At 44.1% G+C, this 61,113-nt stretch overlaps 6 protein-coding genes across 6 annotated transcripts in view; 3 read left to right on the top strand and 3 right to left on the bottom strand.

The window, feature by feature from the left end:
- pde1a (phosphodiesterase 1A, calmodulin-dependent) overlaps window positions 1-3,187 on the bottom strand; it is a 15,176-nt gene extending 11,989 nt beyond the window's left edge. Inside the window, exon 1 of the mRNA XM_029530697.1 lies at window positions 2,685-3,187. Coding sequence (XP_029386557.1) covers window positions 2,685-3,187 — 503 coding nt within the window. The remainder of the gene's footprint in view (window positions 1-2,684) is intronic.
- A 6,379-nt stretch (window positions 3,188-9,566) lies between these two features.
- Window positions 9,567-12,803, bottom strand: dusp19a (dual specificity phosphatase 19a). Its single transcript, XM_029529941.1, has 4 exons — window positions 12,581-12,803; window positions 12,328-12,374; window positions 11,759-11,911; window positions 9,567-9,775 (listed from the first exon to the last, which is right to left on the bottom strand). The coding sequence occupies exons 1-4, from the start codon at window positions 12,801-12,803 to the stop codon at window positions 9,569-9,571; spliced, it is 630 nt and encodes a 209-aa protein (XP_029385801.1). The 3' UTR covers window positions 9,567-9,568.
- A 3,768-nt stretch (window positions 12,804-16,571) lies between these two features.
- Window positions 16,572-26,215, top strand: frzb (frizzled related protein). Its single transcript, XM_029529939.1, has 8 exons — window positions 16,572-16,902; window positions 21,153-21,401; window positions 22,728-22,763; window positions 22,854-22,913; window positions 23,289-23,354; window positions 24,447-24,651; window positions 24,795-24,858; window positions 24,964-26,215. The coding sequence occupies exons 1-8, from the start codon at window positions 16,698-16,700 to the stop codon at window positions 25,021-25,023; spliced, it is 945 nt and encodes a 314-aa protein (XP_029385799.1). The 5' UTR covers window positions 16,572-16,697; the 3' UTR covers window positions 25,024-26,215.
- Window positions 26,216-28,626: 2,411 nt separating this feature from the next.
- dnajc10 (DnaJ (Hsp40) homolog, subfamily C, member 10) lies at window positions 28,627-38,233 on the bottom strand. Its single transcript, XM_029529937.1, is given in 24 exon segments — window positions 28,627-29,890; window positions 29,961-30,068; window positions 30,430-30,552; window positions 30,669-30,724; window positions 30,727-30,815; window positions 30,940-30,993; window positions 31,229-31,362; window positions 31,449-31,543; window positions 31,682-31,742; window positions 31,845-31,946; window positions 32,023-32,139; window positions 32,856-32,983; window positions 33,219-33,333; window positions 33,414-33,524; window positions 33,614-33,703; window positions 35,024-35,067; window positions 35,296-35,373; window positions 35,456-35,549; window positions 35,958-36,089; window positions 36,276-36,358; window positions 36,604-36,654; window positions 36,775-36,937; window positions 37,015-37,250; window positions 38,088-38,233. Coding segments are annotated over 23 exon segments (2,250 nt in total). The 5' UTR covers window positions 37,225-37,250; window positions 38,088-38,233; the 3' UTR covers window positions 28,627-29,878.
- A 708-nt stretch (window positions 38,234-38,941) lies between these two features.
- Window positions 38,942-42,141, top strand: nup35 (nucleoporin 35). Its single transcript, XM_029529940.1, is given in 11 exon segments — window positions 38,942-39,248; window positions 39,653-39,820; window positions 39,902-39,966; window positions 39,968-40,059; window positions 40,238-40,296; window positions 40,587-40,609; window positions 40,611-40,696; window positions 40,803-40,877; window positions 41,463-41,592; window positions 41,672-41,806; window positions 41,879-42,141. Coding segments are annotated over 11 exon segments (924 nt in total). The 5' UTR covers window positions 38,942-39,235; the 3' UTR covers window positions 41,957-42,141.
- A 2,212-nt stretch (window positions 42,142-44,353) lies between these two features.
- Window positions 44,354-58,479, top strand: ddx3xa (DEAD-box helicase 3 X-linked a). Its single transcript, XM_029529938.1, is given in 30 exon segments — window positions 44,354-44,662; window positions 45,809-45,857; window positions 46,076-46,123; window positions 50,209-50,344; window positions 50,638-50,739; window positions 50,827-50,926; window positions 51,011-51,150; window positions 51,288-51,315; window positions 51,317-51,371; window positions 51,465-51,511; window positions 51,513-51,570; window positions 51,676-51,710; window positions 51,713-51,760; window positions 51,763-51,807; window positions 51,809-51,839; window positions 51,960-52,087; window positions 52,225-52,240; window positions 52,243-52,352; window positions 53,736-53,787; window positions 53,790-53,822; window positions 53,825-53,935; window positions 54,447-54,454; window positions 54,711-54,756; window positions 54,759-54,812; window positions 54,894-54,944; window positions 54,947-54,993; window positions 54,995-55,047; window positions 55,103-55,106; window positions 55,150-55,273; window positions 55,413-58,479. Coding segments are annotated over 30 exon segments (1,890 nt in total). The 5' UTR covers window positions 44,354-44,617; the 3' UTR covers window positions 55,499-58,479.
- The last annotated feature ends 2,634 nt before the right edge of the window (window positions 58,480-61,113 follow it).

The raw sequence follows: 61,113 nt of genomic DNA on the forward strand, positions 1-61,113 counted from the left end.
TGACCTGTGGGCTCATTTCTCACAGGCCAGTCTCGTCTGCACGAAGCATGACATGAAAACAGGAGTGTAGAAGAAGAACGGTGTCTGATCCAGATCATTTTAGTCATTTTCTGGACATCAAACGAATCCCACGGCTTTCGATGTTTTATTACTCCAACAACTGAACTGTACCTGTAACTGATTTCTGTTCTAACTAACCCTAACCCTCCATAAAGAAGCTTCATGAACTTTTCAAAAGCACTTTCTATTTTCTTCTCGTTCTATAAAAAATTGGTTTGATAAAAAAAAAAAAAGAATTAGATACAAGTCGTCATTTTTTGCTGCATTTTATTACTCTGCTGTTACCATGGAAACAAGGTAGGACGACCCCCCCCCCCCCAAAAAAAAAAAAAAATCAAACTTCAATACACTTATTTGTTTTCCCTCCAAACCGAACAGACATTCATCGCTGAGCTGAACATGCTCTTTATGTCTGTACGGAGCAATTCATACGCTCGGTCCTGAGAATCTGAGACACTTATGGGCACTGTGAGCAGTCATCAACAAACACACAACAAATACTTTTTAACGTGGAACCAAATGAACACAGTTAAATCAGAAAAGTTCGGTTCACAGCTGTCCCTTTAATTGAGCATCAGAAACTGTCAGGTACAACCTTCAGATTAATTAAAGGTCCTGTAATTTTAGATCATAAAACGAGGTGATATAGTCTGACAATCACACATTAACCACGTCCCCTAATGCATCACCTGCTTTCTGGTCCATTTTCTCTTTAAAAAAAAAAATCATCATGTTGTATTGAGGACTGTAAACTTGAGACCATAAACTCATCAGAAAAACGGACATTTGGCACAAACATTTCAACACCTCAATTATTACGGTGTGCTGTAACAGGTAGATGTGGAGGTGACATTATGTAGAAAACAAGGCCTGCTGCTCTGGTGGCTGAGTGGTTAAAGAGTGCACCTAATGGGCCTCAGGCAGGAGCACACGTGAAGGACCACTTACCCCAACCCCATTACCTGTCTCTCTCAGAAGCCCAACTTCTGAGTTTTACTAAAAATAAATCTATAAATAAAAAAAAAAATAATAATAATAAAACAAAGCTCCGGTTGTTTTCTGTTGCCAAGGCAGAGCCTCTGAGGTTGTAAATTTAGCTCCTGATTTGAATTTGTTTTTTTTCCCCCACCTTTATCATTTCTGTCTCATCTAATCACTACTGACAGTTAACACATCCGCATGAATATGAATGTTTATTGCAGGATTTGGCAAATATTATGGCTTCAACTTCAATTTCTGTTGGGGATTTTTATTTATTTATTTTTTGGTCCTACAATCTTTTACTCTGTCTTGCTATTAATACAAGATGTGCTATCTGGTTGCTCCAAATACTCTTTTGACTTCATCACAATAAGCCCTCCGGCTTCGTATGGTCATAGAAAAAGATAATCCTGAGAGAGCTGAAATCAGCTTCACTTTAAAAAAAGGCTATTTCTTATCTATACCTTGAAGACATTTAGTATTCTATTTAAGTTTCTTAATATTTGGGGCCCTTTATTGAACATATTAGCGGGGGGAGTATCGACCAGGGAATTATTCAAACGGGACTCTGCTGGACAGTGCTTCAGTCCAGGATTTCAGTTTTCTAATCTTCCAGAGCTAGGCTCTGTCAGAAGGTAAGAAAATCCAGCAACCCGCAGAAAAGAAACAAGCACACAGCTACTACAAACAGACACAAAATGACCTAAAAGAGACATAAAATAATCTCAAAGAGACACAAAATTTACACAAAGGTACTAAAACCTACGGTTAATGGGCACAAAGTGGATGCAGTCAACTTGGATTAAGTGTCTCCGTCTACGTAGAAGGGTACTGGGGCCCATCTATGGCTATATCACGCTTTGCAAAAACCAAAGTGGAGAAGAGAATGCATGCAGTTTGATGGGCAGATTTATCTTTAGGTTATTTATGCTGCATATCTATGCTGAATGTAACGTATTTGTTAGTGATGTGAGGAGGAGCAAAGAGGCTGCGTCCAGGCCAATCCACCTCCTCATCTACCTCCGACTCACAGAATGTGCGAGCTCTTTAGTTCATTCCATGATAAGCTGTTTGCTGCTCATTAGACTCCAGTACAGACGTTTCAGTGCACAGCGTGTGGCGGCCATGTGCTAAGGCTCGTTCGCTCTCCCCCTCACTATCTCTGCTGCATCGCAACACTCAGCCGTTACCATGGCAACTATGGAGCACAAAAAGAAATGCTGGGTTTTTTTGTGCGTGTGTTTTTGATTTGTTTTTTTTTTACCTCATTTGCTCAGAGGCTCAGCTTCAGACAGGTGTGGTTATATCGTTCCTGCTGCAGAGTTCTCTTGTTAGTTACTGAGAAACTATCTGACAGACAAGACGTGTCATCTCATCAGACACACACCTCTCCCTCATGTTGAGTGATGTTGCTGCACACCCACTGTTCTCAACTCATTTTCTCTCGTTCATCCTCCTCAGTCTGTGCCCACATCATTGCAGCAACCAGACTGCCACACTGATGCCATTTGTAAGGTTGTCAATCTGATTCCAAAACTAACCATGACAGACCGATCACTGTTGGTTCTCACAGCAGCATCGTCAGTTATCAATCACATTATTACATTTTCATCATCAGCTGATTATGTGATCTATTTACTCACATTCCTCTCAGTCGGATCAGGACCTGGTTGTTATGGTTCTGTTCCAGACCATCTGCAAAGTCCTGAACCTGCTCAGTCTGCTGCTCCTCCTCCTCAAATTCCTGCTCCCGCTCACTCTGCTGCTGGACTTCTGTCTGCTGCTCCACAGCCCATGACATCCCCTCAGTCTGCGCCTCCTCCTCCTGCTGCTGCTCTACCACCTCATTCTGCTTGTGCTGCATCTCCTCTTCCTGGTGATGCTCCTCAATCTGCACCTGCTCCAGCTGCTGCCCCACCTCAGTCTGCTGCACCTCCTCTTCCTGTTGCATTTCTACTTCCTGCTCCTCCTCTGGCTTCTTCTCCTGCTGCTGCACTTCCTCAGGTTCTCTGTCCTCACGTTTCTGCATCTCCTCCATGTCAAGCTCTCCCGCCTGTTGCATGTGCTGCTGTTGCACCTCCTCCTCCTGTTGCTGCACGTCCTCTTCCTGCTCAGGCAGCTGCAACTCTTCCACCTCCTCGTTCATCTCAGCGTGGGTGAGGAGGTGAAGGAGGTGTCGTAGTTTTGTTTGTAGAATTGTGCTCACTGAGCAGAGTTTAGTCTCTGACCGTCCGGGTGTCTCTCAGACCAACGGAGTTGTGAAAACATCGACGCTAATCGCTGCCAGTTGGCTTCAATAAAACTTCATCCAACTTCCTGTGATGTCACCTGTCCCCCCATCCAATCCAAAACCATGAGCTACAACGTGATCTGTTAAAGATCACGGGACAAAGTATAGTGATTGTTTTTGAAAAAGTTGACAAGATCAATGAGATTGAACCACTGCCAAAGATTAAACAAGGTGATCAGCTGATGACTTCCTTCAGTTCAGCTCTGCGCTCCAGCACTGCGGCGGAAAAAGGAACCAGCTGAGTGTCCCAGAGCATTGCTGTAGCAACGCGCAGAGGAAGACGACCAGCAATAAAGACAGGATGGAATCAGAGGGAGGGAGAGGGAGAGGAAAGCAATGGAGGAGGACAAAGGAGAACCAAAGAACATTGCACAGCGTTTCCGTGGTAACTCACTAACGGTTGCTAAGAGTGATGGAATCCTGCAGCTGACGGACCATCCTCCTCTTCCTCCCTCCCAAATTCAAACGCAGATAACTTTACATTCAGACAAAACCAGCAAACAGGGAGCTTTCAGTCTGTCCTTCACTTACTCAGCAGCTGCAGGTGAGTGTACGTGCGTGCGTGTGTGTGTGTGTGTGTTGAGCCATTTCTTTGCAGAGTAAGAGAGTTGAGTATGTGTGTCGTGTTTAGACAATGATGATGTAATGTTCCTGAAAACGAGAGTCACAGAAACCTCTCTGGTCAAGTGACAGAGCCAGACAAACAGTGGTAGGTCCTGTTGGCGCCCCCCAGAGGCTCCGTGGGTCAGTACAGCCACCAAATAAAAGTTTGGGCTGGAAGGACGTCAGCAGCAGATAAATAAACAGTTGGCTTGAAAAATAATCTCTCCAAGCAAACCTATTTCAAACAATCTGAGGGGAGCAGGAGACTCTCACCTGTCTGCTAGCCTCATCATCCCACACGAATCTTTTTCTGCCTTCTGAGAAAACTACAAATAGCTAAATGCAATTATCCTGTGAATCGTTATGATTTCCTTTGACGCAAAGAAATTAGTCAGAATTGTACATCAGGAATCTGCTGTCCCGAAGACCTATTGATGAACCTGTGTAACAACAATGTTTGTCAACATCTTTCCACTGGAGACCTCCCTCAAAAATTAGCTGAACTGAGAGTATCACCTGGTAGAACACACATTTAGGCATGATGACCGTCCCAGGGGGCTACTTCCTGTCACTGTGCCTCAAACTCAGCAAAATGAGTCTGATGTAATTACTACAACCCACATACATTAATGGTATAATGGAAAAAAACTAAACCACGATGACCCTTTAAAATCCAAAGATTTGGACTCAATTCAAGTAGCAGAAGCCAATATAGCCCTGATTTGGACTTCCCAGACAAAGTACAGCTCCAGGAATACTGACACCACACTTCCCATTTATCTCTGAATTATAAAAGCTATTAGCTTCATGGTGAGATGTACTAGTAATTCAACCCAGTCTCTGCTCTAGCAGAGGCAGTTTTCCAAAGAAATGCCTCACCAGTTTGTATTCATCCCCCTCTGTGACATAGGAACAGATGCTGCTGGAGCTTACCAACACTGAATGTGGCTATGGAAGCGTTTCTCTTCTATTCAAGTATCAAACTGAAATGTATCCTGATACACAAATACAATGGATGAGGCAGAAGTAGTTGGATATTATATTCAAAGTAAGGCTTCAAAGCTTTAAATTACAGTACATGACAGGCAATTTCATCAAACACTCTTTAAAGCCTCCTGAAGAGAGGTGCAGCCTTAACAGAAGAAATGTCAGGAAGAGCATCAGAGGAGAAACCACCTCTCCTGGTCAGAGAGAAGAGAAAACCCCAATCGACAGGCCACAAGCCCTTCTCTCTTTCCCACTTCGTGTCTCTCTACACTGCCTCACATCATTTTAAAAAACAAAAGACTTGGGGTTCCCATGTGGCCAAGTGGTTAGGTCACACATCCTAAGGGTCTACTGAGTAATTTCAGTAAATCAAGGTTCTGGAGAGAGGGAGCAATGATGGTCCAGACCCAAACCCAAGGCCACATGGTGGGATCTCCAACTGTGCTGCCTGAATCTTTAATGCCTTACCAGGTCTTGGAGCTTTTTACAGCACAGTGGTTGGTCAGTCCACGGACATGCCTTCCGATACTGCACCTGATTGGATGCTGCAGATGACTTGCTTTGATTGGATGCAAAGAGTCACCTAATGGAGGGAGAGGAAGAAAAGCCTTTTACCAAGTGAAGTCAAGTGTGGCTGTCTCCCAAATTTAAGTAGCCAATCAAGCGTAAATCTACTGTGACATCGCCCATTGGTTTGGCTGACGGCCATTCTGTTTTTATTTTAAAAACTGCTGTACTGAAGAGTTGAAACTACAGACTGAGACCATAAATTCGTCATGAAAATGTTTACTGAACTAATAAATCACGGAGAAGGAGGGACATTTTCCCATAGACTTCAAAACAATCTTTTTACAATCAGTGGAGTCGCTGCCCGACACTAGCAAGATAGTACCTAGCTAACCAAGGTAAAATCAAGATGGCTGTGATCCATGAAGGTTCAGAGCTTTGTCCTTTGAACCAAGTCTTCCGAAGGATGTAACCTTGAATTGGGACGTTTCCAAGTTATCTTGGAAAACTTAAGTCCATTATGGAAAACTTTCTTTGGCCTTTTAATAATGTGATTTTACTTTGAGGGTGGACTAAACATAACACAAAAACAAATGAGACCCTACATAACTGACCAAAGAGTAAAACAATGAATTAAAGGTCACATTGAGCACTGCAGAGGCTGACAATTCCTCTCTCTCTCTGAACACAGCTGACCCTCCCAAAACCGAAGAGACGCCAGCCCTAAAAATAGACAAGGCTAAGAGGAAACTAGAGGTGAAATTAAGAGAAGCAGCAACTGGAACTGACTGAAAACACCATAGAAACTGAAAACTGCATTATTTAACTTTAATACTTTAATTTGACTTGATCTACTTGTTACACCTGAGGAAATTATGATGCTCTCTGTGTAAAATTGCAGTTAATGTGATCGAATGAATTCTATCATACATCATTTTTGGGAAAATACCTCTTCCCCTTGTGTGGATTTGTTCAGTGTAGTTGTGCCTCCCTCTGCTGGTCAGGGATTACTGGTCCTGAAATGGTTCACTGAGCCTGATGGATCTGTGTTCAGAGGGTTCAGGTTGTCTGGTTTTCACTGCACCCTCATCTGGAGTAGTCTGAATGATCCTGAATAAATCACCAGGCACTAACAAAGACATGAAGTGGGTAGAGGAGACCCAAAAGACCAGCACACTGGAAGAGGCCAGACAACAGACTTCCAGAAACATTGAACAGACTATATAAGACTAGATCAAAGATTAACAGAGATCAGAAGCTTCTGCTATTTTTCCTCCACAAGTTACAGCCAACCAAGTTGCCATCCCATCCTGACTGTCAGGCAAGTCGCCATGTGTGGTACAGTCTGTCCATCACTCAGTAACCACGGCCCCTAATGCACGCCTTGCTTTCTCTCTCCACTTTACAGAGCCAAAGTCCAGGTTCAGGTTTATATAGGATCTGTGGTCCCTAATAATGAGAGACACTTTCAGATTGAGGCAGACAGTGGAACCACAGTGAATCCACGTCCACAAACAGCAGCTCTAGTGGTCGTAAACAAGCCCTCATAGCAAAAGATGAGTCGTTTGATTGGTCACCTGGCTAATTTACTGTTAATTGGTTCTTCATAATCAGCAATAAACACTGAAGAGACAATTAGATGACCACGAGTGTGTGTGTTTCATTTTTATTCAGGTCTTTCTATGTCAAAAGGTTTTTTAGGCAACATCGTGAACAGACATTCTGTCTGAAGCTTTAATATTTAGAGATGTCACTGAAAACTATTAAATATATATATATATATATCTATATATATACACACACACACAAATACTTATTTCATTTCAGCGGATGACACAGGATTTCTAATTGTAACTGAACGTTCCTGTTCCCATTTCACAGTCTAAGATTAATACTCCTCCTCGAGTTGATAAATATGACAATAGAAAATGTATTATTTACTATGAAATAGGAAAAAGTTCTATTCATATTCCAAAGTTTTTGGAAAAGTTCAACTAGTTTGCAATCAAACTTATTTCAGAGCACAAGGTGTCCAAACTTTGACAGAGTATTTCATTTTGTTTTACTTAGGCCAAGAGGATGACCAGCATTTAAACAGAATTATAATTTTGTCTTTGCATTTGTGCACACATAACTCACTGTTAGCTACACATTACATGGAAGAATATGACAACAAGCATAGGGGGAATTTAAAATAAATGACTAAATCCACGTTTTCAGAAAAGGTACAAGCTATCACGACAGAGAGAGTGGCAGAAAATGACCGTCTGACCTGTCACTGTCTGAACCGGAGAGTCCCAATGTGGCGTCACCACCACCATGTTCCTGTCCAGAGATGAGCAGAAGGAGCCCATCTTCAGCAGAAACCACAAGAGGAGGAGGAGGACGACGGAGACTCAGTATCTCTGTGCTTCTCTACCTTTTGGAGAAACATCTTCCTACTTCCGTCCACATGCTGCTCAGCACAGCCCTTTGACAGCTGCTCCCTCTCCCTCAGACGCAGAAGTGGACTGATGTCTCTCGCCCTTTTGATCCAGGAGAGGAGGGTCAGTGTTTCTAAGAGAGAGAGACACAGACAGAGAGGGAGGGGACAGATTTTCAATTAAACTGAATTCTTCACCTGTATGAACTGACCCTCGTTTTCTGCTGTTAAACCTGTCCAAGTCTAAATCTGACAGATCATGTAATGAACATCACCATCAGTACATAACACTTTAAACTACAGAACGTTTTCCCATAGACTTCAATAGTCTGACTCCTTTAAAATTAAATATATAAACACAAACAGGTGGCGTCATTACATAACGACTGTTTCTTTATAAATCGTTAAAATAGATTTTACACTTTAAGTTGTGTCCAGCTGAGTGTTTCTGCTCGGTGAGACAAAATGGCGCCGTAGTTTTCAAAATGGCGCCCGGTCATGATGTCGGTCTGAAAAACGCGCCTTTTCACTGCCGGTACAAACGGATCTTCTGACCGGTGAACGGAGTATTGTCGGTGTGTACACGTGAAAGTGTCCGGATCCTGAGCTGATACACCGGCTGGTCTGCTGCCTCAACGTCGGCTCTCCTGCTAGTTTAGCTAACTTTAGCGCTTCAACGTTCCCGACGAATTCATAACGACTTCAAACGAGAATCTCTTCAAAAAATGTCCCAAACACGATCCTGACGACATATATGTGACTACAGTAATAAAGAAAGCTGATATTTCGTATGTTACGTTTAAAAACGTCGACATGCTCAGCAGCTGTCCACGAAGACACACGAACAGCAAACCTGTTATGGCCGCCATGATGCTGCGTTCAGGACACGTCGTCAAAGGTGGTCATAACAAAGGTCTCCTTGTTTTTCTTCTTCCTCTTCATGTTTCCTCCACCAAATATTTAAAAATAAAATTAAAAACCAACGGGTACATAAACGTGTGGACAAGTTTCCTTTGTTGTTGTTGTTGGGGTTTTTTGCCAGGAAATTCTTGCAGCTTTCGGATTTTCCCGACTGCACTTGAAAACAACAAAAATCATGGCGTCGGTAATATTACTGATGACTTTTAATACGAATTAATATGATTCTGTAACATTTAGTCTTCATGTATGAGTGCAGATAAATATAAAACAAATAGCACCAAACAGTGTCTCCGCTTTCATTGAAGTTTTTATTAAGGTTCTTATGATTAGAAATACAATTCCAGAGTTTGTGGCTACCCACTGCAAACAGCAGATGGGTCTGATTGCATATTGATGTAATGTAACAAAACACAAAGGTGACTAACAACAACAGCACCAAAGCACAAAAAGGACATCATCAATAATAACATGCAAAAATTCAATAATGTCATTTGGTCGAAAATTCTGGGCAAATAACTATCTATGTTTCTTTATTTCAATGAAAAATCCATCCAGCCTTTCTCTTCCAGCTGGAGGTATCTTGAGTTAAAACAATTTTAAGATTATTTTCAGTAAAGCTGATATTTCATTTGAACCTCACGTTCTCACCTGATGGATTAAGCCAAACCACATCCAGATCTGTCCTTCTCAGGCCAAAAAACAGACCCGACACTTGTAAAAATACAGAGATTTGTTCACACAAATGCTTCTTTTTAAGCCCTGAAGCCTTTAAACTGTCTAATTCTAAATGTTTTCCTTTAGTGCTTGGATCCATTCATCATCTGTGATTTGTAGCTCTTCAGTTGCTCCACAAAGCCAGGGTTTGGACAGGCGGCGTGCCGAGCTGACTTCACCAACGACAGGGCGTTGTCGAAGGACTGGCCATCACATGACATCAGATAGCCAATGACCACAGCCGGAGCCCGAGAGACACCGGCATTGCAGTGGACCAACACCACACCTTTCTGAGGGGGGAAAATATGTTGATGGTAGTAATTAAATTTTCTTTTTGGACACTGAGACTGCACACATTATCGCAAGCAGTTGGCTAATTACACATACACCAGGTTCGTCTTTTAGCTGTGTGTTTGGTCTCCACCCGACCCTGAGAGAAACGTAATCGGACCTACCAGTGCATAATTTCATCCAGTCTTGCCTTTTATTATGTTTGCATGTGTCTTCCTTGTAAAATAGTTTTCTTTCTACTTCAGAATCATTTTCCTGAGATACAACAGGCTAAAACTGGAACATTATCTTTTAAGGGTCAGTGATTCACCTTAAGAAGCTGCTGGGACACAAAATTTAATTTTAGTGATGCTGTCTTAACACTAGAGGGCTCCACAGACCGACAGCCAATAAGAGCTGAGCTCACCATGACCTCAAACTCCTCCACTGATGAGCTGTTTAGCTAATAGGTGGCTTGTTTGTTGGTGTCTCTGGATTCCCATTAGCTTCTCCATTACAGTTTCTGTTTTCCTCAACATGGAAGGTTTACATCACAAACTGTGGCCCAGATATCAGGATGAACCACAACAGGGCTGTGTTGAGAGCCTCAAACAAACAAGTCCACCAGACTGAGCGGCAACTGTTCAAGGATCCAGGTTTGGTCCCTTCACCACCTTTTATTTTCAACAAAAGCCAATATTTGATTCGACTGTTTGTATAAATCTGATTATTCAGCTAAAACAAGACTCAACTGGTTTTAACAAAAAATACATTGTATACAAAACTACAAAAATTTGGCAGACAGAAAAAATAAAGGCTGATGATAGTTAACTTGATACAGCTGGAAAAGATTTTATATAAATATTCAAATGGGCCTCAAATCACATCCAGGGTTTTGTCCAAAGCTTCTCTCTGAATATGTGAATCCTCTGAAGCCAGAAGTCATGTAAAAAACGAACATTTTAGCTGTAATTCAAACAGTGGCCAAAGACATGAGACCAAACTGGAATAAAGAAGCACAGAATCCGTCTCAGGTCTGTCTGGGTGAATATCTGAGCTGGAACTTTTGTTTCATTTGCTGAAAATTGTGATTTAAGGCCAAAGACACATTAAGTAATGACAACTCATTACACATGTATACGTGTCCCCGGGGTCAAGAACTGGACCACAAGATGCTGTTGTGGTGCTGGCACCCGTTGCCATGGCAACATCAATAACTGATAGTCATTACCAGCCAGATGGCCTGCTGAGTAATCTGACCCTGCACTTCAAAGTAAAAGCATCAGTTTGATAATCAGGGTTGGAATTTCCGCATACACACACACAGAACCATATCATGATGAACACACACACACACACACACACTTCCTGTAACTCTATACCCTTCATGACGGCCTAATGATTCACTGCATATATGTGTGTGTGTGTGTGTGGTGTCATGTTAAGGTGAACTGCAGGCTTCGCTGCTAAAAGCTTGTATGACACTGAGATCTGATCTGTATGCAGTTTAATAAAACATGAACAAAACTACACATCTATTATTTAAGGCAGAGGAAGAGGAGGAGGAGGACTCTTCCCTCCTTCTCACATCCTTAGATTTGTCCTCTTTGGCCCATAATCTCTTGGCATCATGGGATAGTTTCTGCTTGTCTGACCTGGTCGGCTCTTTTGTTTTCAGCAGAGCTACAGCAGCTCTCACCTTGTTCAGCTTCCAAAAGTTTTAATGGTGCAGTTCCTGCAACTGAACGTCTATCTGAAATCATGTCCTCTTCCTTTTTGTCAAAATAATGTCGGTAGTTTTGTGTTTTAAGTTTCATGTTAGTTTATCTTGTTGTCAAAAGGTTCAAGTGTTATTTTTATAATTTGATGGTTTCAGTCATTTCCAGGTTTGTTTGTTTTTTTGTTTGTTTCACATGAACCTGCACGACACTTTATCGAGAAAACAATCAATTCTTTGATTGATCAATAGCTATGAAATTGATGGATGTTGACAGAGATGTTACCTCACTGCGAGCCTGCTGGATGAATTCACAGCAGTCCTGGATGTGAAGCAGCAGATCAGCATCAGGATGATCCAGAATACTGACAGTCTTATAGATGAACAGGTCTGGAAACACGTTCTCCACACCGAAGGCCACATTCAGGATATGAGACACCTGAGGAGGAGGAGAAGCTCAGAAAAATACAGCAACACACCATGACAGTAACATCCAGGCAGGTTCATTGTTCTTTATCTTTGTCAATATTGCAGCTTTTATTTCCTTCTCAGGCCTCAGTCGTGACATTTTCATCCTTTTCCTCATTGGTCAGCTTTTATTTGCAGAATGAAATGGACTTTTCTGATACAACGGGTTTACGTGTTGCCAAGGACATTCATTGTTGTTTTCTTATTTTGCTTTGGAATACCAGGTTTCCCATCATGCTTCGAGTGAAACAAGTGGTATGATGTCTCTATGGAAACAGTGAGTTGTGTTTTTTTTTTAATAAATAGTAAACTCATAAGTAAACACTTGAATAAATAAAGAAATGAAAGCATCCTGCAGAAGGCTGAGCAGTGATAAAAGAAACTCACATTGTGTTTTCTTAGAGTCCCAAAGTCATGAGCAGCATCTTGAGAACCTACAAACACACACACACATACACAATCAGTGAAAAAGGCCCAGCTGATGTACTGATGTCTGAAACTAGAGACAAAGTCCATAAACTTATCATGTTTACTGGGAGGGAGGAGGAGGGACATTTTCCCATAGACTCCAATACATTCTTTTTTGACAGCCGGTCATCAGACCGACTGAAGGTTTAAGACTCTTCAGTATTTCACTGACCTAACAGCAGGTAGGGCTTGACAGAACCAACTTGCAGGTCCCAGGAAGTATCAGGGACGTATCCCAGCATCTTCTCGGGGGGGGCGGGGTCTTCCACCACAGTGATTGTTGAACCCTTCCAGGTCTCGATGATGCGACGGCCACTCAGTGATGTCACTCGGGTACATTGCTTCCTCAGCCTGGTCCGAGAGAAACTCTGGATCTCCTCAGTGAGGGACTGCATGACCAGACTGGACCGGACTGGACTGGACTGAACAGAACTGGACTGAACTGGACCTGGACTGGACTGGACCTGGACTGGATTGGACCGGGCTGGACTGGCTAGAACCTGAAAAATAATAGACGGTTGTGGAAAGATTTATGTGTTAGCACCAACTCAGGAGGAGATGAGCCAATGTTGTCATTCACAGAAAATATTGGTCCTTCTTTGACACAAAACTGCAGGCAGCTGTTAGATCCCCTGGTCCAACTGTACCGGTCCACAGGTAGAAAGGATGACGGTTCACGTTAATTTGTCCACCCCACAGAAATCACAATCGGAACATGAATCAGATCATGAATTACATTAACAGGGACACTGACTCTGATCTCCAGAAGTTGTACATCCGTCATAATTCTGAAAACGCTAATTAAAGGAGAAATAATCATGATATAAATTCAGATGCTTATTAAAAATCGACATTTGGTCCAAACATGGTAGCTCTGATGAAAAAGTTACTGCTCATTTCACTCAACTGCAACAATACAATCAAGTTCACAAACATATTTCACAACCTGTTCCTGGATCTGGTTCAGATGTTAGCCAGTAGTCCTGGTTCTGCTCAGGACCGGATCAGACAAGAGACCCAGTTCAGTTCTGTCATCACCATCTTCTCCTCCACAGAGAAACTGTTTGGTACTGCCCAGCGTGGTCCAGGTCCAGCACTGCTCCCGTCTTGGAGTCTGTCTTTAGTTGAACTGGACCATCTCTGCTGGTGGTGTAACATGAAACCGCCCTCTGTCGTCCAGTCGTGCTCTCTAACAGCGAGCAGCTTCATGACACACTGAACTCGCTGACAGAGGATGAATTCTTTTCTCACACTTTTTGGTAACTTCATTTCATCTAAGTGGCAGAAAGAAAGAATGACACATCACAATGATCTTCGATGTGAAGTCATCATGTGTGAATAAAATAACGTTTGATATGAAAGCCGATGATTTATAGTGGGTTTTTTTTCCATTAGGTATTAAAGGTCTGAAGGTAGACCTCCACCTGGTCTCTGGTTCTAAATAAGGTCCAGGTTCTATGTAATCCAGTTAAAGTCTCAGAGGTCTCAGTCCACAGAGGAAGTCTCTCAGTCTGGATTCAGAAACTGAACCTTAAAACAAGCCGTCAGCACTTATGAACTTTGTGATGTCACAGCCAACAAAGCAGTCACCGCCCTCATCCAAAGGTATATTTGCCCCCGAATGTGAAGGGTCAGTAGATGGGACAGATCTGATGGACTGAGGGAGTCGGACTGTAAAGGTCTGTTTTTGTTTTTTTATGTTGAAGGTATAAATTGTTTAGTTTTGTTTTCCTCTGATGATGATGTCATCAGTATCGATGAGGAGGAGGTGGCTGTTGTTCTCAGTGACGTCCATCAGGGGGAGCCACATCGCTGCTGTTACAGGTTCAATATGAAGTTCTGCTTTCGTTCATCAGAAACTGAAGAAGCTTAAAACAAAAACACGCCAATAAAGACAAACAAGCAGTCCACCTGTGTTTTGTTTCTGTGACGACCTCAAACCGAGCGACGCTTCCTGTCAGCTGATGATGATGTCATGTTTGTCTGAACACTTCAGTGAATGTTCTGAATGTTTCAGTAAAATGTTCAGATTCATCAGCAGGTGAGTGAGTCGATCATCTCCACAGCAAAAGGAGATCATCCAGTGTGTGTGTGTGTGTGTGTGTGTGTGTGTGGACAGCTGCAGTCGTATTTATGTTGGAAAGGATTCTGGCAGTTTCCAAGAATATTTCCAGCCAGAGAGAAACAGTTTTCTCTCTGGCTGAAATTGGACCTTTTTCACCCCCCCCCACACCCCCCCCCCCCACACACACACACAGGCAGAGAGAGGTCAGGTTTCTATAAGTTTGTTTTGTTTCTCAGAAAGAGAGAAGGAAGGATAAGAAATAAGGAAAGAGGAAAGGAGACAAACAGCAAGAGAAAAATAACTAACATTAATTAATGAACTCAAACAAAAACAAACAAAACACATTTTAATTCAGATTGTGTTGAATATTTTCTGCAGTAGTTAAAGATGCACAATAAACATGGAAGGAAAAGAGGGGAGGAAAGGAAACAAGAAGAAAAGGGGTAAAGGGAGGATACATAGGGAGGACAGGAAAGGACAGGAGGAAGGAAACAAGGACAAAGGAAGAAGAAGTTTTTATTTCAGAAAAACAAACACAGTCAGAGACGGAATCATGAGCGAAGACAGGAGGGAAGAGAAAGTGCTGACTCAGTTTTCTTACTGTTGATCCATGAGTCAGAAAACCCAGAGACCCTCAGAGTGTGTGTGTGTGTGTGTGTGTGTGTGTGTTGGCTGTAACTCAACCCGAACACGGGAAGCTCCTCCAACATCTGACAGTCATTACTGCTATCACACACACACACACACACACACACACACACACACACAGATTGCAGCGTCATATTCAGCTTTAATGTTCCAATAACTGAGCTGTTAATGCAACAAGCCTACTGGGGGTCAAAGGTCAACATCTGCCACCGAACCACTGAAACAGTTACATCACCGTCAGTCAGCTCTCTGATTGGTCACCTGGTCACGTTATTATCTGTTCAGATGATTGAATTATGTTCTGATGGAGCGGAGGAGTCGCCCCCTGATGGCCACCAGACAGAAGGCAGGTCTAAGGCTTCCCAGAGTCCAGGTCCAGGTCCAGGGCTAGACCCGGTCTTACAGGGTCCAGGTCCAGGTCTAAACCAGGTCTCACAGGGTCCAGGTCCAGATCTAGACCAGGTCTAACAGAGTCCAGGTCCAGACCTGGTCTTACAGGGTCCAGGTCAAGGTCTCGATCCGGTCTTACAGGGTGCAGGTCCAGGTCTAGACCTGGTCTTACAGGGTCCAGGTCCAGGTCCAGGTCTCGATCCGGTCTTACAGGGTCCAGGTCCAGGCCTAGACCTGGTTTTACAGGGTCCAGGTCTCAATCTGGTCTTAGAGAGTCCAGGTCTCGAGCCGGTCTTACAGGGTCCAGGTCCAGGCCTCGACCCGGTCTTCCAGGGTCCAGGTCCAGGTCTAGACCTGGTCTTACAGAGTCCAGGTCCAGGTCTAGACCTGGTCTTACAGGGTCCAGGTCCAGGTCTAGACCCGGTCCTACAGGGTCCAGGTCCAGGTCCAGGTCTAGACCTGGTCTTACAGGGTGCAGGTCCAGGCCTAGACCCGGTCCTACAGGGTCCAGATCCAGGTCTAGACCTGGTCTTACAGGGTGCAGGTCCAGGCCTAGACCCGGTCCTACAGGGTCCAGGTCCAGGCCTAGACCTGGTCCTACAGGGTCCAGGTCCAGTCCGACGGTCATCCAGGTCCAGGTCCAGGCCTAGACCCGGTCTTAGCTGTACATTGTTGGGTGTCAGCAGTGAAGCTGTCTCTCTCACTTGGTTCTGTAGTGCAGCAGAGATGATCTTTTCTAAAACTTATTCGTTGTTGTCCTCATCAGGGATATAAAGCTCGGTGATTCATGTCGCTGAATGAATGAATGAATGAATGAATGAATGAATGAATGAATGAATGAATGAACATTGGATGTTTTCAGAGTGCAGCTGAAGTTAGCTGCTCTGAATATTGATTCTTAGTGTTTGGCTCGGCTGAACAGCTGATTTCTGGACCTGATCTTCTGATCCCGCAGCAGCTTTCAGCCTGTTGACTTTTCATCTAAAAGGAATCTGCCTCTCCAGGAGGATGAGGAGGGGGAGGAGGAAGAGGAGGAGGTGAAGGTCTGGATAAGAAAGCGGCTCCTCCCGTTTCCTGGAGCGGCTGCAGACGCACCAACCGACGGAGAACCACGTCCTCTCTTTGGATCTATCTCCAGACCCGACCGGATCCGTCCCGTCCCGTCCCGTCTCCGAGCCGACCCGACATGCTCTCCCCGGGACTCTCCGTGTCTCTGCTGGCCGTGTCCTGCGCGCTCTGGCCGGCTCCGGTCCGCGCGGCGTCCTGCGAGCCGGTCCGGATCCCGCTGTGCCGGTCCATGCCCTGGAACATGACCAAGATGCCGAACCACCTCCACCACAGCACGCAGGACAACGCGGTGCTGGCCATCGAGCAGTTTGAGGGGCTGCTGGGTGAGTTCCCCTGATGACCCCCCAGTTAACCTCCCTGTCTCTGCTCATTCAAGCCGATCAGAACCTGAAGGTAACGGTACCAATGAATGCCACCAGGACACAGTGACGTCAGGAAGCTTTTCACAAACTATTGAAAAACTCAGTTTTAGAAACCGAAGAAAGAATGTCCAAAATCACCAACAGGTGACTCTGATCCAAATGATTCCTGATGTTTGAGAGTAGAAGAGGTTCTACAGAACTGCTTTTCTGAACCGTCGTGTTTTAGTGTTTGGACCAGCAGGTCTGGTTCAGGACGTGGCAGGTTCGTGCTGAGTCAGTTTCATTAGTTTTATGACCTCCATATCTGCTCTGTTCTGAAGAGCCTTAAACCTTCAGTCTATCTACTTGCCGTCAGACTGCGTTGAAGTCTATGGGAAAACGATGAGTTTAGATGATGCTCCATTTGGAGGGGCGGGGCTACTGTGTGACTGACAGACTGACTAAAATGAAAACAAGCTCATCAGCTGATGGTTGGTCAAAGCTGCTTGATCTCTGAACTGAAGAGTCCAGACCAGGTCCAGTTCTGCTCCACCTGCCTGTTGGGGGGGGGGGTTACCAAAAGCAGGGCTTCATGTGCAGCAGTGGAGGGTGAACAGCACACCAGTCTGGGTAATCTCTGATAATTATGTGGAAAACTAAAGGTCTGTTGAAGCTGAAGTGACTCTGCCACACCGCCCCCCTCAGCCAATCACAGGCTAAAGCTCAGTTTGCCCAAATCACATCTAATAAAGGCGGACATTCGGCTTCTGTGTTCTGGCTTCACCTCAGTGAGGGAAAGTTTAAGAGACTTAAATTAGAAAAGTCGTGGCTGTGGACCTGCTCTCCGTCTCACAATCCTTCTAGAAACAACCCTCAGTTTTTAATGCAGGCTTCACCTGTCAGAACCAGAGTCCAGGTCTGGACCTTCAGACCGGCCCCAAATGGTTCTGGTTCTGTCTCTACTTCAGAAAGTCTGTCTGAGAACAAACTCAAAGGGATGAAAACCAGAATAATGAATGTGGTCCAGACTAAACAAGAAGTCCAGCTCTGACCTGGAGGGCTGAATATTCCCACACAATATTAACAGACATTTAAATCCTTAATTAGCCAACTGACCGTAAACACTGACCAGGTTTGAACACCAGGAATTCAGATCTTAGTTTTTCTCAGGAATTCTCTGCCAAAATCTTTTCCAGCGTCCCAGAAAAATAACTGGTGGTTTTCAGTGTTTGTTTTTTTGGGTGTGTTTGTGGTGGAACACTGAAGAATATTGCAGACAAACCAGATTTAGCCAGTCTGAGTGATTTTAGCACCAACACAGCACCGAGTTATATCAGTTACAGCAAAAACCGCAGAGACACAAATAAAATTACAAACATCACCTGTGAGAAACTGACAGTCAAATATCTGCTATTTGTCCGTTATTAAAACTGCTTCAGTTCCATCAGTTCAATGTCACATTAATTGTTCTCTACAACTGAAAATATATTTGCTGATTTAAGTGGAGCAACATTTAGTTTCTAGGCAACAGAAAATATGCCAAACTTCTTTGTAATCTTCTCTAATATTGATATAATATATTTCTTTGAGTTTTGAACTGTTGGATGAAACAAGGCAAGTGAGGAGAGGAAAAATAATCACATGAAATAAGCATGGAAACCACCAAAAATGTCCTCTGAGCTCTGAGGAATTATCTGAATATTACCCGAAAGTTAAGGCCGAGGTCCGAGTCCTGGTTTCATCCGAGTTGGTACTTTTAACGCAGTCCAATAAACACCCACAGATGACAAAATAAGAGCCCTGGTAGAAATAATGAGCTTTAGTTGAATCTTAAATGCAGAGATGAAAAATGTGTGTACTCTGTCAAAAAAAAAACAGATTTTCTTTTAAATAAAAACAGAAACTGTTTTTATAATGAATTATCTGAATCATAAATATCAGAAAGATTAATTCCTGCTACCAGATCAGGATCCCAAGACACAAGTGATTTATCACTGGAGTTATTATTTTTAGGTCCCATTCAAACTAAACCTTTCCATCATTTTTATTTCTGATGTTACAGTACGCACAGTTTTATGAAACACTAAACCTGCCGTTATTCATGCAGGTTTAAAATCTCCCCTCAGATCTGAAACAGCTGATGTTGTGGCAGCAGAACTGGAAAGAAAGAGAGAGAAAGAAGAAGACGAAGAAGAAGATGGATGAAATAAATAGATCAAATAAGGCCGGAAAAAAAGTTTCCTGTAATCAAGCGTGACTCTGAAGAGTTTCCTCAGTTTGGTTTGTTTGGCTGTAAATCCTGAACAGGATTCAAGTGAGAACATGGACTTGGATGTGGAATAAAGGTTTTGGGTTTTGGGAGGTCACGGTGTTTAAAACAGAAGACTCTGAAGAGTCTGCAGTGAAGTGAGGCTGTAAATCCTGACAGCTGCACATCGCCATGACGCTAACACGCTAATACACAGCAGCTTTAGCGTGTTAGCATGCTAATATCTGCTACAGAGCAACAAAGTCCAGATGTGGAAGTCATGTCAGCTGATTCTGGCCCAAACCCAAAGAACCCAAAGTCCAGAGGGTTCTTCCTCTGGAACATACTTCAAACTCATCATGTCCGTTCACTTATTGGTGAGAAAGTGTGACCAGAAGGTGGCGCTAAAGCAAGCTAAATCCTCCAGGAACCATCAGTCCGTTGCACTGACTGAACCAGCAGTGTGAGGAGCTCGAGGTGAATTTGGTTTTACTGTCAGACTAAGAAACTCAGATGAGTCCGTGTTAAAAGGTCACCCAAGTTATTAATCCCTCCTGGGGGCAGTCTGACCCTGCAGATTAAGGGATCAGATGCAGAAAGATGTTTCTATAGGAACCGCGGTGACCTTTGACCCCGTTACTGGAACTGTTTTGTCTCTTCATATCTGCAGATTCTGATCGACGTCTGTGTGTTTTTGATAAGTTGAGCTGAACATGATCTGAACTCATAAACTCTCTGTTTCTGCTCTTTAACAGACTAAATATTGCAGCGATTTTTATGTGACAGTCTGCTGCTCGTGTCATTATTTACAACAACTACAACTTCATTTTTCATTTTAGCTTGTCAGGAAATTCAGTTTTCACAGAGACGACAGTTGGACCAGTTTCTCAGCTTCAGCTTCAGCTGAAACATGGAAGCACATATTCACCTTTTAAAAGGGACCACTTGTTGTTCAGCAGCTAAAACATCGTGATATTCAGACCGTTGGGGATTTTGTTGTTGGATTTATTTTAGTTCTCTTGCTGATGGATAAACCAAAGGGAATATGAGGTGACTGTTTAAAATATTGTTAAGGTGGAAGGGTCAGATGTAAAGGTACGGGGAGAATCTGTCTGGCTGCCATCATATTTCATGGTGTGTACTTTGGCCGATGTGGAGCTCAGCTGAAGTGGAACAAACTTTAACCAGAAAAATGTTCTAATGAAAGATCTGCAGGCCAAAAAGCAGAAGGCAGCTTCAGGTCACAAGTTCGTCGTATTCCTGTGACTTCACAGTGAAGCTGCGAGGCCAAACCTCAGAGATCCTGCAGTAAGAATGGCGTCTGACTCTCTCAGGTCCCCGGACACACCGCCTCCTTCTCTTTGTGTAGCAGTTTATATTGAGCCCGAATTTTTTTTTTTTCTACGTCGGCCGTATTCACGACCGAATTCACAGTAAATCTGAATAATATTTCTGACAGTGTCATGAAAAACAGAAGACGTTCACATATTCAGAAGCTGGTACCAATTATATTTTTAGCTTTTTATGAAACAATCAGATATTTTCCAAACACAGTTCTTCTTCATCTTTTGTTGCTGATGGTTTGACGGGGAAAGTTTCATGTCCATCCAAACCGCAGAGGAGCTTCAGCTGTCATGTAACAGTGTCTATAGGGAAGATTAATGGGCCTCTCTCCATCCAAAACAGCTTTCCCTTTTTACTCCTCTCTGACACGCTCCAGTTAGTGGTGCATCGTGGTAGCTGACAGGGCGTCTCTGATCAACGCCAAATCTCAAATATAATTCAACCGCTCCCATGAAACATCCACCCAGAGGTTTAAATCACAGGCCGATATGTCCATCAGTGGTTTTTAAAGGAAAAACATGCACAACACTGAAGCTGAGTTTAGATTTCCTCACACGAAAAGTTCAGCTCGACTTTCAAACCATCTTTTGAGGCACTTTTTTGACCAGAGTCAACTCAAACTGTCTCTGTCTGTGTTCAGGAACTGGCTGCAGTCCGGACCTGCTCTTCTTCCTGTGTGCCATGTACGCTCCCATCTGCACCATCGACTTCCAGCACGAGCCCATCAAACCCTGTAAGGCCGTCTGCGAGCGGGCCAAGTATGGCTGTGAGCCCGTCATGAAGCGCTACAACCACAGCTGGCCCGACAGCCTGGCTTGCAACGAGCTGCCGCTGTATGACCGCGGCGTCTGCATCTCACCTGAGGCCATCGTCAAGGCCGAGGGACCAGGTATCATCGTCTTCATCGTAAAATGTGTAAAGTTCCCTGAAGGTTTGAAGGTGAAGGACTTTGTGTTTGATCAGAGCTGCTGGACGTTGGTCAGACCAACAGAACGAAACCTGCACACTGAGAGAAGAGTGAAAGGCAACAACTCGTAACCTCTCAGGCATGAACATCAGCACAAATGCACAAATTCTTAAAGGTGTAGAAAGGCTGTGAGTGAATGAGGGCGTTTCTGTCTCCGGACCATCAGGAGGCCGCTCTGCTGAACCTTATCGGTGTTTTCTATCATGTTTCTACTCTCAGCAGTTTGTTTCTGCTCTCCAACAGATAGCGTGAGTCATTTCCCCTCCGACTTCACTCCCACTGACTTTCTCAAAGAGCTCTTTGATACAGGCGGCCCGCTCGTTTTACACTCAATAAAACCCTCACTGTCCTCTGCTTCTTTAAACAGGCCACGGACCGAGCCAGTCCTGCAGAGGAGGGAAAAACTGGTCTCAGGCCCCCTCCATAACGATATGCCCACGTATGTGCTCGCCGGTTTGGCTCGGCCTGGCTCGGCTCAGCAGGGTTTAGGGATTTTCCCTCGCTGTGGACTGTTGATCTGCTGAGGTTCCGTCTGGGAGGACGGTTGAGGTCACTCTGGTGGTTTTCAGCAGGACTCCGGTCTGAAATGTTGCTTTAAGAAGTTTGTTTCCTGTTGGAACAGAAATCTGAAGCAGCCGCAGTTTATCTGTCTGTCTCCGTTTGTTGCTCTCTGAGTTCACGCTGAGCTGGAGGGATCTGATCAAACCTCATCTGATGCCACTGACAGCAGAGACCAGACCCAAACACCCTCCACCAGACTTCATACAAAAATCTGATCAGTAAACCTGACGAACACAAACACAAAGGAACTAACAGGCCTCAGCAGAACCTCTTGATTCACTCGAGGGTCCTTCATCGTGAGCACAAAGAGCTCCAGCTGCCCTTTGTCGGCTTCTTTTGTATTTTAGAACAGGTGGTCCAAAGTGACGGTCCAAAAGTCCTGCACATTTGAAGTGAACAGATTTCCCGGTTTTGGTCGAAGCCCTTAGCCTGATGAACGTTTCCTCCAGAAAGTCGTTCATTGTCTACCGCTTATCCGTTTCTGGGTCTGGGGGGAATGAATAAAAAGTTGAAACTGAGAGCAGCTCCTTGCTGAAGGTCCCTGGACGCTCCCGGAGCAGCTGGGATATTCATTATGACCCCCCCCCCCCCCCCCCCCCGCTGTGGTCAGAGTCCGGCCGGGTACAGAAAACCTGTATGAGCTGAAAAAACAAGAGCTGACTTCTTCCTCTCTCTGTGTCCCTGTAGATCCATATTACCAGGACCCAGCCAGGTGTAATCCAGGTGAGGTCCACCTTTGACTTCCTGTCTGCTCAGGCTCTGTTGAACCAAACTGAACCATCACTTCATTATTTCTGTTTCACCTGCTGACAGAATCCAGTCCGGACTTTCCGATGGACTCCAACAACCTGCACTGCAGAGGACCGAATGGAGGTAAACTGTCCAAACAAATCACACCAGCTGAGGACTAAACTGCTTTTGGAATATTAACATTCATGTGAACAAATCTGCAGAAGACATGTGACCCAAACAGGCCTACAGGAAGAGGACACGAACGGTGCAGTGCATTCTGGGACACAGTGGTCCAAACACACTGTCCCCCAATTCACAATATTCCACTAAATAAAACACAGAACATGAGCGTCATCAGTTTTCAGGATAAAACTGTGATTTTAGCATCTTTTGTATATTTTCTCAGAGATAAAGGGAACTCACCATATTCAGAGCAGAACTCGGAAATGGTGGATTTCTGGCTGTTCTGTGATATTTTTAACCATCAGGAGCTGAAGTCTCATGATCTGTCTGCAGATCGGTGCCGGTGTAAAACGGTCCGGATGGTCCTGAAAACCTACATCAAGAACAACTACAACTACGGTGAGTCGTCTGGGACTTCATCACATCTGCTATCTGCAGTTCAGCGCAGTGAATCTGTTCATTAACGATCAGTCGGCAGAGTTCACCCCCAAAGCCCAGATACTGTACGATGACATGGTTTATGTTTCACTCTAATAAGAACTTTAGAACTTAACATTTAGCTCATTTTGCATCGTAACTGTTGGTACAGTCTCCAAACACAACTCCATAGAGGCCAATAAAATAACATGTTATTTAAATGACCTGTTCTGGCCCCCCAACACCATCAGCTGGAGATCCACCAATCTGGATCGCTTCACTCGTTTGGAGCCTGAACTGGAGGACCCTGTTAGAATCAGAAAGACTTTCTGGGTTCACTGAACTCTCCTGTTTTCTCCGTAGTGAGGTGGGAGATGTTGGTGCCGAGGCTGGTGGGTTACTTAGAATGAATTAGACACACAAAAGTTAAAAGCCCAGAAAGGCTTTTCCAGATGATCGCAGCGTGCAGGCATGGTTTGGCAAATCCTGCACAGATTTCCATGTGGACTTCTGGGCCTCACTAATGCCTTTTGGCCACAGAGTCTATTTGGGGAAGGTTGTAGATTTTTTTTTCCAGCCATCATTAAAATGAGAGCTCACTTTAAAACTATTCAGATATAATTAAAACAGAGAAGTTCGGGGACTGGCAGGATTCACGTTAAGGTGGTCTTTACGATCTGACCTCTGTTTGACCTGCAGCTCTGCAGCTTCCAATATTCTTTTTTTTCTCATTGTGTTTCTTTTCTGGTTCATCATGTAAATATTTCCCTCCTGTCACAATGTTGGCAGTTATATTCTTCTCTTTTTATATTGGTGGAGCCAAAAATCTGTCAAGGTCAGCTTCATCCATCTTTGTTTTCTCTGTTCTGAACCTGCTGCCATTTTCCCTCCAGTTGTTTTTATAACATTAATAATAATAATAATTAGGTACGCTTAAAAGAGTCAGTTCATATTTCATAATCCATCAGTCACCAGCCTGTTTGACTCTCAAAACAGTCTGAGACATCGGCAGCAATTCAGACGCCTTGAACTGAGGAAATCCAACAATGATTTAAAGGCAGCGCTCTCCTTCAGTGATCAGGGCGAGGGTGAGGGAGGTGAGGAACCGCGGCCTGGAGCCCACGGCGGTGGTGGACGTGAAGGAGGTTCTCAAGTCTTCTCTGGTCAACATCCCCAAGGAGACGCAGACGCTCTACTACTCGTCCTCCTGCCTTTGTCCTCCTCTGACTCCGGGGCTGGAGTACCTCATTATGGGCTACGAGAACGAGGAGACGTCCAGGTACGAGCAGATCCCGGTCCATAAGCTCCTCAAGTCCAGTTTGATGTTTTGGGTCCAGCTATTGATTGAAGTTATTACATGAGCTGTCTCTTTGCACTGTAATTATTTCCTGTGATGTCATCAGAAGTTTGTTGTGGTCGCAGGTTGCTCCTGATTGATGGCTCTGTTGCGCAGAAGTGGAAGGACAAAATGGGCAGAAAGGTCAAGGTGTGATTCCATATGCGCACACAACACACACAACACACACAACAAGTGTATTTCTGATGTAAATCTGCAGCGACACTGATTCACTTCCGCTTCCTGTGTGTGCAGAGATGGGATCAGATTCTGCAGGGAAAAGGCCATGTAGCTCAGCGCCGGAACCGCCACTGAGATCTGAGTGTGTGTGTGTGTGTGTGTGTGTGTGTGTGTAGATATTGCACTATCACAGACTGTTGTAGCTGAATGTAGTTCATCTCTTCATCTGTCAGACTGTTTGGAGTCTGATTTTTGTCATTTATTTCCTTTGCACAAACATTATTTAGTGTGCGTTTAGTGTGTGTTTGTCAGTGTGTGAATGTCTTGACGTGTGTGTGTGTGTGTGTGTGTGTGTGTGTGTGTACACCTAAAGCACTCAAAGGAGGGGGTGGAGCTTGTACGCTGCCGTATTAAACAGCTCCGTCTGTACATGACACTTTCTTGGAACAAATATCTTTTGAGTGGCGGCCATGTTGGCTCCAGAGCTCCTCTCCATGGTCACTGTTTTTAATAATCCTGGATGATGGCCATGTTGCTATGGTGATGGGATGGGGGACATTTAAATGATGCAAAAGCCATTTGGACTTTGTGGACTTTGATCAGTCTGTAACGGCAACCAGAACTGTACTGGACTCTGCAGAATGAAGGAAAGAAGATGACTCAGGCTTTGTTCATAGCAGCAGCAGAGTGGCTGTTGGAAGGAACTTGACCTTTTTTTTTTTTTTTTTTTTTTTTTGTGTGGAAAAGCTGCAAAATAACACAAAAGAACTCCTCAAAAGCGCATTAAAGAGAAACACGCAGCAGCCACAAAGAGACACACAATTACAAAACATATAAATCATTTGACATTTACAAAGCTGTGAGCAGCCTCGGCCACTTTAATCAGCTGACATCTGATTATTCACATGATGCTCCTGTTTAATGAACATTCAGCCTGTGATGTCAGAGGTCAGAGGTCGCCTTTGAGCAGTTCTGACTCCAGTTATCACCATGTTAGTTCAGGTTTTATTACGGGCCTCGATTCACTCGAGTCTGTGCAGCCAGCTGGTCTTCACCCTCAGAGACAGATTCATATTAAAAGGCATCTTTGTGTAGTTAGAGCAGGAAAAGTGTCTCTGACATGAACAGCACTGAGCCCTGACAGATGTTGGTGGGTCCTCCTGCTGTCTGAACGTGGCCTCTGACCATCAACACTTTCTCTGTCTCCGCTCATGTAAACACTAACACTTGATACTACAACTACTACTATCAGTAAACTTTACTAACACTCCGATGTTGTGAACGGGAGACTTCGCAGCAGTTTGAACCATTAAACATGAATTTTAGACAATGTGGTCCAAGTGTGTTTGGTGTCATTTTGTGTGTGTGCTGTCACAGAGGGGGGTGGGAGGGGTCCTTCCCGCGCCGGTGTTGGTTCTCCAGCTTCCTAACACAGTCCAAACACGCATTAGATTACCTGATGACTCAGCTAAACCTGGACCGAAGCAGATCTGAACCAGAATCAGGCCGAGCGGGGCTAAATACCAAAGAACAGACCCATTCTTGGGGGTCTGTGCTGTCACAGACCGACTTGGAGCAGCTCTAACTGCCCTGAACCAGGTCGGGCAGGACGAGGAACTGTTTGCTGTGTCAGCACTCAGGAACATGAATAGAGCCTCTGAGCCTGGAGAAACAAACTGCACCTTATCCAAGAACCAGGTGTGTTTTCAGTCAGGCAGGCGGCCGAAGTCACGCTGCAGCAGAGAGGACGAGGATCAGGAGGCGTAAGAGCAGTAAATCCACCAAAACATTTTCTCTCCTCTCTCATGGAAACTGCAGCTGAGAAAACACTGCTGGAAATTAGTAGCCAGAAACTACTGGAAGAGAGCCTACGCACGCACACACAGGCTCTTTTTCATGCTGCAGCTCCGTTTTGTTAAACAAACTTTACTCTGAAGGTGCTTCACGTTTGGCCTGTTTCAGCCTGTTTTTAGAATCCTTCTCCATCAACTCGGTTGGAATCATGTTTGCAGGTTCTTGTTGTGTCACACAGAAGTATTTCTGTCTGCCTGTCAAGATGATCTGCAGCTCCTCCAAGGCTGAAACTTGTAAATGTATTTTGTCAGTGTGGTTCTGGATCGTAGGATTGTGTGTGTGGCTGCAGATAATCAGACTTATATTTAAGGATACTTTGTGAAGCAGCATGGCAGTTAAGATCAAAATGGAGACAGTTTGGTTGGACCAAGCATCATTAAGTTTCACAGACGGTGCGTCCTGATTGGTTTTTGACATCATCTTGATCAAATGTTTAAAGGATTAAGACCAGCATCACTGACCTGAGACTGAACCACCATGTGCTGCTGATGTCTGACCATAGCTGCAGCGATTCTTCTCTCATCTTTGTGTTTCGGTTTGGCCTCCGACACCGTTCAAGTTACATTCAGATTCTGCCTAATTTCAGTTCATTTTGTACGTCAATCATTGTCTGCGTTAAACTCTACATCTGTTGATTAGCGTCACAGACACACACAGCCAAACCTCCAAGTCCAACACAAAGTGATCTTAATCTGACATCATCCACCCAACACACACAGGAATACCAGGTTGGTTCCCACAATGCCTCAGCTCAGTGTTTGTCCAACTTGCTGCTCCATTTCACATCATGAAACAATAGAACGCACACAGTAAGTGGTTCCAGTGGTTTATGGAGCAGTGCTGCGTCAATGCTGACCTCCAACTGCCCACAAAACTCAGAGCAGCAGAGACGGAGGGAGAGTTCAGAGAAAGCTGCTGCTTTAAAAACACTCAGAGATGGAAAGAACTGCAGGTCATTTAGTTAATTACAGCAGCTGTTACCTGAGTGTTTACAGTTTGGCAGAAAACAAAGAGTTCAAACTGAACTGAGCTGGACCGGGACCACCAACCACACACAGCCTCAAGTTCATGCTCTCCTGAAGATGCACCATTCAGGAGAGCCACGAGATGAAAGACAGGAAGTGCACGAAGATTAAGACACAGGAAACTTACAGCTGATGTAGGTCGACTGCCAGCGCTCAAGCTGCTGACCTGTCCGGGGACTCCAGCCGCCACAGGACCTGGCAGAGATAAAGGATGGATACAGGAAAACAGTCCACGTACGATGTTCTATAAACTGAACTCAACCACTTCCAAGGATGGAGGCTCCTCCTCTGGGATCCATCAGCTCCAGAGTCTCTGTATTCCCTGATAAAGAGCAGCCGCACCGACCCAACAACACAAAAAGATAACTGCATGTATGTGACATTTAGTATAAATCAACACAACCACAGCAGCTAATTCCCAAACAGAAGCCGGGTCCTTCCCGTGTACCAACAAAAAATGCTTGAGTTTGCATGCTAAACAGCTAACTCTGGTCCGTCTTGTCACTTTCCAACAGTAAGTCACTGTAGTTCCAGTTTGTCCTGATTATAAACACATTTAGCACCATTTGAAAGTTTAAAAGAGCCTCTTTAATGAAGCTAACAAGTTAGCACAGCTTTTCTTGTGGTGAGGTTAACATCACCTTTAAAAACAGCTAGTTGTTCACTAAAAATACTTTTTAAGTTCCCACAGTGTCCTTCAGTCCTTCCATTGGAGCATCAGTGGTGACAAGTCCAAAAAAACTTTGCCTCTGGTTTGACTCAAATACAAAATCCAATTATGTTCAACAAGAAGTTTGTTCCAGCAGTTCTGCCAGACAATGAAAGAGAAAAGAATGAGGACACGAAGCTCAATGTGGATTCACTGTATTTTTTACCTCCAAACATTTTTTAATTTTTCAGACGCTGATAAAACTGAGCAGCTTCGAGTTCAGCCTGTTTGTGGTTCAACTCTTTGAAGCAGAGTTAGATGAGTTTTGGCTAAATCTTCATTCGGCAGCAGAAACACAAAAACAGCCTGATGGGCATGAACCATCATATGGCTCAGACTGCTTCCTGTTTCCTCTCCGTCCAAAAGAGCCACAGTGACACCTGCTGGTCAAACTGGAGACACTCAGGACCAATAATTACTTTGTTCACCTTAAATCTCGTTTGGAGATGCCTTCTGCTTTTATTTTGACAGTCACAGTGATAGAGAGAGACAGGAAAATCAAAGGGTCAAAGGTCAGACTCGAATCGAGCCTTATCATCACCGTCGTCTGGAGGAGATATGTGATTGGTCCCGGACTCATTTTGTTAAAGGTTCTTCCGACCAGAGGGACCAGGACTCCTGCAGCTGGTTCTCACTGGTGCTGGATGATGGTCCAGGTCTAACGGCAACAATCCTTTTTTCTTTTTACTGCATTTCACTGATGAACCCTGAATAAAACTCAACATCCACCTGTTTAAGAATACAATGAGCTCAACATTTATAAAGCTAAAGCTACAATGTTCAGTCCACTGAGAGAAAACAACCTGCGTATTGTTGGTATTACATCTGCCAATGGAGGGAAAAAGGCTGCTACAGTTTTAAAAGACATAAATATTAAAGTAATGATAAAAATGATGTACATTTTGCAAATAAATTAACCAGAAATTAAAATGAAATGCTTTTTAAAACTGATCCATTAGAATCTGTAGTCAAAGATGTAAAAAAAAAAAAAAAAAAAAAGAGTAGCGCAGGTTATAAAACTGATGTGACTGTTGATTATCTTTAACAGAAACACACCATTTTATTCTGAAAGTCAGACAGTTTTTACACGAACAATGAAATACAACACAATGTCATCAACTGTGTGTGTGTGTGGGTGTGTTTCAGTAACATGTCCCACAGTTTTACTTCATAGAGTAAATACAAACGATGGAGACAAACTAAAAGTAAATAATAAGAAGGCAGGAAGTGTTGGTACATTCACCACAGGAGGTGACAGTCTGTCTGTCCGTCTGTGGTCTCATCAGGAGTGTCAACCAACCGACCAGTCAGGATGCTGGTCCAATCCAATCCATGCCCTGCCCCGACCAATGAGAGTGCAGGTGTTTACCGTTCTTTTAAAGCCACACCCCCTCCAGGATCATCAGAGCTCGTCCTGCAGAGAAAAACGGATGTTAGAGTTGTCATCATCAGGAAACCGCAGGGCGCATGAAAGCGATATCTACCTTTTGTGTGTTGTGTAACCGTGGCAACAGCTGCTGTAGTCGCTGCCTGACGATGTCAGCGATTACGTTAGCATCCCGGCTGTTGATGTGTTCCCCGCTGTGTTCGCTCTGCACACACACAATTCAATGGGGTGAACTTTTATTGTGAAGGAGTCGCAGGAAGTCCAGTGTGCCATCAAGCTCAGCATCAACTGGCTAAAGAGGCGACTTCATAACCTTTAAAATGAGACTGAACACAGACTCTGTGTGCTGACATCACATATTAGTCTCTTTAAACTTGAACATCTACTTTATTTTGAATTTATTTTCCATTTCATGACTGTGTTTCCTCCATATTTAATCTTTTATTGATATGAGATGAAACTGAAAATGTTTTTTTAGTTTATTGATCACTTGCAGATAAAATTTTAATGAAAATATTTGGGACAGATACATAAATGTTTAGAAAGTTGTGTGTGTGCGTCCTCACCCTCCTCTTTCCCAGGTTTGGGTAAAATCTGACGGTTGGGTAGGCGGTGATTCCAGCTGATTGACAGGTCTGATAATGAGCCTGACAGTCCACCTTTCCCGCCCGGACCTCCCCTTTAAGGACCTGTCAGTCAAACACAAAGCCTCCTCGTCAAAACCATGCAGAGAACCAGCAGGAGCCACAGAACCAAAGCTGCTGGACAGCAAGGTTTCATTTAGATCCAGATCAAGGTCTCTCACCCGAGCCAGGACCTCAAACTCTGGGGCAAAGTGTTGACAGGGTCCACACCAGGGGCATAGAAGTCCAGAACCCAGTGATCCTGACCCGACAGAACTAGAGACCGGAAGGACTCAGGAGTCAAGTCCACTGACACTCTGGGTAAAGAACTGAACGCACGACAGGTTAACACAACTACACCACAAGAGGGAGCAAGGTAAAGGGAGAGAAGGGAAAAACATAAAACTTCAAAAAAAAAACAAAGATAGGAAGAAGGAGAAACAGTTGACTCACCTCAGGGCCCAGGTTCTGAGGGAATGAGCGTCTCTGTGCCAGCCGTTATAGCTCCTGCAGGGACACGGATCAATAAAACATCAGGATCAATAATCAACAGGAAGTTTGCTCATCAGCGACATCACAGTGTCAAACCTGAGAAAGAGAACAGCATGAAAATTCAGATAATGAACGGAAGGAAATGAGAGGTGGAATAGGTGTGGTGGGCAGTCCGCTTCTCTCAGGTGCAGCGAAACAACAATAACTAAAAGTTTAAACCAAACGGAGGACTTTAAAGCTCCGTACTTACGTGTAGCGGTCGGGCTGCCGCGTGTTGCCGGGATACAGCCGGACTTCGGGATATGCCCTCACACCCTGAGACTGACAGAATGACTGAAACCGCTGACAGTCGACTGAACCCACCAGAATCTGACCCGACAACATCTGAAGGGGGGCAGAGACAGAGAGACTGGTACCTCAGGTCCTGTTCTGTGGAGCACATGCACTAATGCACTGTCTGTGTGTCGTACCCTGGCCATGCGTCTCCACTCAGGCATCAGAGCCTGACAGGGTCCACACCACGGGGCGTAGAAATCCACCGCCCAGATCTGCCCTTCAGCTCGACCTGAAATCAGGAGGTCTAACATACTGAACTCATCCTGTTTTTAACCTGAAATGTTATATTTCCTTCAGAGAAACCAGCTGAAGTGAGCTCAGAGCTCTTAATGGAGATGTAGTTTTCTCCAGACCAGCTCAGTTTTACCTTTGACTCTCTCCGTGAAGCTGGAAGGATCCAGGACGACCACAGACGGATTGACCAGATCCTGCAGAGACCAACAGAGGTTGTAATTGTGTTTCAATGTGTTCATTGTGCGATCTTCATGTTTATTTTGTTGTTGTCGTTGTTGTGTGTTGTGACTCAGTACCTGTATGAACTCCAGGATGCCGTCAGCTGAATGTTGCCCTTCATATTCATGAACAGTGGAGCCGTTGAAGATCACGGTGGTGGGATACGCCTGAATGTTGTACTGACAGACAGAGAGAGGACGTCAGCCAGCTGTCCCACTAAAAGTCAACAGTCCGGAGACGTGTCTCTGTCCTTACCATGGAGCACAGACTGTGGTGGATCGTACAGTCCAGAGTCCCAAACTTCATCTGTCCCGCCAGCTGAATGGAAGCTTTTCTCAGCTCAGGAAGTAAAGCTCTGCAAGGAGGACACCACTGCAACACAAACATTACATTCATCTATATTAATGCTCAATTTCTATTTAAACACAGTTAGTTTGGCATCAAGGTCCATCTAAAGGATGTCTTTTAGTGTTAAATGCCTCTTTGTTTTCTCCTCCGTCAAAAAAACAGCAGGATGTTTTATTTTGAAAATTCCAGGTTGTGTTGCCCAGGACATACAAATATATTTAATCTATAGAAGACACCAGCTGAGTGTTGGGTGATGATGAGGAGGACGGGACATTCCTCACATTAACATGAAACATGTTTCTATCTCAGCTTTGACTGGACTTCTCTGGTGCCCTCGTCTTCTGCTGCAGTTTTATGAGAATTCATTCATTGTTTGTCTTTTGAAGAATTTCCTGGTGACGTGTAAATTTTTGTTTGGATGAGAATTCATTTCATTCACGTTCCAACCTCGAACAAGCCTGAAGCTCAACTGTGACATTAATCTCTAAAGACTGTTCCTGCCTCCCTCGCTCTGTTTGTGTTGTAGGTGCAGCTCCATCAGCAGCCGTGAAGGTAAACAGGGAGACATCACGTAGAACAATCTGAGGTGAGTGAAGCTTATCAGTCATGACGTGGCCTTCTCCTCCTACAGCAGGATGATGAGGCAGGGCTTCCTGCTCACATCCAGGACGTCTGTTCCTTTAAGGTGTTTTCAGGTAGCTGTGTGTGTTTCTCTTCTGATTAAGAAGCTTGTTACCAACCGGAGCAAAGAAGTCGACCAGCCAGGGCTCCTTCCTGTCTGAGGGGAAGTTGTCGGGCCTCAGAGTCGTCACATGAGCGCGAACGCTGTCCCTGGCAAAACCCACGATGTTGTACAGAACATCTTTACCTGAAGGTCCGGAGCAGTCAGACAGCAAAGGTTTACATTTATCCATACAGGACGTGACAGACACAACTCTGCAGGCTATTTTTGCTTCATGTAGTTTCGTACATTAAACTCTTCCCTGGTCCTTAAATTAGAACATATAAACAAAATAACTAAATAAATAGATGATTACAAACTAAAACACAACACGGGGTTGGTAACCAGTCAGACCAGAGGAGTCTCAGTGTGCAGGACTGACCGTGGTGGATTTCAAAGTCCTGGATTCCCAGACCCTTAAAAACAGCAACACAAGGTTTGTGGATGTAGAGAGACCGACACAACTCAGAGTCTATGGTGCAGTCGACTCTGCCAACCTGGGAGGGGACAGACAGGTGGAAGGTCAGAGAGACAGACAGGTGGACAGTCAGAGACACAGACAGAGACAGACAGGTACCTGTATGTGGTCATCTCTCAGGAAAGCTTGCAGCTTCTTGTACTCATTGGAGGCGGAGCTTCTGTCTCCAAATGTGAAACTGACCAACCAGCGATGATGAGCCAGTTTCCTCTGAAGACAAAGAAGACGAAGACACTTAATACAGACACTCATCTTGAACAGTGAGTGGGTGTTTTCTGTTGTGTGGTGTGTGTGTGTACCTGGAAACTGTCGCTGGTCAGCAGCTCCAGATCAGGCAGATGGTTGATGACCTGACTGTAAATCTCCTTACTGTCCAGAGTGTTCAGCCACTGAAACACACAAGTCAGCACCCCCGACACACACACACAGAGTCCAGCAGGCACGCACCACACACACACACAGAGTCCGCAGGCACGCACACACACACACACACACACAGAGTCCAGCAGGCACGCACACACGCACACACACACACACACACACACACAGAGTCCAGCAGGCACGCGCACACGAGTCGCAGGCACGCACACACGCACAACACACACACACACACACCACACACACAGTCCAGCAGGCACGCACACACACACACACACACACACACACACACACACACACACACACACACACACAGTCCAGCACAGCACACACCACACGCACACACACACACACACACACACACACCACAGAGTCCACAGGCACGCGCACACAACACACCACACACACACACATCCACGCACACACACACAGAGTCCAGCAGGGCATCAGCACACACACACCACACACACACACACCACACACACACACACACACACCACACATCACCACACCAAGTCCAGCAGCATCTCTCGCTACACACACACAAAACACACAAACACACACACATAGTCACAGGCAGGCACGCACACACACACACACCACACACACACTCTCTTGTGTCCCTCCTACCAGAACGCTGCCTTGTTTATCCAGAACTTCCAGGTGGGAACAACAGCCGTGGCTCCACTGGTCACCTGAAACAGCAGGTGGATTCAACAGAGGAACCAGCATCAGAAGCCAAAAAACCTAAAACCGATCGTGGATCTGGTTCTGGTATCAGTAGATGTGCAGTTTTTACCAGAAACACTCTCACAGAGCTGCTCCTGTCTGTGGCGTCCTCCATCCCACTTTAACCAGACCGTCCTGCAAACAGACAAACACACTGTTCAGAGTATGATCCAGGCACAGAGGACAGCTCTCAGTCCAGATGTGACACAACAAATATTATTATTATTAATACAACTCCATTTATAAACTCAGAAACACTGAAGGTTCGATCAGCTGTTTAAGCAGTTTAAGCTGAATATTGAAGGACCTTCGACTGATGTCTGCTGTCACCATCCCAACACAGGTTCATCATGGATAATTTCAGAACAGATATGTCCTGACTGGATAAAAACTGACAGTCGGTCTTCTGATTACTGTTACAGATGGGTTTTTGCAGTGAGACCGAACCTGAACAGACAGATCAGCACTGAGCTGAAACTCAAACTAAAAAGCTGCAGATCCAGCTGACAACTCCCCGTTTCCTCTTAGCTTCATAAATCAGAGGAGCTGTTCTGCCTTGGCGACAAACATCTGAAGTAACACCAAATGTCTGCTTTTCTCACCAACATTCCTGCCAACTTCTGTCTCGTTCGTGGCTCCAGACAATCTGAGAGAGAGAGACGCACGAACAGATGAAGTAACACACAACGAGAACATACTGTGACACTTCACACATCTGAGCATTCGGGTTGTGTATGTCACCGTCTATCAAGCATCTCAGACAGTGATACTTGATAGACCTGTCTCACATCACACACACATAAATAGTGTGCTTTGCTGAGAAACTTGTGTGACTACATGTTTCACTGAAAATAAAGCCTCATGTGTTTGTTACCTCCAGTGTCAGAGCAGAAGGTGATCATCCAGCCGATTCCTGATGCGAAGGCGCTCTCTATCTCACTGAAGACGTTACCTGTGAACAGACACACAGAAGGACAGAGTCAGAGACAGAGACGTCCAATCAGACGTCAGTCCAGCAGGTCAGAGCAGCTCACCTTGGCCCAGCTGAGTGACTGTTGTTGTGATGAACTGCATGGAGAAGCGGACCAGGTTGTCTTTTGATCGCTCCCCATTGAACTTCTCTGGTTTCTGTTGGAAGATAAAAAAGTGTTAACAGGGACTAAAAAGGTGGCTCTGACATCCAACATCAGGAACATCAGGGTCAAACTATCATGGTCATCACTGGCAGCTGCTGGTCCTGCTCCACATATAAAGGTACAGAGCTCTGCTTCAGTGTTTTAAGTGTACAACCTCACACAACCTCAATAATTTATTTTACATTTGTCTACGTAGTATTTTTGTACTGTTTTTATGCTTCTAATATTGTATGTTTGTATCTATTTTATGTGCTGAAAACCAACCAGAAGCTCTGATGAGTCGTCGCTGCAAGATTTGCTGAGTGACTCATTTCCTTCTTGTCAACACGGAGGTTGTTAGCAGTGTAAATAAAGATTATCACCATTATGAAGCTGAAGGATAAGCAGAGAGTGACCTGACCTGCCCTGATCTATAGATGAACAGACTGGGGTAACTGTTGATGCCTTTCCTCCTGCAGAGATGGTTGTTGTCGCCACAGTTCACCGCTCCGATCCGGATCACTCCGTCCATCTCTTTGGCGAACTCCCTCCACTGAGAGACAGACACACAACTGTTTCATTTCACGCAGTAAGAACACACTCAAGTTCCCACTGGACTGAAAACAGTGTAATAAAATAAAACATCAATGAGTCAACAGTGAGAGCAGAAACCTGCATCCCAGGTGTCAGGTGTTGTGTGTTTGCTTTGTGTTTATTATGTCATTCAGTGTTATATTACCGTTGGGGCCAGTTGGTGACAGTGAGAGCATCGTGGGAAATAGAAGTTAATGAACCAGATTTCTCCAGAGTTCACTGCCGCCTCTGAAACACACACACCAGTCACTTCTTGTTAAGCTGCTAAAGCGCCTGTTTCTCAAATAACCGTAGTTATATTGAAGTATATTGTCCTCCCACTGTGATTCCATCTTGTTGCTCGTGTTTTAGAGCCTCCACCGGCTCACAGCCACGACCCTTCACTGATTGTTAAAGTTGAAGTGGTTCTTGCTTTTGGCTTTTTAGTGAAGCATAAAGACGTGACAATTTGTCAGTAAAACAAGGAGTCTTACCAAAGTCTCCACTGTCCAGAGTGATGATCTCCAAATCATCGTCATAGATACCTGAACGAAGACAGATTTAACTGAAGGATTCCTCTCAGAAAGTATTTTAATACCATAACAAATTAGGCTGTAGCTCTCGTATCATCACTGCTGTTGCATGTGATGGGTTTATGGACTCACCAAAGTCATAGCGGTAATAATTCCAGCTCTCATAGCGTCCTCCCTGCTGCTCGTCCAGTCCCTTTTCTCCATATTTGTCATATTTCTTTCTGAGGTCTTCATCCTTTAGTACCTCGTAGGCTCGATTTACCTGCAGGAACTTCTCATGGGCTGAGGGGTCACCCTGAAGACAGCGTTTTAAAAAGGGTTAGGGTGTGTTTCACGCCAACAGGAGTTTAAGAGATGACGTCAGTGACTCACAGGGTTTTTGTCGGGGTGCATAGTGAGCGCCAGCTTCTTAAAGGCCTGTCGGATCTCTCTGGTCGTGGCCTCCCTGTTGACTCCCAGCAGTTTGTAATAGTCTTGACCCTCCGCCCAAACCGCCACCAGCAGTGTGACCAGAACCAGCAGCAGCAGTGAATGCCGACTGGCATGGGGACGCTGAGCTTCGAAGACGATCCTGTAGCCCATGACCTGTCCTCCAACAACCAGAGGAGCTGCAACAAACAGGCACAGACATAAATATTTATCTTATTATTTTCTCCACCAGAACAAGCAGCCATGAACACCCTCCATCATGGCAGTTACAAAAACAGTTTCTTTTCACAGCAAAAACAACAAGATCATCAACGGACAGGCAGCAGAATGTGTTACGACCTCAGACAGGTTAAGACCCTTATTATGCCTCAGAGGGGCTCCAGGAGGGGCTTCACCCCCCGGCCCCCTGACTCAGCTACAAGTCCTTCATTACTACCAAACCATTGTACAAAAACAACAACTTAATTCATTTCTTTAAATATCCTGAGGGACAGAACTGCCTACAGGCTGCAAATTCAAAAATAATTCACAAAACTGACAGAAGCGACAGAGAACTGCTGTTAATGACTTCAGCTACGGAAGCTCATTGTTGCAGCTCCACATGTTGGTAAAGTTGTGTCTCCAACATCATCCTTCCACACAAATTTAGTAACAAACCACATTCAAATATCAAACACACTGATTGCTCATATGCTGATGTTGAAACTATAAATAAATAAATGCTTCATTTGGCTTCATTTAGCTTCTCTGTTAAAAATAACTGTACTGTTGTATTATTGCAGGTAACTGCTTGTAAAGTTCTTATAATACAACATTAACACATTTATAACAGAAAGCAAAGATACTGGATTTAATTATATATAAAACATCTTACACAGACACCAAGGTTTTAGGTGTCAAAGGATCCAAATCTTAATTTTCTGTTTTTTTTCAGGCTACAGTAAATTAAGCTAAGCTAACCGCTAGCTGAGAACAACTTGCTGTTAATTAGCTTGTTAGCTTCTCGGGTCACTCACTTCCGGTGTGTGTTTTAGAAGCTGAAGACTGGATTCCACAAACGTTTCCAGAATTTTCTGGGTGACCAGAGAACGGAGGCTCCGGAGCTTCAGATGCGTCTCTGAAGGTGTGCAGGTCTGAAGATCCGGATCAGCGTCCGGCTGAGACCGGCATCAAGTTTAACTCCAAAAGTCCGGATCCGCGTTTCGGTATTTTCACAATAAAAGCCGGACATAAACACAAAACAGCTAATTTTAAAGATGGAAAAAGTTTTAATATTTGAATATCATAAAGAAGACATTTTAAAACACCCAAATCAGAAAATACAGGTTCCTTACATCTTTTTTCTTGTTTCAGGTTTTTGTTTCGACGACAGAAAAGTGACATTTTCCGTCTTTTCTTCAGACGCTTGACGAATCCGGTCGCGTTTCGATGACGCCAAGATGTAAAAGTTTGGTGCGTTCAAGTTACACGTTAATAAACAAATAGAAACCTTCAAATAACACACCATTTCTATCGATTTGAAATATAATTGTGACATAAATACGCAAATTTATAAAAAAAAAAATAAAAAAATAAAAAAATAAAGCATTTCATAAATAATATTCGACAAAAACCCAAACCTGTTGTGTGAATGAACAAATAACTTAATAACTTCATGTGTCAACCCTTTGAGTAAGCATTCGGAAAGTTGACATGTATTGTGTTTTGTCATGTATTATATGTTTAATAAAATGTGTAATAAAATCATAGATCATTACATTTTAATATCATTGTTTAAAGTAAATCCGAAAATATATTCTTTAATAATTGTGGTGGGAACACGATTCAAGGAACGCCGCTTCAGAGTGACGAAATCTACATGCGCCGAAAGGCGGCCGCGTAAGCCGCGGTGGCTTTCGGGTTTCCAGTCAGCTTGTCCTATAAGCTGCCTTGAACTCTGGAAATAAACACAGACGGACTGAAATATCCGAGTTCAGGGGAATTTACTCCAACTAGTGGGATGGTATCAGTTAGCATTTAGCTCCAGTGAGATCGTCTTTTCATTAAAAGTAGGTTTGGGTGACGGCTCAGTTAGCTTCGCTAGCCGCGTTAGCCAGCTAGCCGGCCGTCGCTTGGCGTCATTTCCTGCTTTTGAAAATCGCGGCCGGAGTCCAACGAAGCAGAGATGGAGCTATCGGGTAACCACAATTTTAATAAGACTTTTGTTGCTGATTTATCCCATGTTGGTATTTTCATCTTTATTTTTCTGCTGCAACTGTTAGCCTGTTGTGCATTCCTGAAAGATCTTTTTCAGTAAATCGGTCAAATCCGTAACTACAGTACCCCAATTAAAGTTTAACTAACCTTACTGTTATTGTTATTAATAGTGGAAATGATCATATACAACCTAGAGGTGCTGACACCAATGTGACATAAATATCAATAAAATCGTGAATTTGGAAAAGATTGTAGGTGTTACAGATTATGCTTTATCTTTTATACCGTGGTCAGTATGATTGTGAAACAGATATTGAATTACATCCTGTAGTTGTTTAATAGGTAATAAGTTGATAAAACAATAAACTGGAAGCCTCTTTGACAGTGGGAAATGAACCGATGAGCCTGGGCTCCCCCACCTCTCCTAAACCGACCCCTGGGGCTCAGTTTCTGCCTGGCTTTTTGATGGGCGACCTCCCCGCTCCACCCACCCCACAGCCACGCTCCTTCGGCCTGTCCGTGCCCATGATGGAGAGCCCAGGTACGCCCCGAGGTCAGCCCAAAGACCACACACTGCACATCAGATAATTATGTTTTTCTGTAGATTTGTCAGTTTTTCTGGTTTATATTTTAGGAGGTGGACGCAGAGGGTTAGCAGTAAGCTCTGCCTCTCATCCTGTTGTTCCCACACCCAAGGATAAAAAGTGGAGCCCCACCTGTCCGCAGCATCCATCATGACATGATGGCTGTAGGAACACCCCTGAATGCACACAGGCAGGTTAGTCAGCTCCTGTCTCTATTTCCAGAGGAGTCCTCGTCTGTCAGCAGCTGCAGGAGATGGTACTCCATGAGAGGAGAGATATTTGGGAAGGCTTGATCACAATTAGATTATTATGCAACACACAGATAGTCCCTTCAGAAATCAAGTTGTAAATTCATTTTTTATATCTCTGTCTCTCTCATTTATCAGTCCCTTCCCGGTTATGCAGTCTCCTCTGTCTGCACGTCAGGCAGCAACTCCAGGAACAGGTAAACACTGATACTATTATCTTTATGATTAACAATATTTTATTTTTTTATGTTTATGTCAATATCATTTCACTGTCACTGCCAGACAATACTGTATCGATAGTCTGTGTTGGACTTGAGCTTTGAGTTCAGTAGTAAACACATTTTTGACAGTGACATCAAAAACTGATCATTTAATAAAGGAGAATATGTGGCCAAAGCAGTTGTAATGAATTATACAGATATACTAATAAAGTGGCCACTGGGTGTCTCTCTCTGTCTCTCCCCCATACCTGGTCTGTGTCTCCCAGGCATGCAGCAGGTGTGTCTGTCTCACGGCTCAGGTGGATCCCTTCTACAGTCAGGGAGAGTCTTTGTCATCTGATGATCAGCTGGACCAGACCTGGGTCACCGTGTTTGGGTATTTTGATTTTACAGTAAGTCACAACACTGACCAAGTGCCAAACAGAGAGTCTAACTGTGTGTGTGTGTGTGTGTGTGTGTGTGTGTGTGTGTGTGTGTGTTAGTTTCCCTCCAGCTTCGGCCTCCTACATCCTGCTGCAGTTCGCTCAGTATGGAAACATCCTCAAACACACGGTGAGGCACCCACGCATGCTGACAGACTTTGGTGTTATGAACTCTGACTTTATCCATCTGTCACTTGGTTTAGTTGCACAGATAAAAGTCAGATCTGATCACATGAACAGAAACTGGTGATGACGCTTTCTTCCCTCTCCTGTGTTTTGGACACACAGTAATGGTGCACTGACTGTGATCAATAAAGTCATGGCTCTTTGGTCACTTAGACAGAAACACAACATTACAAAGGAGATTTTAACTAGTATGCTCACCACACATTGAGAAACAGCTCTTAAGCAGACGTTCAGAACCTCATGTCAGATAACTCGGCTATCACTTTGATGTCGGAAGCACAGCAGAGTTTTGCTGATATCTGCATACAGCACTAGAGAGCCTAAATTTGACAGAACAGGTGCAGCCCACTGGACACAATCTGGTCATGTTTATCGTCCTTGGGGTCCATGTGGGAATTACTACTGCTGTGACTGCTGCATCATGTGACACAAAAAGAAAGAAGTGATCTTCCTGATCAGAAGAAAAAAATAGAGCCAACAGGTTGGTACAAAGAACTCAGGTGTACTGATGGTGTATTGATGATGTATTGACAGATGGGCGTCTCCTGGTAATTGGATGCACCTTCAGTATCAGTCCAGGCTTCAGGCCAGGAAAGCTCTGTCCAAGGATGGAAAGGTGTTTGGTGACGCCATCATGGTGGGAGTGAAACCCTGTATAGATAAGGTTGAGTGCCTGTTTACTGCTGTCGGGCGACACTGCAGTCTGATTTGAGGATCACTGGTGTCATTTCTTTCCCTCTCAGAGTGTGATGGACAGCAGTGATGTCGTCTCCTCTCCCCTCTCCAACTCCTTCTCCACCTCTGCCCTCCCCTCCACCCCTCGCTCGGCCATCAGGCCGCTCAGCGCCACCTACAGGAGCTCCAGCAGTGACTACCAGGTGGGTGACCTTTGACGTCAGGATTACTCTGTGTCTACTTGAACATGGTGCTCAATGTGTGGCCATCTTCAGGTGGTTTCAGACAGACAGACGCCCAGGAAGGATGACAGCTTTGTCTCCAAAGCAATGGAGTACATGTTTGGCTGGTGACATAATGCAATGCATCATGGGATACCTGCAGCCTTGGACAATAGAATCAATAGATGAACAGACTCACTACACTGGTGTGTGTGATTGTGTGTGTGCACTGTTGTGGAGGATGTTTCTTTCTTCTCTTATTTTATACTCTATTTTTTTACTGTCGCTCTCTCTCTCAATAAACTGTCTGATTTAAATTCAATAAAAGATGGAGTTTTATTCAGCGGTCGTACCCTGACAGTCATTAGATCGAATGAAGTCCAAGTCCAAGTTTATCAACAGTTTTTGTCTAAGGGGCCTCAGTAAACATCAGCAGCTCTGATTGGTGCTGAGATCAAGATTCAGTTTAGACCAGGACCCCAATGGCTTGTGAACGGGTCCCTTTTTATAGCTAATACAGGAAAGAATCAAGTGCATGCTCTTATAACTTTATACTGTACTTGGACTTGTCATGAAACTGACTCAAATCCAAAGTTGAATTGCTGCTCAACGTTGTAAGGTTTAATTTAGTCCAACAGATGGAGCCAAAAGTCCAAACCTCAAGTCTGCGGCCAAGAGTTCACATCAAAGATATTTGAAATGTAGTTGTGAAAGAATATCTTTACACGCATGTTCAGTTAAACATGTAATGAATGTAAGAGCTTTATGTAATTAGTCCACACCTTCTTTTACAGTTTTCTTTCCAGTTGAGCAACATTTTTAGAGCAGGGAGGTGCACGTTGAGCCTTTTTAAGCAAAATAAATAACCAGTGGATGACTAATCTTTAATAAATGTTAATACACGACGGATGTGGCGAAGGTGTTAGTAAGAAACACACAAACAGCAAATAGATTCGTCTTTATACATGTACACATAGCCATGTCAATGTGGAAAAATACAAGATATACATCAATATAAATCTAAAGTACTTCAGCTTGATTTATTGATTATTAATAACTGTGTACATTTCTTTAATGCTGAAGCTTATAACTCAATCAAATACAGCTCAGGTGTAAATAAAGTTATTTCATGCAGTAATATACTGACTTAATTGCTCACACTTTGTTGTTAATCTGAATCTGCAAAGTAGCCAAGGTTGATAACATGGCTGTAGAGGAGTCAGAGGGACAACATATTTCCTGAAATGTGCTGGTGTGGATGTATGAATAGAAAATAGAGGAAATACTCAAGTACTTTCAGACAGCTCTTAATGTCATCTAGTTTCCATTACTGCCAAAGGCTGAAACTAGTTTTATAAATAATGATTCTGGTTTCAGTTAAAGTATAAATAGCATAAGAGTCCAGATGTCCTTGTAAACAAACACTCGGAACATAATTAAATTGGGGTGAGGAGGTATGTCTGAGAGACAGACTAAAGAGGGGAGTTTCTGGACATCAGCCTCACTGTTGTGAGTCATTTCAGAAATCTCTCACCAGCTGACCTTTCTCCCAGTAACCAATTACCTCTGCTTTACCTGATCCCAGCAACATATGCCCCCCGCCTGCACTCTGCTGCTGCAGCATACAGCAGGGGATAAGTGACGAGAGCAGGCCTCAGAGGCCAGACTGTACTGAGCGCCGAATCACCCGGCTACAGATGGGATAGAGTGGTTGGGTGGGGGTGGGGAAGGCTTTGGTTTAGCTTATGTTTGACCCTCCTGAACCGATAGACATTCGAAACCATGTGATGTGTACCAAAAGATGTATATGTCCCATTTTGAGCAATATGCAGAAACTATTTATGTTTGTAAAAATCTATATTATACATCTGCAGTTTTTAGGCTCTGATGTGGTCTGCATCTTTGGTTTGGACGGACAGAGAGGCAATGAATCCCTGGACACAGACGTGTTCAGTAAAAGGCTTCCCACTACTTCCCTTTATGAGAAGGAAACAGAAAATGGAAGGGACGAAAAATGACCACAACAGTTGTTTTACAAAGTGGATCACTTTGTAAACCATTTGCATTGCATATCCTTGGTAATTTCTTTTGTACTCTTCTTGTGTCTCTAACCTCTTTATTTCCTTTGGCATCTCCATGTAGTCATTTCGTTATTATATTGAATACGTAATTATATAATCTTTATTTCTTTTTTTACTTTAGCTTGTCTCTGTCATGAATTGTGCCATCTCTACAGCTCTTTGGCACATCTTTCAGATTATTTTCTGTTTTATTGCCTTGGGTTTTGTCCTGCTTCGGTCACAAACTCTACATGACTGCACATTCTTGTGATTCTACACCTGAGCTTGCGGCTCCTGGTTCTTTAAAAACACGCAGTACGAACACAACTTTTAATAATCAGCATCGTGTTTCTGCTTCTTCTCCATGATGGCGAAACCAATCGGAGAGGAGCGGAAGCATCGCGATACTGCGCGGCGGCTTCCCCCTCCTCCTCCGGTCAGAGAAGCGTTATCTCGCGGTAGCTGAGCGGTCGGAGTCAGTCCAGCACGGTGAAGCCAACAGCTCCTCAGCTCCGACAGCCATCACCTCAGCGTTCTATTTATACACAAACTCTTCTAATTTTATTATTTAACGTTAACCCGTCTCGCTGACTTAACGTGTTTTACACCGTTGGCTCAGGTTTGTGAGTTTCGTTCAGAAGAACAAGGCTAAGTCAAACGGAACCAGATTAGCCGGCCGTGCTAACAAAGAACCCCGTTCTCCTCAGAGATAATCCCACCGCGCTGTTTAGTTATGAGTCATGTGGTCATCGATAATCCACACGGTCTAGATCAGCAGGTAAGTGTTTCACATCGTTTTGTTTTGTCTAATAGAAGTGTTATTTTTCCATTACGCACTTGTAGTTTCGTCGTTTTTGCTGGGGAAGGAAAGGGGGGGGGGGGGGGGGGGGGGGGGTGCTGTTGCTAGCCGGGAGCTAAGCTAAGCTAACGCTGCGGCTGTTAAAATGGAGTCGGTGGATGTGATGGCGGAGTTCGTCGCTACGTCGAGCCGAATACTTATATTAATTATATTTGGCTTAAAAAAACTGAGAAGTAAACCACGCTGGCGGATTCCTGTGGGGGGTTCAATCCAGTTAATGGCCGCTTTGCGGGTGGGGGGTTTGCCAGGTAACGAAGGTTTACGACCCGGCCGGTATCCTGCGTTAGCCCGGCTAACGTGCGGCCTGCTCGGCCTGAAACGTGGCGCAGGAGGAAATGTTGGCACCGTTTAGACACTGTTGACGTTTCTGTAATTTAAAACCCTCCAACGCAGCACTGATTTATTAATGCCCAGCCCTTTTATCATCAGCGGATATCACCGTAAATTTTAGGTCTTTTTTCCTCTGTCGGCGTGTTTCTCTGAAATGGTTGTGCCATGTCTGTTAAATTATAATGGGGTAATTTAAGGAGAACCTAAATGTCGAATTAACCCTTTGGGGTAAATACCATAAACCCGATGTCTGTCCGGGAGGTTGGAACTGTCCATTATTTTCAGCCAATTTTCAGTGATTGTTCTGATGGGATGATGAAAATGCCCGTTTCCTTCTTAGTTAATGTGATAATTACACCAAAGGTCATAGCTAACTTCAATAAACCAAGTGGCTGTTTTCCAAACTAACAAATGTTGCGTCTCTTTGTTTTAAATATTCAAAATGAGGACTTCAACCCCAAATTGCTTTAAGTTGAACTGGACAAAATTTGTTTACTTGGTCAACCATCCGAACTCAAATGGTGTTAATAAACTTGAACCAGTAAATACTTCATGAACTGTTCTTTTGATTTCAGAAACAAAATTTTTATAAACGACACTGTTTTTTTTGTTGTGGCAATACAGCTATACTTGTGACTACAGTCCAAAGTGTGTTTCATCCTTATGTGTCGTAGTCCCATGGTGTTGAGTACTCCTGACTCCAACCAAACGTCTTTTCTCTTTTTTTTTCTCCAGCTTGCTGCCCTAGACTTGAACTCTGACGGACAAGGCGGAGGAACTGGCAGTAAGTGATAAAGAGAAAGTTCAACTTGTGAATAAAGACTAAACCATATGAAATAGTTTTATAATTTGGTGGTTTTGTGTTGACCCCATTCAGATTAATCGTTTACAACCTCTGTTCTGTGCTTGTTGTAGCGATAGGCAGACTGAGAAGCATCAGTGTATTGTGCGTTTGGCTGTATGTGGTGGTGTGTGACATGAGTTTTCTTCCTCTCTACCCAGGGCGTTACATTCCACCTCACTTGAGGAACAAAGATGCTTCCAAAAATGGTGAGTTCAGGTGAACAGGCACCCACCGAGCCACAGTCAAACCATCAACACAGGTCTGACATGTGGCGTGCTTGATGTTAAAGCCCATCAGAGCATGGTAAAAGCAAGCACAGTTGAGAAAAGTTCGTGAGGCGTTAACCAGACAATTATTTCTGGTACTGCTGCACTTATGAGCTGAGGAGTCTCATTCTTAAAATGTGTACAGAACAAGGAGAGAGAAAGCCATAACAAATGGGCTTTCTGTGTCTAAAAACATTGTTTTGGAATCGATGAAATAAGGCAAGTGGTACTGCAAAATGGCCATATAAGAATGGGTCAAATTTCAAAACTGAACAACCCAGTTTCACTTTTAAGAAACTGGTTTCTTAGGAAATCTTTTCCTGGTGCAATGTCTCACATGTGAAAAAGGAGTGCTAGCTATCGACTGCTCTGATTAAAGGGAAATGTGGAGAACTGGTCTTTTTTTTTTTTTTTTTTTTTTTTTTAAATCAGTGTTGACAGTTATCTGGTAGTTCTAAGTTTGTTTGTTTTTTTTGTTTTTTTTTTTTGTTTTTTTTCTACTTGTTTGGCCTCTTAAAGGCTTTAAATCAAGACATGTTATACCTGACATTGTCTGGTAATTTTGTATTAAAAAAAGTTGGAAACATGGTTTTGTGTCATTGCACACTTGACGTTTTTTCTCGTTTTACTGTTTTCTTGTTCCACAGCAGGAAATGCTTATTCCGCTGGTAGACAGTGCGGTTATTCAGTGGCACCAGTAAATCTCTGTAAGTCCCTTCTGTCTGCTTTCGCTGAGGGCAACCTGCATTACCAGATGCATGAAATAGCCATTTTTACACACCAGCAAAGCCAGTGTGAAGGCAAGAGGGTTAGGGCAGACTTCGACACATGCACAGTATAATTCAATGATGGGCACGTGATAATTGATGTGCTTCTCTCTGCTGAGATGCTTTCAGATAGTGAGAAATAATTTTTATAGTTAAAGGGCACTTAGATGCAACATTAAAGCCGAAAGTTTGTTCTCTACTGCTGTGAGTAGCGTTTTTTTTTTTTTTTACATTTAGTGAAGCACACAATAGCTTCATTAAAATGATCTTTTTACTCACTGCTTGTTCATGCCCATATTTCACCTGCACTGTCCCCAAAGTTTCTCCTAAGCAGTGCCCACAACCATGGCAGGCAGAATGTCAGCAAAGAGACAGAAATAACTATACTTCAGGATGGGATGACTGTAAGATTGGTAACTATTAGTATAAAGTCCCATAAAGCCCAACACTTATAAAAGCATGAGGCAGTAATCATGGGTGAGTCTTTTTATAGCTTGCTTCCCTACCTTTGCTCAGGTTACCCAAGACTGGCCTCTCAAGAGCTTGCCTTTTTACCATGCCTTTCAGTGGGGGTTGGCGAAACAGATGTGGTATACCTTGACCTCTACCTGCATGCCATGCCATCTACGTGTTGGCAGAGTTTCATAGTGTACATAGCTGAACACTGGGCCTTAATCATGCGCCCTTGGTCACTTAGTCAAATGCAGCCCAAACTCTTGACCTAACATGTTTGTCACACGCTTGCCAGTAAGTTGCTTATGATGCATGGTGACGGTTGCCTTAGAGAATCTGCACTGCATCACTAGTGTGACTCTCTACTAATATACATTATCTGTGAAACTTCCTTCTAAGACCTGTTCACATATTGTGTTGTCCAGCAATTTGGATCCCATATAACATCACAGCCATGAAATCAAGCTGGGCCTTTGTGGAGCTGAGTCCATGGTGACACTGCCTTCTAATGAGCAACAGAACCAGTTCTTCTTTCAAGTTCTTTATTGACCTTGTGTCCTTTGTGTCTGCCTGTGACATTAAGTGGGATTAATGAACACTACTGAGTGTATACAGGCTTCTCCTGGCAACTGACTGCTGTTCTCATTACTTGGAGCATTCGGCAGAGGAAGATATCCCCGTGTACACTCACCCCCACCCCCAACTTAATGTAAAGGAACCGTTCTTTGATGCAGTCAGCTTATCATAGCATTTATATCCTTGCAGCATGTGGTCTTTGAAGTTGAGCAGGTTTGAGTTTCTGCACAGGTGTCTGTTATAGAGTCAGTTTGCTGTCTGCAGTTTGGCAGACCTTGTGGCATGATCTGGAAAGGGTGCATCAGGACTTAACTATGAGACACCAGTCTCCCCTTACCTTCTGTGGAGTTTCTGTTACTTCCTATATTTAAACATCTCAACTTTAATACTTCAGACTTTATCACTGAAATGTTTTTTTACTACAGCGTTTTACATATTTTTAATAACCACCCTTTGGCATAGATGGAGCTTGCATCTTTTTAGTACTAGTTGAGTCTTGTTTGGTGGTTGGACTTGAACTGTGGCGTCTGCATTGCTGTCTCTGATGGTTAGTCACCTGCATGGTGTGCCCTGCCATGCCCTGCAGAGGGCACGCACATCATTTTTGTCTGATAAGAGTCTGAGTGACTAAATTCTTCCACAAATCTCCCTGGCTTTCTGTAGGTAATTTTAAATGGCACCAAACTTTTTTTTTTTTTTTTTTTTTAATGGAGGTAAAACTTTAGGAAGCAACATTGGATTTGGGAAGGAGGACTAAACATCTTGATTTGGAAATAATTTCCCTCTTTGGTTGTCAGGCAGGTTGTCCGAGTTTCTAATGACTCACTGAACTGAGCAAAGTCCTCATCTTGTCGCCATGGGACAGAGTACGTTTGTTTATAAAACACTGGGCTGTGTGTTTGCACTGCCTGATACTTCAGAATTATTTACTCAGATTATATCGCAGACAAAAACCTTTGGACATCCTTTACTTGTCCAAGTTGTGGTCTGGTTTGCAGCACATAGATCAGCGTGGGCCTGTGTGAAGCATTCCAAGGTTGTTCCTTGTGCTGAAGCGGGGCACTGTGGTGGATCCAAGATCCGCACCACAGAACTAGCCTCTTTGTCCAAACCAGTTCTCGGTCAATTGTAATCTGAGACAAGATCTGTGCAGCCGGTCTGCCCCTGTTTTAGAAAGCCTCGGCTGCTTGATGACCCTCAACGTGCTAGCACTAACTGGTCGAATGTCCCCCGCCCCCTCCACCAGCCTCATCCTGCACTGATAACAGTGTGACCAACGATGGAACGATGACACAGCCAGTGTCCAAAGCTGGGCAGATCGTTGTGGTAAATGTCCCATACAAGCATAGACAGGGATCAGTGGGTGTTTTGGTTCAGAGAAGTCCTTAGTAAAGCACTTTCTTTTTAAATCAACAAATCATAATTATTCTAGAATGCTTTGATTTCTTTACATCTATTCTTTTGAACGATGTAGAAATTGCTTCATTTCCTCCCCACTTGGCAAATTAACTTGACCCATGACACAACTTAAGTTGCAGCATTTTCCTGACTAGAGTTCAAGCTCTCAGCCCAGGTCCTAGTGTATTATGCAGTTGCTTGTACTCCCACCTGTTAGTAAGTTAGGTTTGAACCTAGGTCTGCATCTGCAGAGACTTAGAGGGACCGTTAGCAGAGCCAAATTAGAAAATGCTTACTGACACTGATAATGTGCAGCGTTGGGTGTCTCCTCAAAGCGTCTTAGTCTGGGTTTTCTCTTGTCTCTCCTGAAGATTCACCTGGATGGGACGGCGGACGCAGCAATGGATTTGTGAATGGTTACCATGACAACCGCTCCAACGGGGCTTTGGAGGCGTGGACCCCCTCGCAATGATAGAGGTGGGCGCGGTGCCATACCGCGGTAACAGGGGTGGAGGCTCGTTTAATCAACATTACAAAATGCAGGTGGGGAAATCCTGTTGTGCCTTAATGTCTCAGTGTAGCTGTAGTTTAGTGGTGACAGCGTAGCTTTAGCTCAACCCTCCCCCCACCCTTTCATACAGTTATATCAGAGTCCTCTCTACTGCAGAAGTTACTGGGTTTTAATTTACAAATTACTTGTTGATTATTAGCTTGATGGCAAAAGGAAAATGGAGTGTTGCGCATTTGGTAAGAAAGTGATGGCGATCTCAAAACTGATTTGGGGGAAAATATCTCATATCTTCGCTAACAGTTCTTATCTGTTCATTACAGCTTTTGGCAGTTATGACAACAAAGATGGCGGCTGGGGAGGGGCTCCCAGGGATGCTGCCTACAACAGCTTTGGAGGCCGATCTGATAGATCCAAGTCAGCTTTCTTCAACGACCGCGGGGCAGGCTCAAGGGGAAGGTGTGTATCATTTTAATGCATAGTATCAACAATAGGTTTTGCCTTAACTGTTATACCTGTGAAATTTCATTAGAAGCCTTAAATGTGATTGTTGTCTTGTATCATTTTCCCCTATTGTCAAGCCTAACAGGCTTCGTGCAGCAGAGATTAGAAAAGCTGTTATGTTGTACAAGATTAATTCTTAGCTTTCAACAGCTATTTCAAACATCCTGATATCTGCATGGCCAAGTTTGCCCCTCTTTGTTTCTGCCTGTTGAGAAATGAAAAGGTCTTTAAAGCCTCATGTTCTTCAGATATGAGCGAGGGGGCTTCTCTGGAGGAAACAGCCGCTGGGTGGAGGACTCCAGAGATGAGGATTGGTCCAAGCCCACTGCTCCAAATGAGCGCCTGGAACAGTAAGACAGATTCTGATCTCTGGAGCCGCTAACAGCCATCTGGTATCCTAATGAGGTCTAAACTTTGCATCCCTCTTTATTTTCCAGTGAGCTTTTCTCTGGAAGCAACACTGGGATAAACTTTGAGAAATATGATGATATCCCTGTGGAGGCTACTGGAAGCAATTGCCCACCACACATTGAAAGTGTAAGTCTACACTCTGACATTTTCTGAATGTTACGGTCAGTTAAGATATCAAAGCATTGACAGAGCAGTCTGTTTTCTCTGTAGTTCCATGATGTAGACATGGGAGAGATTATCATGGGGAACATCAACCTGAGTCGCTATACTCGTCCCACCCCAGTCCAGAAGCATGCCATCCCCATCATCAAGTCCAAGAGAGATCTCATGGCATGTGCCCAGACTGGTGAGTCTTTGGTCTCTTTTTCTTTTTTTTTCCTCCCCTCATCTTGAGCTCCTGAAAAATAGAAAACAGGTCCTTGTTTACTTTGGATCCATGGTCCCAAGACCTCAGCGTTCAGATAGTGTGATCTCTGCTTGTGTTCAGCTCTGGTAAGACTGCTGCCTTCTTGCTGGCCAGTGCTCAGTCAGATCTACACTGAAGGGCCAGGAGATGCTCTGCAGGCTGCAAGAATAAAACGCCAGTACTGGAGAGTCACAGTAATTCAACATATCCAGCTTTGTTTTGACTTGATCCTGAAACATTCAACATTAACTGATCCACAGGAGAACGGAAGGTATGGCCGACGCAAGCAGTATCCCATCTCCCTGGGTGCTGGCTCCGACCAGAGAACTGGCCCTGCAGATCTACGATGAGGCGAGGAAGGGGAGCTCCATTGAGCAGACAGCCGGCCACAACTAACTTCTAACCTTTCATCAACGAATTTGCAGCTTGAAACTTGATCTGATTCAATTTGCTCTTCCTTCGTCTCTAGTTTGCTTATCGCCTCGTGTGCGTCCCTGCGTGGTGATATGGGGAGGAGCGACATTGGTCAGCAAATCAGGGACTTGGAGAGAGGGCTGCCACCCTGCTAGTGTGCCCACCTGGACGTCTGGTTGACATGATGGGAGAGGGGCAAGATTGGTCTGGACTACTGCAGTCAGTATAACACAGGGACTAACTGGTTGCCTTAATTTTGTCATTGTGAAATTTGATTGGGATTTTCTGGCAATTGATTAATCAATTTAATGTCTGCAGCTACTTGGTTCATGTGATGAGGCCTGGACCGGATGTGGACAGGGTTTTTCGAGCCACAGATCAGACGCATTGTTGAGCAAGACACGATGCCACCTAAAGGCATTCGGCAGACCATGATGTTCAGTGCCACCTTCCCCAAGGAGATCCAGGTAACGCCACAGAAAGGTTTTCTGGATAGCAGCACTTGAAGTAAATGAAGGGTGAAATCTGTCACCATTAGGGCTTGTCTCTTTTTCGCACCTTACTGCTTCCCCTTTTAAACCATCACTCTGGTTTCTTTGCTTAGATCCTGGCTCGGGATTTCCTGATGACTACATTTTCCTGGCAGTGGGACGGGTGTTGGTTCCACTTCAGAGATATCACCCAGAAGGTTGTCTGGTGGAGGAGACCGACAAGAGGTCCTTCCTCCTCGACCCTGCTGAAGCCACAGTGAGAAACGAAAAATGAAACGTTTGGTTTTCCTTTTTCCCTCCCATCAATGTCACATTGAACTCTTAACACATCATCCTGTTTGTCAGTCATATCAAGCTAATATTGACTTTGCTGCATCTCTGCAACAAATGTTTGCTATAGACAGATGTGGTGAAAGCTAAACTGCGGGGGTGAGCAGGGACTGATCAATTGCCGTGTTTTTGTTAGAGGGGTCTGCTTCTTCATGATACTCTAAAGCTGTGAAAGTTGTTGACTGACCAGCCTCACTTTTATTGGCCGGTTTTTTTTATCTTAGTTATTCCGAGTGAGGTTCAGGAAAATGTGACAAGCCCCCAGAGAAACCAGGTAAGTTATGGATATTACCACAACTTCACTCTGACCCACAAGCCAGAAACATCACATCCCACAGCTCATCCTGTACCCTCCCCAACCCCCCCCCCTGCTTGACATGCTGCCTCAGTTCTGTTATTTTTTCCTTTTCAATACGAGCCTTTAGGAACAACTTGTGCCTTGCACCATGTAGACCAAGTGGAAGGAGTTTTAATTATAGAAGAGCCGACTTCCTGGAGTCAGCTGGCTGTGACAGCACCGACCTGTTCACTTTCTGTAGATTTTAGGTCATTTTAAACTGTCTCTAGGGCCTTAGTCTTATATTGAAGTGCCGTGTTTAGTAACTTCACTTTGCCTCAGCAGTCGCTGCAGTAACTGGTGCTGCTGTTTCTACAAAAGGCAACAAGTGTCGTATGTCACAGACGGCCTCACTAATGGGCACAATTGGCAATTTCAACCAAGACAAAGAGGCTTGGGGAGGGAGAGTGGGAGTAGATGGCCTGTGAGCACGAATCATTTTACTTTAAAGAACTCGCAGGTTACATATTTAAGGAGAGGATGGAGCTTTGCGGATGTAGTTTTGTTTTTCTTGGCTTGTGCCAGGTTGTTTTGGCTGAACCAATACAGGATTGGCTGCAAATGAGGTGAATGTGGATGTCTGTCCCAGGCCGTCAAGCCATTTTTATCCAGACATTTTCATCCAGTGGCATTAAACATCAGTATTAGTCCTGGAAGTTAGAGTATCTCTTAGTCCTGTCCTGGAAAAAACCTGAAGCTGAGGTTGGCAGCAAATTGTGACGCTTTTTATGCAGCCCCTGTCTCAATCGGAGTTATCATGTTGGTTGTTGATTTTCTTTTTACTTCATAAACTTGCATTGCCGAACTTTTCAGTAGGACGGTTGTAAGTTCTCATCTTCTTTTGGTTAAAATTTCCATCTGTAGCCTTGTTCCCAGCCTAAAAGTTTTTTTTTCCCCACCCTCGTCCTCCTCCTCATGCTCTTCGTCCAGCTTAAGCCCACTAATCTCACCCTTCTGTATTGCGGTTACACAGGTAAAGACTCATTGACTCTGGTCTTCGTGGAGACCAAGAAGGAGCTGACGCTTTGGAGGACTTCCTTTACCACGAGGCTATGCCTGCACCAGCATCCATGGTGATCGATCGCAGAGAGACAGAGAGGAAGCTCTGCATCAGTTCCGCTCCGGACGCTGTCCCATCTTGGTGGCTACAGCTGTAAGTCATCTATTTGCTGCACTTGCTGTTTTTGTTTTTTTTTAACTCTCGACTGTCTATCCCTGAGCATCCAAGGATATTTTGGTTCTTTCTCAATGCTTTAGATTTACAAAGTATTTAACAATTGGACCTTTTACACAGAAACAAAATTACCTTCAATGATCAAGCAAGAATGGCAATTTAAGACATAGCCAGATGCTCTTGTTTTTTGAGAGCTGGCCTGTAATTGATTCATAAAATGTTCCATATTTTATGTTTACTTTGGGGCTCATCTCTGGACTGAGTTGACTAGTTCTTTCAAGATCAAGATCTTATCTGGGAATGTCTTGATGTGAATTTTGAGTTAACTTGAATATTAGAACAATGGAAGCAACACATTTTTCCTCATGGCTTTGTGGAAACAGTTTCAGTTGGGCCCTGAGCTCCAATGTCCGTTATCAAAACCAGGACATGAGTTCTAGCAGTGGTCCATTTTAGATCTGAATCCAGGTTTGAACTGTTACTGTCTGGCTGAGAAGCAAAGGTACAGAATGGCTGAGTTCGCTTACCGTTTGAAAGCCCTGGAGAGAAACTGGATCACAGCAGATGTGTCTTTGGCTGAGCTGGAGGATTTTTTTTTTTTTTTTTTTATTTTAATTATTTACAGATTTGTTTCTGGAGCAAATTGACTCATAACTAACAAACCAAATGAACATTTGAGGGGATTTTTCTCTCCCTCAATCAGTGTTAATTGTATACACTGGATCTTTAAACAGCCTGTTCTCTTCAGGTGCTGCCAGGGTCTGGACATCTCCAACGTGAAGCATGTCATTAACTTTGATTTGCCCATGACATGGAGGAGTACTTTCACCGTATTGGCCGTACGGACTGTGGGCACCTTGGTATGAACCTTCATTCTGATTCAGTACCTGTTGGGATTACCTGAACTGTTACTATACTGATTCTTGCTCTGTTGTTTGCAGGTCTGGCCACGTCGTTCTTTAACGACAAAAACAGCAACATAACCAAAGACTTGCGGACATTTTGGTGGAGGCCAAGCAGGAGGTTCCCTCCTGGCTTGAGAGGCCTGGCCTACGAGCACCAGCACAAGAGCAGCAACCGTGGACGCTCAAAGAGGTACTCCTGTAAAATGTATGAACATTTGTTTTGCTGCTGAGCCCCCACCTTTGAGTTCGGTCCTCATCTTCAGTATGCTAAACAACCCTCTCACTTATGTAGGTTTCTCTTGGTGGTTTTGGAGCAAGAGACTACCGACAGACGCCCGGCGGCTCTGGAAACTTCAGTGGAAGCCGTACAGGACGTAACACTGGAGGCCACGGAGGAAACCGTGGCTTTGGTGGAGGTGAGGAAATGCTGCCTGTGTGGTTCACTTTATCCACCTAAATCCCCCAAGAACCACCAAACCTTTAGCGTAAAGATCGAAGTAATGTCTCTGGGGCTGGAGGACAAAAGAATCTGACCTTTGACCTTTTCCTTCACAGGAGGATTTGGTGGCAACTTCTATGGCAATGACGGCTACGGAGGAAACTACAGCCACTCTGGTAGTGTGGATTGGTGGGGCAACTAAGTCACCCAAGGAACAGGTTGCCATGCAATACCCAACCCAATGGAAACCACAGTGTTAACTTAAGCCAGACCATAATAAACCCTCCCTGGTGTAGCTTCACTGACACACAGTACATTACCAAGCCCCTGGTTCTCTGCCATTCGTCTTCTCAAAAAGGAAGTGCAGCACGACGCAAAAGGAAGTCACCAGCAACGTGCGACGCACCGGAGACCGCAGAGATTACGCACACCTCAGAGTGAGCATGGATGCTGACATGCATTGTCCGATAGCAACCTCGGGCTTGTTATTGTTTAAAGTATTTTGGTTCTTTTAAAAGACGAGGAAAAGAACCAAATTGAATAACCTGAGGATCATTTGTATGTTAATGTACTGTGCCTTTTGAATTTAAACAGGAAATCTGTGTTTTTCATTTCACCAGATGAATATGGCCAAGAGCTCTAAATTTGTTTTTAGTTATTTTGTTTGGTGGAAAAAATATTAGAAAGGTAAAATAAGCTTGGACTTAATCAAACCTTGGCAAACTCTGGGGTATTGTGGCTCTCGGAGTCATGATTCCATTTGAACTTCAAATTTATTGCAGGAACATCATGTAGCCTTTTCTATGGTCAAACAGCTAATGTCTAATACAAACTTGGCCACTCGCTGAAGCAACCGTACGGTCCCGAGGGACGACGTTACATTTGTTTTCTTTCTTTTTGCTCACTCTATCCTGGACAGGCTCCTTTTATGGATATGGTAGTCTTTAAAATAGCCATTCCTATTGTAATCTTAAGAAACACAGAAGTCATTAAGCTCAGTGCCAACGATCGCTGAGGTTGAAGCAAGAATAATCAATGCTGGAACTTGTTACTCCACATTTTTCAATTGACTTGACAGTGTTACGGCAGCTAGTATGTTACCGAGTGCTAGCTACATTCAGTGGGCGGTGTTTTTGTTTATTTTTACTTGAGACTTTATGGTGCAGGTATGTACAACAATTTAAAACTTTCTTTTTTTTCTGTTTCTCGAAAAATATGTTTCAAAACAAAATAATGCCATGCCATCTTGAAAGTGAAGTTCAAATGGCTGCATAAAGGACCACAGCATCGGGAGGGCAGAGCGTAGTGTTAGTGTTTACCGAAACCGACCGGCAACCACGAGGCCCAGCTGGTATTCTACGCTTGCAAGTGTTTTGTTTTTTGGTCAAGAGGGAAGGACACGTGAACGAGTCGCAGGCTTAACTCAATTACAAACGTTTTCTCTTTTCAGCTGCGTTGGAGGCATGGTCATCTTTAAGAGACAGGCATTTGAATGATCACTGAGGTTTATCAATTTAAACAGCGAGGGGGGGGAGGGGGGCGGAGCCGGGTACAGCAGCACTCCGACCACTGGGGGTGGGGTGGGGGGGGGGGGCAAGGTGTCTTCGGGGTAAAGGTGGATGCAGTTTTCAGTGCACCGCTGTCGTTGATGGCTTTGGTTTCCATTGCTGAGTAGTTTAACTGGAGGTGGCCAAAGACGGTGTGTGTTTGTTTGTGGATGGCGTCCACTTCCTGGATCATTTAAGAACTGTCAGGCCCTCTGGGAGTTTCTCTGCTCAGACGTGTATTTAAATAATAAATCTGCGGCTTCACAAAGCCAGCGCAGGCTTTTCCTCTCAGAGAGGAGCGGCCAACGAGAAGAGGAGACACGGGGGCGTTCACCTCAAAAATTAAACGCTCCCAATTTTTCTCATCGGGTGTGTTGTGCCTTTGAAACCTTTTATAAGAAATTGAACTAAAAGCGGATGCACTGGCAGTGTTGAGAACTTGAGATTGAATGGTGCTACTTGATTTAGGTGTGTAGGCCCTTGTACGTTATGCCCATCAAGTTTTACAAAAGTTCTTTTATCGCACATCTAGAGTTTTATATAGATGTCTTGACTATGTGTCCTTAAGCTTCCAAATATTGTGTGTGAGGAGATTGTGGAAAAACGCAGCTTGTTTACAAAGGGGAAGGGTTCTCAACGTTTAAACCAGGATTTATTTGGGACCAGGGGATTTAGCAGTTTGGGGGAATTTAGCCATTTGCACAGATTTCTAGATTCTACTTTTGCTGCTAGTTTTGTGTAATTTATTAAGCATTTTTGACAAATATTTATTTTTGTAAGCCTCAAAGTGATTCTTTGAAAGTTTCAGAAACTTGACCAAAAGACAGTACAAAAAACACTGGCACTTGAATGTTGAATGTCACCTGTATGCGTGAAATTTATATATTTCGGGGTAGCGTGAGCTTTTTAATGTTTAAGATACATTGGACTCAGTAAATAATATCCACAGCTGTTTCGGGGCCTTCTCAGGGCCGGTCATTATCAGATTATACTAATTGGTCAACAAAATTTGAAATGGAATAGAACAAACATGCCAAGGTTTGGAATAAAGCTGTCAAAAGAGCAAATAAATTTCCTAAAGCATATCGATGCACAAGTGTTCAGATTCTCCAATTTGGACCTCTTTAACGTGACCTGATTATTTTTCTCCAGTCGATGTCTGGCACATGGCAATCCTTAAAGAAACAAACATGTGGTTTATTCTCATTGTATTTCATATATGAAGCCTCTGGTGTTCTCCTGGAACGTGGACCAGGTCTGACACTGGGGAAGGAACAGGAAGTCTGCGCCTGTGGCGTTGGCGGCAGATGGCACGGCAGGACTTGTTCCACGTTCTCCTGAGAACCCCAGAGCTCTTTAGATACTTAGACTTTGCTTTCTGTAATAGCTTATAGGCTCCTGCACTGCATGGGAAATACTCTGCTGTGCAAATGTATGATTTTACCAAAATAAAATGTTTTGAATGCAACAGTACTTGGAAAAATCAAGCATGTTTACTGTAGTTGTGAAGAGAAGATGTGTAGCAACCCGGCCATCACCCTGAGAGGGTGCAGATAGATGGGCCGCAACGTTCAATTTGGTAGATTGGAAAGGCTGTTTCTTTTTGACAAACTAAAGATTTAATTTGTAAATTCAATCGTGTCATTTGTCATCTTTCCCAAAGTGTGAACTTTTAAAACCAACTCAGAAAAGTGAAGGCTGAAAATGTCGTCTTAATTTCTGCTTTAAAAATGTTTTAATGCATAAAGATTTAACTTTTTAAGTTAAAGTACGGCAGAAACTCTGGAGCTGCAGTCTACTTGTGATTGGCAGATTTGACCTTTGATGCTTTCGCTGTGTTTGTGTAGAACGGGACCTTTAATGAACAGGCTGAACGGTGAAGTCAGACCAGACGACCTAAATCCAGAAGTCCCCCCCCCCCCCCCCGCCTGACTGAACATGAATGTGCCACATGTTTTCATCAACGGTCTCGTTCTGCTGCAAACAGAAAACTGACCTGCTTTTTTTTGTTTTTTTTTTGTCTTCTCCATTTGACCATCTGTGGGAGATTTTTTAGCAGCAAAAAGACAAAACAGCGTTTAGTTCTTCATGTAACTCTGGAAAAGGTCACATGGTTTCATAACAGACAAGCCGGCGACACCCATTAGAGCCCTGTTGTATAATTTGTCATTTTTAAAATAAGGTTTTAGGAACATTCATTTAGGGCCGCCGCTGCTGACCAGAGACTGAAACGAGACGCAAAAACATGCATAAATCTACAAATTAGATGGAAAGAGGCACAAAACTACAAACAAAATGAGTTTAAAAATGAATTCAAAGATTCATAAAACATTCAAGTTATAAATGACAGAAAATCACAAACAAATAAAATAGACTCAGTTTGTCTGTTCATGATCGTGTCACTTTGTTTCGACACTCAGAGGCCAACCTGACAATCTTCTCCAACAAAGTGTATCGATCCTGATCCCCTAATCCGCCTCAACATCTGTATTTCTGATAAGATTCACCTCCGACTTCATGCTGTGTGTGTCTGTGTGTTACTGCTCTGCTTCGTGGTTTGATCTGAAAGCTTCGTTTTACTTCTGTAATCCTGCCAGCTGCCTGACTCCATCTCCATCCAGGGGATTTCACTGCCATTAAGAGATGGCTTTGTGTGTGTGTGTGTGTGTGTGTGTAAAAACACACACTTCAGCAGGAGAACTGCCGAGCTCAGTTATGTTGGTGGAGCTGCACAGTGCGGACTGAGGGGACGATGGACACATGGACACACCTGCAGGGGACGATCTCCAGGTGAGCTGCTGCTTCTTTGCATGCTGACCCGTTCAGGTTCACCTTCAGGTCTCCTGGGCCTGAGGGCCCGACACACAACTGAACAACTGATACTACAGGGACATCTGAAAGACTCCAAACGACGACAAACAGATTTACAACTAAAGCAGGATGAGAACACGACAACAAAGATGGAAACAACCACAAAAACCACAGACGCACAAACTGAAGAGTGATATTTAAGAGAGCTGTTGGGCCTTTTTGTTGTAAATGATCAGATTGTTGCTCTCAGACTGAAACAGCTGATTTGATTCATCATCGTTGCTCTTTCTGTTTCAGACCTCCGTTAATCCTGCAGCGTCCCAGATCAGAGACCTCACCATGACTGTCATCACGTTCACCGGTCAGTCTTCACTTTTCTGCTCTGTTCTTTTACTGATCCTGAACCTGAAGATTTGGTTTCCCACAATCCTCAGGATTTTCCTCCTGCTTGTCTAAGCAGACTAAGCTGAACAGGGCCGGGGGGGCAGACTATACCTATTGTGTGAGGCTAATCTCTGATGTAAGCTGTTCTTTGTCAATCACAGACAATTCAACGTGACTCCAACATCAAATCATCACGTCCTCCTCCTGCTGCAAAAATCCACACAGGCATTTAATCTGGAGGGGGCTGCTGGTTCTGTTTGTTAAAACGGTGCAAAGAAAATATGTTGTAATTATTTAATTTATAGTAATTCATTAATCATCAGTTAATCTAATGATTAAGTAATCAGATCATTGTTTCGTTTCTAAAGTGGCAGAACTTCATCACTGAAGCGTTGATGAGACGTTAATGCTAACGTTAGCTCTGTAGCATAAACTCTTTAAATCTACAGGACAGTGGAGAATTTCAGTTTGGACCGAATTCAAGCTGACTGTCATTCACTCAGTACGTTTACTGAGCAGGAGGAGGGACATTTTCCCATAGACTTCAGTACAGTTTCTCTCCTAGTTATCACCCATAACACTGTTGGTAGTGAACTGACCCCCCCTGTCCATCCTCCAGTCTCGGTCCTGTTCCTGCTCCCTCAGGCGGTTCCGGCCCGCTGGGCTTGTGTTCGGGCCTGTCCGGCGTCCTGCTCCTGCACTCAGGAGAAGAGCTGCAGCGTGCTCTGCGACCGCTCCGGCATGGCTGAGCTGCCAAAAGAGTTTCCCTGCGAGGCCGCCGCCATCAACCTGGACAAGAACCGGCTGAAGTTCCTGTCGGAGCGGGCCTTCGGGACTCTGCCGTCCCTCCGGTCCCTGTCTCTGGACCACAACAACATCTCCTTCATCACTCCTGGAGCCTTCAAGGTCTGAGCAGTCCAACAGTGACATAAGTCAGGTCCCATTTATAACAGGGACGATGAACCGGACCACCAGGGAGAAGGTTCAGGTTCAACGGTGTGAAATGTGAAATGAAATAAATCCAAACATCCACACAGTCCAGCATAAAAAACCAGAATGTGATTCCCCTGCAGGG

Source organism: Echeneis naucrates, chromosome 21, assembly GCF_900963305.1.
Source record: "Echeneis naucrates chromosome 21, fEcheNa1.1, whole genome shotgun sequence".
Lineage (NCBI taxonomy): Eukaryota > Metazoa > Chordata > Actinopteri > Carangiformes > Echeneidae > Echeneis > Echeneis naucrates.

Excerpts from the sequence above, each read along its gene's own strand:
- dusp19a (XM_029529941.1), bottom strand. The coding sequence starts at position 12,803 with ATGCAGTCCCTCACTGAGGAGATCCAGAGTTTCTCTCGGACCAGGCTG. Across the intron at positions 12,375-12,580 it reads CAAGCCCTACCTGCTGTTAG|GTTCTCAAGATGCTGCTCAT; the intron begins GTCAGTGAAATA and ends GTGTGTTTGTAG. Across the intron at positions 11,912-12,327 it reads GGACTCTAAGAAAACACAAT|GTGTCTCATATCCTGAATGT; the intron begins GTGAGTTTCTTT and ends CCTCCTCCTCAG.
- frzb (XM_029529939.1), top strand. The coding sequence starts at position 16,698 with ATGCTCTCCCCGGGACTCTCCGTGTCTCTGCTGGCCGTGTCCTGCGCG. Across the intron at positions 21,402-22,727 it reads CGTCAAGGCCGAGGGACCAG|ATCCATATTACCAGGACCCA; the intron begins GTATCATCGTCT and ends GTGTCCCTGTAG. Across the intron at positions 24,859-24,963 it reads AAATGGGCAGAAAGGTCAAG|AGATGGGATCAGATTCTGCA; the intron begins GTGTGATTCCAT and ends CTGTGTGTGCAG.